At 44.2% G+C, this 72,089-nt stretch overlaps 1 long non-coding RNA gene across 1 annotated transcript; it reads right to left on the minus strand.

The window, feature by feature from the left end:
* Nucleotides 1-32,516: 32,516 nt before the first annotated feature.
* LOC146060627 (uncharacterized) lies at nt 32,517-57,321 on the minus strand. Its single transcript, XR_014470454.1, has 3 exons — nt 57,179-57,321; nt 48,509-48,685; nt 32,517-32,640 (listed from the first exon to the last, which is right to left on the minus strand). It is a non-coding gene; the product is annotated as an uncharacterized LOC146060627 (long non-coding RNA).
* Between the last annotated feature and the right edge of the window lie 14,768 nt (nt 57,322-72,089).

Genomic DNA, 72,089 nt, shown 5'->3' on the forward strand with positions numbered 1-72,089 from the left:
GTCAACATTGTTTCTGATTATTTGAACTCATCCATGGCATAGGAGAAATTATTTTATTAAAACAGCGCAGTCTCCCATTCCTATTGGAATCAAGTACTTATCCTGAAATCTACTGTATCCCTTACTTTGGGCTAGATGCGGGCAGTAATTAAGGGCCTTATTCTGATCGGTGCGGATATTCCCGAATTCTTTCGGATGGCGTTTTTTAGCCGTCTGCGCATGCGTGGAGAACGCTACGCGCATGTGCCACGCATGGTCTCCGTACTTGTTCTCACTAATCCCGTACAGAAATGTGCACCGCAATCATTCGGCCAATATGGGTGTGTTATGGGCGTCATGCGGAATGACACAGGGGCATAGTTTCAAAGTGGGCTAAACTGGGCGGAAACATGGGCGGACACGGGGGAGTACACATATTTTGGTAGGCGTGCATTCGGACAGCATGCCGAATGCACGCGAACAAAAAGGGAAGAAATGTGCGGTGACCAAAAGGTTACTCTTGCTTTGCGGACACCACTCGGTCATGCGCTAGGCAATCGGAACGCCTAATCAGGGCGGACGCACCTCAACCAATGTCACCTGAACCCAATACAATCACATACTTTACCCATTACTTGTTAATTACACGCTTCTCACTGCTACAATTGCAAGCATTGCTGCTTAAAGGGAACTTTACATGCTGCCCTTGTCACACACTTTTACACTGCAAATAATGCACACAACTTAATATTAATAATACTAATACACATGGCACTTCTGCATGTATCAATTAATACAGACATTTGGGGGGGCAACATAACATTTATTAAAGCAACTTTGGTACAAATTTCAAAACCATAACAAAAAAAATGGTACCATACCAGGACAAAAATTACATAATATATAATAAATAGCCACAGCAGAATCATTGGGAACACATCAGGTGGCTTCACAACAAAAGTACAGCACCAACACTTCAAGTACAGCACACAGTAATGGTAGCCGAAACAGGGCAACAGGTGAACCAAACATGACATTTGAACCGCGGCCAAAAGTGGTGACCCTGGGCACGGATTTGGACACGGGATACTGACACACACAGCTCAATGGAAGATTTGGGAAGACATAACGGTGGAGATTAATGGGGACACAAGTTCATTTGCAGGCACGTTTGCCCCTGGCAGGCTCCTTGCCACATGCAGCAGCTCTTCGGCCTTGTCCACGGCCAGAGTCCGATGGTGGCTCATGTGGAGCACATGCTGGTGAGGGGGTGGATGTTCTTCCCCCTCTGGCAGCAGGGAGTGATGCTGTTGGTAATGCACCCGAAGTGGATGACATTAGGGCCCTATTGCTGTTAACTAGCTCCACCATAAGTTCATTATGGCGGAGGAGGAGGTCATTTTGCCGCAGGGCTTGATCAGCCAGCACCTGCAGGCTAGCAGCAATAGCTTGATGGCTGGTACTCATAGCTTGCTGGGTGGCACTCATAGCCTGCAGGCTCTCAGCAATACTCTGATGGCTGGTGGTCAAACCCTGCAGCACCTCCTCGGCCCTACGCACCCGCTCTGTTGCCGAGTCTCCCTGCTGCATAATACTATCCAGCACACGGCCCCACATGGACAATTCAGCCGCAGACAATCCCGGCGGCTGCTGCTGCACGGGCCTGCTACTGGGGCCAGGTGGCACAGACTCCACAACCTCCTCAAGAGAATCTGGACCAAGCGGTGGGGATGCTGTTGAACGAGAAATTACCAATTACCACACATTCCATGCCAAATCTAAAACATCTACTTATGGCCTGGCAAATAATTACCTTCAAGCGTAGAAGCCATCACTTCCGCTGGGGACTCGCTGTCTATAGTGCTCACCCCCCGGACCTCCTCCACTGCGATACAGCACTGGGCCATCTCTTCCAGGGGGGTGAGCTCCAGCTTTGACGGCATGGGGCCAGCCCCAGAGGTCTGGCTGTGTTCCCACCGCTGGGTCAACTTCTTCTTGAGGTTGCCTTTGAAGTCGTGCCACCTGCAATCAAAGTGTACATATTAATACATGTAACTACTCATGTTTGCTGTAGCACCCATTGCAATATGAAACATAATACAACATGTGGCTACTGACCCCAAACTGACATTATATTCATTTTTCAAACCAACCCTTAGAAGATACAAAAACAGTCACCCTCCAATAACTATCAATTCAATGTCATGGCCAACATGTATGTGCCTCCAAGCAACGTGAACACTAATTGGCCAACTCCATCTAATATTGAATGTATACATTACTGGACTTGTACTACTCAAATGTAACACACATGTACTTGCCTCTTCTTAACGTGCTCCGTCTGACGAACTTGTGGAGCCACTGCATTAATCTCCACCGTTATCTCCTCCCAGATCTTCCATCTCCTTGTGTGTGTCAACTTGCCCGCTGGGCACTCTATTAAATCACGTGCCCGGGTCACCAGGATGTCAAGCTCCCGTGGTTCAAATGCCATGTTTCTTGTGGCTGGTTCCTCTGTTGCCCCACTGCGGCCACGGGCACTGCCACGGGCACTGCCACAGGCACTGCCACGGCCACCGGTTGCTGTACTTGAAGTGCTGGCCTGGCTACTCTGTTGGGAAGCCACCTGCTGTGTTCCCAATGATTCTGCTGATGCTGAGGATGGCCCAGCTGCTGATTGGCCTGATGTTGATGGGCCATCTGTGGGCTCTGGGTTGAGGGGCACATAGGTGGTGTTGGCTTCCATGCGGGACAACAGATTCTGCACCACCTGGTCTTCCTCTGACTCTGAGCCTGGCATGTTTGCAACAACTGTTTGCCTTTCTAGGCCAACTTTAAATACTATTTCTGTAATTGGCGTTAATCAGCTGCAACCTGCGTTCCGTACGGCCGCGTCCCGTACGCTAGCGTCAACCGTGCGGCGCATACGGGCCGCCCCTTGGTGTTGAAAAATATTTCCACAAAACCTGGCAAACTCAGTAAGTGTGATTTATTAGATAAATGCAGATTCCAACACCAATGACCAAATACAACTGAGGTCAGACATGCAATGTCTATTTCAATGTACTTCTGTACTGTGCACTTGTTTGCTATGTAGTACAACTGACACTACTCATTCCATATGTCAATCCAGTCCACCACTTAGCCACAAGTAATCAGTGCTAGCATCCAAATCACATGTGAAAGCACTCCACATTCAGGTTAGATGCTAGCTACTTTTCATGACACCTCTGTAGTAGGGGCCAGTAGAAGGTAAGTGTACACATGGCTGCATGGGCTAATTTTGGGAAAAGGTCTGCCTTCATTATAAATTAGCTGTTTAGTACCTTGTGGAGTTAGGTGTAAGTGTCTAGAGATGCACACTATTTCACCTGTTGCTTATACCCATGTTTGGTGAATGTTGTAGATTAGATATAATATCTTTCCATCATATTTTACACTGTTTAGGATGGGTGTGCGATGCAATGGGTTAGCCGTCTGTTCGGGCGCATACACGCTGTTAGTGTAAAAATGAACAATAAAGTTAATACCAAATATCACTCTGATCAACCAATGACAGCACATGATTGTTTGATTTGTGCCACTCCTAAAATGGCGGCTTATGGCAGAGCAGCACCCTTTTCTGCAGCCGAGCTGAGGGCACTGGTCTCCGTTATGGAGACCAGGCTGGGGCGTACTGGCCCGTTCATTACAAATCGGCAGAAACGTTCTGCCTATGCGGTGGCCCGCCGGCGGATATACGCCCGCACCCATGTGCGGCGGACCATCGCTCAGCTTGAGCGGCGGTGGTCCGACCTCCGGCGCAGGGAGCCAGAGAGGCTTCAAAGCATAAGGGCCAGCATTGCTAGATGTGAGTATTTCAACAGTAAATGTGGATTTGTACATGATTGCTTACCTGACATTATTTAATCCACTAAGGTCAGCAGCCTGATCATGAGTTAAACATGCCATACAATATATGAGTGCTACTTCCTGATTGACACCCTGTAATGGTCATAAAATATGTTATTGGGGAGGATTAATGCTTGTGATGCTTACAATGGGCCAAATGTCACAGCATACCTGCCATGTTACAGGCTTTTGCATGTACAAGTATCAGTACCTCTAACCTTTGCATTTATAGGTTGATAAGGCTTAATACAAATTACCACTAATTGGCACTTTTTTCATTTTTCCCAAACACAGCATGTGCACGAGCAAGGCAGGCCCGGGAGGAGGCAGAGGCAGGCCAGGCACAGGAGGAGGCGGAGCCAGCGATGGCCGAGGACGAAGATATTGAGGAAAGGGGAGGCCGAGGAAAGTGAAGGAGTGGAGGAGGCTGAGTGGCCAGTGGAGGCAGAGGTGGCAGCCGAGGAGGAGGTCGTGGTGGCCGAGGAGGAGGTCGTGGTGGCCGAGGAGGAGGTCGTGGTGGCCGAGGAGGAGGTCGTGGTGGCCGAGGAGGAGGTCGTGGCGGCCGAGAAGGCCCAGGAAGAGGGGGAGGATGAGGAGGCCTGTGTGGTGGAGCAGGCGGCCGAAAGTGGTATGTATATATAAAGATTCGATCTTCCTTTTGTCATCCACTATTTGATATGTAGCACTGTTGATTCAAATGTGTTTGAAAATACTATAAAGGCAAACAACAAATTGGGTAGCAACAGACACACTTTGGGGTTAGATAGGGTGGCCAAACCATCCCTTTCATCCTGGACACATATTAATGACCCAGGTTGTGCGGATGGCTTTCAGGTCGAATTGAAGTGCCACTGAACCTGTGTAGTTAATCTGTATCCAGGAAGAAAGTGATGACTTGCTCATGTAAGGGTTACATGTCCCTGCTGGTTGCATACAATCTGTAGGCTCATATAGGTGAGTAGAGTTTACTGGTGAATGATCTTTGTAAACTAGATTCCGTATGGCATCAATGGAGTATGGCCAGGCGTGGCTTAGACTGGAGTAACAAGTGGTGAGTGCCCCTGGGCCCTCCTCTAGCTAACCACCCCTTGCGGTCTGCATGTATGTTTTTCACCATAATTGTGTGTGTATTTGGTGTTAGTAATGCTTTTAAGCATGGGAGTGGGTTAGTGCTGCAGCTTCCCCTAACTGGCATTCTGACAATGATTTCTGGAGCAAACCATCAGCAGCCAAGCCATGCTTGATTGCACAAATGTACTGAGCATTCCTGAGAGTTGTGTAACTCCCCTGCCAGGCTCCATCATATAACAGACACTGAACTTTGTTTGCCGATTTGTGATTGGTGCTGCGCGTGGCATGCTTCTCAGAGCTTAGTCATGGGTGGGTTTGGATTGAGAAGGAGCAGTATGACTGTGAGGTGTTCTACAGAGTAAAGGGTAGAGGGCCAAAATCAGGCTTTCCATGTAGTATGTATGCATGTATGTATAGGTGTATGTCTCATATATATAGGTAGATATGTGTGTATATATATATAGTTATATATATATATATATATATATATATATATATATATATATATATACACACACACCTCTCAGAATGCATGTTTAAAATGTAGGTTTGACTATGTTAAATGTATGCAGGAATATCATTAGTCATTTTTCATTTTGAATTTCCTCAACAGATGAGCCTGCCCAAGCAGAGGAGGGTCGCCGTGGGGCCCTTGTAAGACTGCGAGGCCTGATGCGCCTCATGCTGGAGGAAATGGACCGCCTAATAGATGCGGAGGATTAAATTATTGTTTTGTTGGCATTTGTTTAATAATAAATCGTTATTTAAAGTTCAAAGTTGTCAGTGTTTTTTTTCTAACATGCTAAAGTATATGTGTAAGTTGTTTAAAATGTTTAAAATAAGCAAAATGTACATAGTGTATATAGATGTATGTTAGGGTCACATGCTGTAAGGGTTAATGTGTGTCATGAATGCAGGGCCGGATTAACAATGGGCCTGATGGAGCTACAGCTCCAGGCCCATTTTCCAAATAGGCCCATTTTGTAGCTGAGGGCCAGGGCTTTCCAACGAGCCCAGCCCCGTGTCGGTAGACCCCCAGGAACTGGAGATACCGCCAAGAAAACCTGGAACGTTTTCCCCATAGGATAACATGGGACCCGCTAATTCCGACCTCCACCCGGTTCCAACGGCTGCCAGTTGCCCCTCCAGCATCACAGAAGATTGAGGTTGATCTCGGTTGAACCCAAATCACTGGGCCTTCAATCTGATACCTGCTCCATATGGGTTCATTGGTTCTAGAGATATTGTGGGTAAACCAATTTTTTTTTTTCATTTCTGAAATGTATTTTCATGGCTGTTCATGTTGTTTGACTGATTTCTCTGGAACCAAACGGCCCAGTTTCACGGGACCAAAATCATTCGAAGCCTACATGTAAATGGGTCAGTTGGTTCCAAAGATATAGCTGGTTGTTTAAAGGGGGGCGGGGGCACCAGAAAATGCAGGGACTAGGCTGGTGTAAAAGGGGCCAGTGCGGGAATGTCCCTGCAGGATCCTGGGACCATATTCCCCGGTAAGTCCCTGTATTTTCTGGTGTGAAAGGGGTATTATTTCAAATAGCCAGGATATGCAGTGCTCTGAATACAGCCGGGCAGCCCTCTGCTCTCTGCCCGGCTGTCAATGGCTGTAATTTCTGCCCGGCGGTGGCTGTCCCCCAGTTACCGCAAGCATGTATTCCCCCTTGGCAATGAGCATGTAATCCCACATGGCAATGAGCATGGAACCCCTTGCAATGAGCATGGAACCCCTGGCAATGAACATGTTGGTAAGCAACACTTATGTAGCATAATTTTTAATAGGCATTATGGTGTTTGGCATAATACGTAATGGAGATTATGGTGTGTGGCTTAACATGTAATGGGCATTATGGTGTAAATTTTTAATGCGCGCCTTTGGCGCGCAATGCCCCTATTTATAAAGCATATTGTGCTCGATCTGTTTGGTATAATAATGTGTATTTTGGCTCAATCCATGTGTCAAAATGTGAATTTTGCCTTAATCTGTGTGGCATAACGTGAATTTTGACTCAATCTGTGTGCCATATTGTGAATTTTGGCTCATTCCATGTGGCACAATGTGTAAGAGGCAAGTACAGTATAAGGGGGTTACTATTGTTAAAAACAAGAAAACCAGTATCTAGAGAGAGCAGGGAACAGTCAGATTTTAACTGTTATAAAATTCTTATTTATTTGTAATATATTGCACACAAAAGAACATTAATAAAAAAAATTATATAATATACATTAATGTATAGATCCCTAAATAGTTCAATTAATACAAATGTGTAAAAAAGAAGGTAACACTTTGCCAATTACTGCCAGTTAGTGGTATACTTCAATGGACCCTATTGATCATATGCTCCAATAGCCAATTAATTAGTAACCTCTCAGATTAGTATTTCCACGGGAATATAATACTTCCGGACTTTATATTTATATTTAATTTGTAAAGGTGGAAACAGTCCAGGCAGACCTGTTTTTAGTATGAGAGAGTCGCTTGATCTGTAGCTTTATGGCTACACATGGAGAGATAATAGCCGTCAATGAATTTGAAGTTCAATATAGAAAGGCACCTGTATTGTGGGTATAACCTCCGATACCATATATGTGGGAACAGTCCGGCAAAACAGTGTAGCAGAGTACCTTAGTTAGTATATTCGCTGTTATTTCCACAAACCTGACCGCAGTATCGAGACCAGCTCACTGCGTCAGAGAGCCAACCGCACGCACTTCACTGGGGGCGGACGGGATGAACTGGATAATGTGGCTATTACAGAGACATGGTGCAATGAAAATCATGACTGGGACATAGCTATACCAGGATATACTTTATTTAGGAAGGACAGAATGGGAAAAATTGGAGGAGGGGTTGCAATATATGTGAAAAAATATATAAAGACTACCTTAATACAAAGTATTGAAGAAAAAACGGAGCCCTTTGGGTGACCATAGAAACAGGGGAGAAGGTGATTCTTCGTATAGGGGTGATCTACAGACCACCAGGTCAGGAAGAGGAACTAGACAAGAGCCTATTGCAGGACATCAATAAAATGGCATTAAAAGGAGAGGTGATAATCATGGGAGACTTTAATCTACCTGATGTAAACTGGGAGCTGCCTGTTGCAAGTTCCACCAGAAGTAGGGGCATGCTGAATTCCTTGCAAGGAGCATCCCTCCAGCAATTGGTGAGGGAGCCCACTCGTAAGGACGCAATATTAGACTTAATACTTACAAATGGTGACAGAATATCTGACATAAATGTGGGTGAAAATCTGGGATCCAGTGACCATCAAGCAGTATGGTTCAAAATAAAGACAGAGACTGACTCATCGCACACAAAAACAAAGGTGTTAGATTTTAGGAAGGCTGATTTTGTAGAGATGGGAAACTCTGTAAGGGATTCTTTGGCAGAGTGGAAGAACTTGGAAGGAGTGCAGGATAAGTGGGAAAAATTAAAAAGTGCAATTCTAAAAGCAACAGAACTTTGTGTCAAAAGAGTTAGGAAAAACACAAGAAAAAGAAAGTCATTGTGGTTTGCAAAAGAAGTAGCAAGTATTGTGAAAGCAAAAAAGTTGGCCTTTAAGAAATTTAAGCAGACGCAGAAGAATGAGGACAAAGAGGTGTATCTTGTTAGACAGAAGGAGGCTAAGAAGGTAATCAGATGTGCAAAAGCACAGGCTGAAGAGAAAATGGCCCAGTCAGTGGATAAAGGGGGGAAAACTTTTTTTAGGTATATAAGTGAAAGAAGAAAAACAAAAAGTGGAATAATTAGACTGAAGACAGAGAGTGGAAGCTTTCTTGAGGGGGACAATGTAATAGCAGATAATATTAATAATTATTTCTGCTCAGTATTCAGTGCTGAAAGAGAGGGGAAGGGACCACAGTTAAGTTGCAAGTATAGTCAGAAAACTGAGGGAGAGACAAGTACATTTACAGAGGAGAAAGTCCTCACAGAACTCTCAAAACTGAAAGTGGATAAATCAATGGAGCCAGATGGGATACATCCAAGGATACTAAAAGAGCTTAAAGGGGAGCAGGTAAAACCAATAACAGAATTATTCAACCAGTCACTAGCTACTGGAGTAATCCCAGAGGACTGGAAAACAGCTAATGTAGTCCCACTGCACAAAAGTGGAAGCAAGGAAGAGGTAAGCAACTATCGACCAGTGAGCCTTACATCAGTAGTAGGGAAATTGATGGAAACACTCTTAAAACAAAGAGTTGTAGAATATCTCAAAACCAGCAATTTACAGGATCCAAAACAGCATGGGTTTACTGGGGGAAGATCATGTCAAACAAATCTTATTGACTTTTTTGACTGGGTGACTAAAGTAATAGATCAAGGTGGGGCTGTAGATGTAGCTTATCTAGACTTTAGTAAAGCTTTTGACACTGTCCCACATCGCAGACTGTTAAATAAACTTGAAAGCTTGGGATTGGATTCTAAGATAGTTGAATGGATAAGAGCGTGGTTGCAGGACAGAAAACAGAGAGTTGTAGTAAACGTAGTACAGTCAAAGGAGGGAAAGGTTACAAGTGGAGTACCCCAGGGATCTGTACTTGGACCGGTGCTTTTTAATATCTTTATTGGTGATAGTGCAAATGGAATTGAGGGTAAAATGTGCCTTTTTGCAGATGACACAAAGGTATGCAACAGGGTAGACACACCAGGAGGGGTAAAACAAATGATTGAGGATCTAGGCAGATTAGAGAAATGGTCAAGAGAATGGCAACTACAGTTTAATGTCAAAAAATGCAAAATCATGCACTTGGGTCTCAGTAATCCAAAGACTCAATATAGTATAAATGGCACTATAATGGAAACTACTGAGTAAGAAAGGGATCTAGGTGTCACTATTTCAGAGGACTTAAAAGCAGGTAGGCAATGTAACAAAGCAATAAAGAAGGCAAGTCAGATGCTTGGTTGCATAGGGAGAGGTATCAGCAGTAGAAAGAAAGAATTAATAATGCCACTGTATAGGTCATTGGTACGACCTCACCTAGAGTATTGTGTTCAGTTCTGGAGGCCATATCTCCAGAAGGATATAAAAACATTAGAGACTGTACAAAGAAGAGCAACTAAAATGGTGCATGGCCTTCATCACAAAACATACCAGGAAAGACTAAAATATCTTAATATGTATAGGGGGGACATGATAGAAACTTTCAAATATATCAAGGGCTTTAACAAGGTACAGGTGGGAGACATTCTTCACAGGAAGAGGAGCAACAGAACACGAGGACATGCACTGAAACTAGAGGGAGGAAGATTCAGGGGAAATGTGAGGAAGATTTTTTTCACAGAAAGAGTAGTAGATAAGTGGAATAGCCTCCCAACAGAGGTGGTAGATGCAAATACAGTAGTACAATTTAAACATGCTTGGGATAAGCATATTGATATCCTTACATAAAAATAAGGATCAAATATGGTTTGAGGTAACATGTTTAAAAAAAGAGGCAGACTAGATGGGCCAAGTGGTTCTTATCTGCCGTCAAATTCGATGTTTCTATGTTTCTATGACACTGCAGGGAATCATGTGTCACAGCCATTGTAGGTATAGCTACCTATGCTCCGAACAGGTGAATGTCGGCGTTCGCCATGCTCCGCTTGTATAGCTGTAGGTCCAGTGTCCCCAGACACTTTTAAGGAGGGGTTCTAATGGTTCTTAAGGAGGTATAATAATGTGCATTTTGGCTCAATCCATGTGGCAAAATGTGAATTTTGCCTTAATCGGTGTGGCATAACGTGAATTTTGACTCAATCCGTGTGCCATAGTGTGAATTTTGGCTCATTCCATGTGGCATAATGTGTAAGAGGCAAGTACAGTATAAGGGGGTTTACTATTGTGTTGCATGCTTTGTATAAAGGGTATATGGTGTGGTAAACTTAGGTGACCACATAAAAGGTGCTGAAATGTTGTCTACCAAGTTTCGGCTTTCAGTATTATTTTTATGACTGCAGTGTCGCCTCACCCCGCAAGTATCTTAGGACATCGGCATCCTGCATGTGCACCTTTGGAGGGCACCCACCAATATATCTCCCTGCATTTTTCCTATGCCAGCCCCCTGCCTTTTCCAGGCATATATAATTAGTTGAAAGTATTTACACAAATACAGACACACCCATGAGCAGACCACCCAACCAGAACACTGGTCACGCCTCCAACATTATTAGGTGCTGGACACAACCCCTATTATTGCGCATAATAGGCCCTTGATCATTTTCAGCTCCAGGCCCATTTAGACCTTAATCTGGCTCTGCATGAATGTAGTAGGAATGTGGGTCAGTATAGATGAGCATTTAATTGATTGAAATTGCTAACAATCCCTTTTTCAGGAGGTTGCCTAATAGCCTAAGTGGGTCATGTGATCGCTGTGTGTACTCAGTACAAAAGTGTTGGATTGTGTGTAAATACTCCGCATCGGGGCGTACGGACAGCTTTCCGTACGTTCTCACGCGGTAAGACCGTGCTTGTGCGGGAAGACCGTGCAAGAATCTGTACGTTTCCCCCGCACACGCACGGTTTGTATGTCGTCCGTACACACGCCCTGTTCTTAAAGAGTGAGTCCGTCCGAATGCGGAGGACACGTGGGCGTTTCTACGGACGATGCCCGCACGCTGCCGCACAGCGATGCGTGCGGCCCGCACAGAAAGAATTCAGGAATATCCGCACCGATCAGAATAAGGCCCTAAGTGACTTTGCCTATAGGTGCCCATACACGCTGCGATTATCATATGCGTTTTGAACTTTTGAAGTCGTTTAAAGCGCGTCCCCTCGGGTACAATATTGTATAACACAAAAAGTATCTGCAGGCAGTACTTTTTGTGCTACATTGCATTGCATCACTTTTGTAGTACATGCGATGCGATGTACATTACTTAAATATAAACTAAAAAAAAAAAGGCTAAAATCGCATTGCATCGCATCGTGCCTGCACAGTAAAGTAGATCGCATCGCATCCCCCTTCAAGTGCCAAAATCGCACGGCACAAATGAAGTACAAAACGCACAGCACACATATGGGCACCTTAAGCTTACCTTTTTTGTACTCTAAAAAAGGACTATTATTGACCTGATGAAGCATGCAGTACCCTGTTTTGTCTACACCTTGGGATCCCTATTTTTAGTGACTGTATATCAACACATGGTTGCTACAGGAAATCTTTAATCTGAAAACTATACTGAAAGATATTATTTGTTCAACTATGGCAGGATCTGTTGGAAAAAATCTTTCATGACAACTTATTTCCTCTGAGACACGGCACTATCAAAGTATAGAGAGGAGTTTAATAAGCATGAAGCTATCATACAGGTTGACTGGGAAAAACAGAACAATAAAAAAAGTTCTACTAACTTTGTTACGCATTTAGTAACTCTTTTCATACAGTAAATGCAAGTAAAAATAGCATGAATCTAAAGGCCCCCATACACTGTGCGATTTGGGCCCGATTTCACCTGATTCGGATGGATCGGGCAGTGAAATCGGCCCAAATCGTATGTGCAGACATGCCATCCGACCCAATGCTCGGTCCCGTGCGCATCGGGTCGGGGTCGGGAGGTCGGACGGGCTGCACATAAGATTTGGTAAATCTTATGTGCAGCCTGGAGGCGCATTTAGAACTAAGCCTTTTTTTACACTATTATCTACATTAAAGGCACAGTAAATAGACCCCTAAGTCCATATATGCTCCTATATAGTACTATTAGGATACAAATTTGGATGACTGGTGGTTGGGATGCCAGCTTTCAGAATACCAACACTAGCATCCTGATGGAGGGAATCCTAACAAGGGTCAGGTCAGGGGCGGAACTACCGCCGGTGCAGGCGGTGCAGTGCACTGGGGCCCAAGAGGTTAAAGGGGCCCGATGCCGCCGTCTGCCCGGCATGACATTTAAACTTTTTTTTTATGTGTGCTGCGCGCGGTGCGCCGTATGTGGGGAAAGCCAGGAGACAGTGTAAGCGGGCAGCGCGGGGATCACGGGTGTCACTCACGGCTGAGTGGCAGGCAGCAGCAGCAGCTTGTTGTCTCAGTCGCCGGGGTATACAGGAATGGATGGATGCAGCAGCAGCACCCTGCCTGCACGTCATTCCGGCCCGGGACTGGTGTACTGCGGTAGCCTAGCAACAGGCAGCCAATCGCACGGCTGCCTGTTGCTGCTCTGACTCCGAGCAGAAACAGGAAGTTATTCTGCTCTGAGGCTGAGCAGCATGCAGGCGGAGTGGAGGAGCGACAGCACCAGCACCAGGACAGGCACCCAGACTCTAGGTAAGTACAATTTCGGGGGGCTGGGGGCCGCAGTGCAGCACACACATAAACGGGGGCTGGGGGGCCGCACACATAAAAAAAAAACGGGGGCTGGGGGCCGCATGACTGAGGCTGAGCACAAGCACAGATACAAACGGGCTGGGGGCTGCAGTGCCAAAGCGCACACATTATAAAAACGGGGCCCGCAAATATTATAAAAACGGGGGCCGCAAATATTATAAAAACGGGGGCTGGGGGCCGCAAATATTATAAAAACGGGGGCTGGGGGCCGCAAATATTATGAAAACGGGGGCTGGGGGCCGCAAAAATTATAAAAACGGGGGCTGGGGGCCGCACACATAAAACAAAAACAGGGGCTGGGGGCCGCACAGCTGACGGCTGAGGCTGAGCACAGATACAAACAGGGGCTGGGGGCTGCAGTGCCGCAGCGCACACATTATAAAAACGGGGGCTGGGGGCCGCACAGCTGACGCTGAGCACAGATAAACACAGGGGCTGGGGGCCGCACTGCACAAGGCTGCTGCTGAAAATATCAGGGGGCACAGAAAAAGTCATATTTATATTAATAAATCAAACCATTCCCTGTACAATTCTGTGAAAAATATATATATATACACACCAGGGCATATAGACACTGGCTGAGGGTGTGCCAGGCCGCATCCAAAATATATACACACCAGGGCCTATAGACACTGGCTGAGGGTGTGCCAGGCCGCATCCACTAATATATATATATATGGGGGGGCCCAAACCATTTTTTGCACCTGGGCCCACAACTCTCTAGTTCCGCCACTGGGTCAGGTAAGAATACTTTCCCTCCCCAGCCCACCCCTAACATTAACCCTCCCTTCCCACAGCCTAATCATAACCCTCCAACTGAACCTTCCCGCTAATGCCTGCCCCTAACCCTCGTACCCTGCCAACTAAACCTAACCCCCTGCCTCACAGCCTAACCCCCCTTTATACTTGCCTAAACCCCATACCTCACTACCTTCAGCCTAACTCTAACCTTTTTTCGACAGCCTAACCCAATTTACCCCCATAGTGAATAAACCTAAACCTTAATAAGTCGGCAAATCATGTTTGATAATAGGAGTATTTTTCTTTTCTGTGAGTGAATTTGTCCTGCGTACATTACTCACCTATTCTACTAGTTTTCCCTCCCTTATCTTTTCAGTAGCGATTGTATGGGTTTTTAGCATTTCAATGACACTTCAAAAAATGATTAGATTACTCATCACCTTGAAATTGTTCTTTATTCACAACTCTGATGAAACAATGCGTGAATAAGAGGCTTAAATGTGGCTGGGGAATTAATGGTTGAAGAATTAATAGACTTTAATTATTTTATGAAAGATAGAAGAATAATAGCAGAACATCCAGGTTTATTAAGGTCCTTTTATGTTTACTTTATTATTTTAGGCATTTAGTGGTATTTAGAAAGAATACAGCTGATGACTGCTATATTATAATCTGGGAGTACATTGTTTGTGTAATGAAAAGTACACAGCGGACAATGTTTTTCTGAATACACCGTTGTATAACAATGACTTTCCCCTCTCCTTTACATGAAATAATATTTTACTTTTCTATTAAAAAGTACTAAGCTGATCTGTAAACAAATCAAAGCTCTGTACAAGTATGGCGAGTAACTCTAAATCCAACATTGAGCTTCACAAACAAGCATTTTAAATGAGAAAGGCACATTTAGGGCAGACTGAAGCAGTGGTTCCCTCAACAAGTCCCGTTTTCCAGGTCATCGACAGGTGCACAGGTGTACTCATTAGTCACTGACACTTGTTAAAAGATTCACAGGTGGAACTAACTATTTACCTTGTGATTCTGTTAGGAGACCTGGAAAACATGCACTGTTAGCGGTCACAGAGGGCCAAGTTGGGGAACCACTGGACTAAAGAAACACAAATTTGTATTGGATAATTATTTGAATGGATGCTATTTGTACACACGCAGATGTGTGGTATTCTGTGTGTCAGCAGGCTAGTAGTAATGCTGGGATTTTAGTTGATATGCTGACAGTAGGAATCCTGGTGGTCAGAATGCTGATGTTGAGATCCCAACTGCTGACATTACCACCAGCCACAGGGTCTATTCTGCCTTGTGGGGGTCCACAGCCCCCATAGAGGGGAAATAGAACCTTTCCTGGCCACAGTGCATGCAGCATGGTGAGCACAGCCAACCCGCTAGGGGCCTTGTTGCACTCCCAGCATTCCAACGGCCAGGATCCTGCTGTCAGAATCCTGACAACAGGAATCCCAACTGTCAGGAAATTGGGAAATTCGTTTTTTATATTTTTTAACCAGAACAGGTGTTTTTCAGTGGCGTAACTATTAATTATGTGTCCCCCTGCCTAAAATTTTGCCAGCGCCCCCCCAGTAGGGTTAACAAACCTGCCCCCCATAGGGTTAACCCCCCCAGTGCAGCCAGTAACTCCTGCCGCATCTGTCTTGCGGGTCCTGGCTCTCCCGGCTCCTGCTTCTTAAAAAAAATAGTGACATTCGGAAAATGGCTGCCCCCATACTGCAGACCATTTTTAAGGTTGCTAGAGGAGGCCGCCACCTCCTCTAGCATCCTCAATAATTGTCTTTCGTATGGGGCAGCCATTTTCCAAATGTCACTTTTTTTATAAGCAGCAGGAGCCGGGAGATGTTGGTACAGAATCGCCGGCGGCAGGGGCAGATGGCAGCGGCTAACTTTAGCCCCGCAGCCTCCCTGGCACCCACACCTTCTCAGCGTTATAGCGTTATATAGTTACGCCACTGGTATTTTTTCATACTTACAGTAACTATCCAAGTGGACATAGAGGGAGAAAATAATAGTGTGCCAAGTGTGGGAGGTATTAGAAAATTAGCAAGAAGCAGTTACACCAAGCGCCTGAAATGAGGGGTGAAAGGGATTAGATCGAGGGGAACAGTACTAGGATAGATTAAAGATGAAAGAGTAACCCAAATTGAATGACACAAGTAAAGAGAGAAAGAACAAAATATAAAAAAATAAAATTAAAAATTAAATGATAATAAAAATGCAATAAAAATAAATAAAATAAAATAAAAATGGTGCAACTTCGGTTTACAACCGTCTTGGAGAGTGGTTGAGAGGGCACAGTCCAGTATGGAGGGGCTCACTAACTTTCCCTATTAAAACTACCTGGAGTCCTGTTGCAGAGGATCTCCATGCCGCAGTGTCGGGCGGCGTCTGTATTCTCCCGGCTTCTAGCGTGTGGCAGGTGACGTCACTCTATTCTCCGGCTGGTTAGCGCTGTATCGCCGGGCGGGTGGAAGCGGCAGTATTTCTTCTGGTGTCCCTCTAAGCTTGTAGGAGGTACCGTGCCCCAAGAATGGAGAGCGAAGCAAGTCATGCGAGGGGACGCGGTACACTTATATGGTGCCCATGTAGCCCCAAACTGTAAAATTCATGTCAACATTTTCCATGTCAACATATTGCTTCTGTTGACCTTTTAACCCTGTCAACCTAAGCCATGTCGACCTTTTGATGTGTCATCCTATGGCCTATCGACCAATAGTGGTTGACATATTGCATGACAAACTTAATTGGGGCAACCCTATGACCCATACCCATATACCTTACCTAATTACTGTAATTAGCAAGAAATAAGGTACTGTATGGACATAATGCAAAACATACTAAATTATTACATTCATCCTCCAGGTCTTCAAATAATGGCTAACTTGTTTCTTTTAGGGTTAAACCCAACAAAATTTGTACTGTTACACCATTACTGATAGTGAGAACTGACACAGCTAATAAACCCAGGATTTACACCTATTTGTGCATTTGGTTACTGTAGCTGTCTTGCAGAAGATATTCTAGTTTTTATGCTATCTTCTAATATTCTTTTACTTATGACATTCATAAAGATAAGCATTATACAGTACAGTATTTCTTACATTTACTAACTTCTCATTTTCTTTTCATTATGACATGAATAAAGATAAGCATTATACTGTATTTCTTAAACTGTAAGGCCTGTTAGGACCTTTTGGTAATACAAAAAGATATATGTTTAAGTGCAGGCAGTGACATAGGGCGGGATGTACTAAAGGGAAAATGCGGTAAAACAGGGGTTTTACCGCATTTTCCTATGTACCATTACCCGTCCGCCCCATCTCCGCCGGGCAGGGTATCGCCACCACTGGGTGGCGATACCCTATAGAAGCCTATGGGCTTCTATCGCCACCCGCTGCCCACCATCCACGCGACCCCACCCCTCCTGTCCTCCATTGATCTCCTCCTCCCCCAGCAGGTGTCACAGCCGGGAGGACATCCGGCTGCAGGGGGAGGTGGAGACGCCGTGGACACTGACAGCCGCCAGGATGTGATGGAGACCCCCGCACACCACATTACAGGTATCGCGGGGGTTTCCATTACCGCACCCTGATGCTAGCCGCATACAGATGTAGCGGGATTCATCTTTGCAGGGGATGGCGATGGCGACGCCAGCAGCCATCCCCTGCCCCGTGCCATCTGTATGCCGGAAGGTGATGCGCGCACACGAGGTGCGCGCGCGTCCCCTTCCGACGGTGCTGCCCTCGGTCGCCCGGTGCCCACACCAGGCGACCGCACCCCCCCGCAGTGCTCTCGGGTCCCCCCAGCCCCCTCGAGCGGGAGGCGGACAGTATTGCGTCCGCCTCGCCGCCCAGCCGCCCGGATACTGAGACGCGCGTGTGTGGGGGACGCACGTGCGTCTCAGTCAGTTGGAGCGCCGTGTTGCTGGTGGATCGCCGGCAGCATGCTGCTGGCGATTCGCCAGCAACAGTAAGGCCGGCTACATCTGTATATTAGTACATATGCGGTAGCATTGCGGTGGCTGGGCGGCGAGGCGCGGCGATGTATATTAATACATCCCGCCCATAGGCCCTTATTCTGATTCATTCACAAAGGCAAATTCCTTCTCAAATGGACAAAACCATGTGCACTGCAGGTGGGTCATATGTAAACATGTGCAGAGAGAATTAGATTTGGGTGAGTTATTTTGTATCTGTGCATGGTAAATACTGACTGCTTTATTTTTACACTGCAATATAGATCTCACTTTGAAGTAAAACCCCACCCAAATCTAACTCTCTCTGCGCATGTTACATCTGCCCCACCTGCAGTGCACATGGTTTTGTCCATTTGAGAAGGATTTTGCCTTTGCGAGTAAATCAGAATAACCCCATAATCTGGATAAAGGCAATGATTGGATCTGTGTTTGTCCTGCTTACTTAAAGGGGGGTATCTCTGCATAGTCTTACTATGCCTGATTTCAACTACTGTATATTATAATTTTGTTCATCTTGCATTTTCTGAAACATGGGCATAACTCTATACACATAAAATGAAAAATAATGAACCTTGAAAGAAAGGAAATCTGGCGCCCGCTTTTGTTTCTTTTTTTTTTTCTTACTTACTGTATATGTGTGGTTTAAAAAATATACAATAGATCTGAGGAAGAAAAATAATTATGAATGAGCAGGAAGTCTATGTAATAGCAATTCTTTCAACTGACTTTCTATTTTGCAAACCAATCATGCACGTAGATGGGCCATATAATTGCTCTCTGCAAATTGGGCTTATTTATGCACAGTGCATTAAAATGGAAGAATGGAGCAGGACAATATTATTTTCCATTTGTATGTTTCTAGCTACAGCCTAGTGTGCACCCCACATTACAGCAAATGAATAATATAGGACTGACTAACATCATTTTCAGCATTGACGTATAAAAATGCATTGCTGTTTTTAGAGTCCTAAGTGGTTATTTTTCTCGCTGTTGTGCATGTACCAGATTGCACTAAGAACATTTTTAAACATCCTGGGACACTTTGCTAATTTCATATACACTGTATCTTAACATGCCAGCATTATTGCATAGGAAGGCAGTTTGAAGCTAAACTGAAGCACAAAAATATGTTGAAAATACAAATCGAATAAATATGATTCATTAACAGAAACCCTCAGTGTATCAAATAAGGTCACATGATCATGAAAGAAGTTAATGCAACAGACGTCTTGCAAATATTAAGGTCAAATCATATATATCAGTGGCCCCATAAACTTAGGTGACACCAGATGCAGGTGGAAAGGGGGGTGGCCTGATGGATAGAGGTGTGGCCTCGGAGGTAGGAAGCGTGGCCTTATTGCCCAGACCCACGTGTTCATCAGCTTTGTAGCATCAGGGGTGGGGACCAGTGTTCCCTCTAAGCTGTGCGCGCGTGCGCGCGCACACAAGTCGACGAGCGTGCGCACAGACATTACAATAGAGCGCACAAAGCAGCAGTGGTCCCTTTTTGCAGTTGTGGACTCAATTAATGTGTGTTTCACCCATTAACTACATTCTGTGCTGTGATTTGAATGTTTAAATGTTTAATATCATTTTGAAGTAAAGTTAACGCAAAATTGAAATTTCCTTCCAAAGTTGCACAGCCAAAATCTTTTGCCGCACACTGCCTTTGTAAAATTAGAGGGAACATTGGTGGGGACCACTTAATCAAGTCCTGTGGCAGCCTCTTCCCATGTCACTGCCCCAATCTCTGTGCAATCCTCCACCAATTCTTTCTCGATGCTCATCACTCCTCCTTGAATTTGGGGTACCGGCGCCAGTCTCCCGGAAGTAGTCTCCCAATGGCATAGGCATTGTAAATGCCGGCATCTCAACCACTGAGATACTGAATGCATTGCTCATATTACACTGCACCATGAAAAAAAAAAACATTTTCATACAAATCCTAGAAGATGTGGAGAGCGCCTGGACAATTTAGTTTTAAGATCACATATTTGGAAGAGTTAGGACAATATGTGATATATGTATGCATACATTAAATTGCCTATATGAATGAGACTGGACTCTATTAAAAGGTAAATACCCATCCAGGATGGAGGGAATGGACTATCCCAGCCAAACTGTGCTTTTTGCATTTTGTTAAATAAAGTTGCAGGACAGAGAAAGAAACCAGGAAGTTGCTGAGCATGAAGAGAGCAGAGAACAGTGGGGAGCTATTGGAACAGCAGGTTATACTGGGATCTCATGTAAGTTTGTGTAAATGGACACTTTAAGAAGCTAGGCAAACAGAATTCATCTTCAAGTGACTCTCTCCCAAATCTAACCAGCCACACCAAGAAAGACTGTCATGTTGATTGACTGTATTGAATAACTACAGAATTGCTCAGTGGCAGAGGATGGAAGTATCATTGGCCCATGTGGTTACAGCTTATAGAAGAGGCAGCTTAGTTAACCAATATCCTACTGCATTGGTTTGTGTTTAATCTCTTAAAGTTGGATCCTCTTGAACAACAGACTGCTGCAGGAAAGACATTTAATATCTCACGAATTATGGCCAAAACCCAGTGGATTACAAATATTCAGTACAAGTTTATAGTCCAAAGCAGGAACTGACCCTTTGGGATCTCTGTGATAGACTCTAGACTTTTAAGGGGTGATTGAACTTTCCTCTCCAAGGATTCTATAAGGACTAACAGTGATATCATCCAGGTACAACCAGTGCACTATAAAATATGTATTATTGCGCAATAATAATTGTTTATTCTTATGCATGCAATGACATTTCTCTGGTTATCTTTGTCTATGCAATAATAATTATCTGTGTTGTTTTGATTTATGTGAATATGATGCCCAAGGTTATATTCAATTGAGAGTACCTCCTTGACAGTAGTGCAGTTAACAGTAGCAAGAAGTGAACAGCATTGATTATTTGTTTAACCTGTGTTTTGGAGAAAAGGGGACGTAGCGATCCCTGTGATCGTAGTTAGATAGCGGATGTGGTACATTATTCAACTGTCATGGTGTATTAATTACTGATATTTAAACAATTGGTTGTTTAGCATGGTGGAAATAAAGGGGGAAATTTACCAATATGAAAAACCTAGTTTTTCGTATTGGTATTTCCCCTACGACTGCATACGACTATTTTAGTCGTATGCAAAGTCGTGTTCCGGAGGGGAAATTACAAAGCAGTCATATACGACTGCTTTGTAACCCTCCGATGGTGTAACCATTCGTATTAGCGGCACATATATACGGCCGCTAATACGAATTCGTAGAGGCAGTCTGCACGGATCAGTCAGATCCGTGCAGGCTGCAGAGTGTAAAAAAATAGAAAAATTAAATAAATTTAAAAAAAAAACAGCGTGGGGTCCCCCCCACAGCTGTAACCAGCACCAGGCTGAAGGAGCCGGGGCCGGTAATTAAAAATCAGGGAACCCGACAAATAGGGGTTCCCCGATTTTTAACAACCAGCCCCAGGCTCCAGGTCCGGGGCTGGTTCCCAAAATACGGGGGACAAAATGACTAGGGGTCCCCTGTATTTTAAGAACCAGCCCCAGGCCAAACCAGCCAGCAGGGTAATGCCACAGCTGGGGGGAGACTTTTTATACAAGTCCCCCCGGCCAAAGCATTAACCCTACCGACCAGTCAGCCTGGCCAGGGGCCCTGGGGGAGTGGGGACCCCCCAATGAAGGCCCCCCCCCTCCTGGGCATCGAGCTGATAGCGGTGTAAAAAAAAGATTAAACTAATGTCTAATACTGGGGCACTATGAGTCCCAGCAAGCCTCCCCCGCAAGCTGGGACTTGGAGAACCACAAGTCCCAGCCTGCGGGGCATTAAAGGGCCCGCTGTGTCTTGTAGTGCCACAGTATTAAAAATAGTACAATAAAACACACTGACACATACTTAAAATAAAACTTTAATACATACAAAGCCCACACATACTAATACTTACCTATCTTCTTTCCGTAGGTAGCCCTGGTCCTGTGTCGTCTTCTGGTCCTGTGTCGGCGTTCTTCTTCATGTCGACGTCCTTCTTCAAGTCACTGTCGGCGATGGCGTCCGGAGTCCGGAGTCCGACGAAATCCATGTGGAAGCTGTGGAAGGAAACCATACTCACCTGTCCCAGGGCGACGTAGTCCAGGTAAGGGTCTTGGCAAAAAAACAAACCAACACCCGAAACCAGCCGGACAGCAGGAGCCGCACGGTGTTTGTGTACATCGTGCGGCTCCGCCCCCGAATGCCGCTATTGGCCGCCTTGCGGCCTAGCGGCCAATCAGGAGCCTGGACTACCTGGACTACCTGGACTACGTCGCCCTGGGACAGGTGAGTATGGTTCCTTCCACAGCTTCCACATGGATTTCGTCTGACTCCGGACTCCGGACGCCATCGCCGACAGCGACGTCGACTTGAAGAAGGACGTCGACATGAAGAAGAACGCCGACACAGGACCAGAAGACGACACAGGACCAGGGCTACCTATGGAAAGAAGATAGGTAAGTATTAGTATGTGTGGGCTTTGTATGTATTAAAGTTTTATTTTAAGTATGTGTCAGTGTGTTTTATTGTACTATTTTTAATACTGTGGCACTGCAGACTTGTGGTTCTCCAAGTCCCAGCTTGTGGGGGAGGCTTGCTGGGACTCATAGTGCCCCAGTATTAGACAATGGTTTAATTTTTTTTTTACACCGCTATCAGCTCGATGCCCACCGCCCAGGGGCATCGAGGACAGCACCAGGCTTCAGCCTGGTCAGGTAAGTCCTGGAGGGGGGGGGGACCCCTTCATTGGGGGGGTCCCCACTCCCCCAGGGCCCCTGGCCAGGCTGACTGGTCGGTAGGGTTAATGCTTTGGCCGGGGGAACTTGTATAAAAAGTCTCCCCTCGGCTGTGGCATTACCCTGCTGGCTGGTTTGGCCTGGGGCTGGTTCTAAAAATACGGGGGACCCCTAGTCATTTTGTCCCCCATATTTTGAGAACCAGCCCCGGACCTGGAGCCTGGGGCTGGTTGTTAAAAATCGGGGAACCCCTATTTGTCGGGTTCCCTAATTTTTAATTACCGGCCCCGGCTCCTTCAGCCTGGTGCTGGTTACAGCTGTGGGGGGGACCCCACGCTGTTTTTTTTATTTTTTATTTTATTTTTCTATTTTTTTACACTAAAGCCTGCACGGATCTGACTGATCTGTGCAGGCTTAAAGCAAATACGACAGGGAAAGCAAGGTGTATTTTCCTGTCGTATTTGCGTGGGTGTTTTACACCACTTAGCAGCCGTATTATTAGTACGGCTGCTTAGTACATCAGGAACCACCATTCTTTTGAATGGTGATTTCTGTCGTATTCTATCGATGGTGTAGACATTCGTATTTGTAAATACAAATACGAATGTTCCATCTTTAGGAATACGAATTGTTGTATTTTCGGGATTGTAAATCCCGAAAATACAAATTCGTAAAAAAAAAAAGGTGTATTTCTGCCTACGAATACACCTTTTTTCTACGAATCCATTTTGGTAAATGTCCCCCAAAGTGTTAAATTCTTGCCCAAGAAGAAGAAGCAGCAGCCTCCCAGTGGCAACACCGGTAAGAGAGCACAACTAACGTACACCTGTGGTTATTACAAATAGATACCCAAGAGATAAAACATCAACTATTATCATGCAAAAAATGTATTTAGTTGATATGATATTAAAACAATTTTAAGTGCATTTAGAATCAGTACAACAAGTGCATCTGTAAGGGGTGAACCTTGCTGAAGACCATTTGATACCAGAAATTTCAAAAGTCACCAAACGCGATTAGTCATTTGGGACTTCTTATGGGGTATGTACGTCACACGGTAGTACAATCTTATTCACATTACACAACACGTAGTGCCCCTGATTCTTAATACACCACAATGCCTCTTATTCACATTACACTATGTAACAGTGCCCTTCACACATATGCCTACAGTCTCACAGGTAATCTGGAATTTGCAAAGCATCCATCTAAAGGTGCTAATTATCATCTCCCACCCAATTATCACAGAAACATCATATTTTGAAATAAAGCACGGCCTGTGACACGGTCGTCAGACGAACAGAGCACTCTCCCCTCCTGACTAAGCAGTGAGGAGAGCGGCATTTGCCAATACTACTAGCATCGTGAAGCCGATTACGGCAATACAGACTGTTCTGATCACCACCGGTCACGGGTAGGACTGCTCCGTTAAAGAGCACTTGTATTCCACAAGGATTCCCCTAAACTTTATCTCTGCTCTTGCCCTAATACCATCTGGGAAGCACGCATATTTACGGAACTGGGAGCCCTATTTCTCCATCAGTGAGACACGTATTGATTTACAGCTAGCCCCGCTCTATTAAGAACTTGCACAGAGCACGTTAACACCATTGGTAAATGTGTCTGCATGTTTGTGTTGTTTTAGTTCGTTATTAGTTTTTATTTCAATGTACTATTAATGTATAGAGTGTCAATAAATTTTTATTGTGTACATACGGCGCCTACTGGTACTTTTTCTCTACCTTTGTAAACTTTTGAGGGCGGCTTCCCTCCACCATAAGGCGGCCATTTGCACACAGCATACAAACACCCTGCCCCTAGCGCTCATAACTTGTTTTCAGGTAAAATCCGCCACTGTAGTGAAGCCAGATGCAGTCTGTGAGACTGCTCTGGCTTCACTATGACTGGCTGTGACTTCCTATTCGATGTCTGACCTGCCAGTCACCCAAGGCAGTCCCATTGGGATGTGTTCCCTTCCTCCAGGACGCCTCTGCAGCAGCCCATAGAATCTGAAATCTGCGCATGCGCAGTACTCATGTCTCTACTGCGCATGTACTGGTCCCGGTGCCTGTACAGGCACCGGGAACGTGATTTCCCTTCTATGGGCTATCACTGAAACAGCCCATAGAAGCTGGCCACATGCACAGTACAGAGGTCATTACTGCACATGCGCCAGTCCCAGCGCCTGTCATCATAGTACGCAATAGAACACAATGGGGCCAGGAGAAATGGCAGCAGCAGGGGGGGAGAAACAGCAGCAGCCCCCCTTCTGCAAAAAGGTACCAACCGCCACTGCTTGTACCACCAACCCGAGGCACCCCTGCAAGTGTCCAGAGGCACACCAGGGAGCCACGTCACACAGTTTGGGAAACACTGACTTATGGGTTTTGGTTAGGGTGTTACAGACAAGGGCACAACATATAATGTAATGAGAGTTAATCAAATATAGTGCTATGAATGGATTGATGTGGGGGCCCAAACTGGTATCTTGCCTATGGCCCCATAAAGTCTAAATTTGGTTTTGACATGCATACAAAAACACACACACACTCACAAGCACAGACACACAGCCAGGGCTCCCAGCAGCAGATGCCCCTCTGACCCATCAATTCTGCTGTATCATCAGCTGAGTCCTGGAGAGCCTTTCAAGTCTCTCAGGGGTAGATTTATTAAGCTCGGTGAAGTGATGTAGTGTCTTGTCTTTACCTCAGGGATAGATGTATGAAGCAGTGATAAGGGAGGACAAGTAATAAAGTGCCTGGTACTTTATCACTGGCCAATCAGCTCCTGACTGTCCATTTTTAAACTCAGCCTGTAACTTAACAGTCAGGAGCTGATTTGCCAGTGATAAAGTACCAGGCACTTTATTACTTCTCCTCCCTTATCACTGCTTCATACATCTACCCCACAGTTCCAGAAACCCACCAGCTCCTGTGCGAGTAGCGACCTCGCCCTCCGGCCCCCCTACAATCTGACACTCATGTCCATCAGTTTGACAGGCTTTTAACATGTTGAGGTTCTAAAAGGCCTAGTTTGGGCTGGATAACATTTAACCTGTGTAGATGTTTCTTTCTGTATCTTGGAGGTTATTAAATTGAACTGCAATGTAATAGGGTGCAGAGCATATAACTTAGTGTTAATATTCCCAAATCCCCTATGTTTTATTTGTTACATACAGTCAGGGGCGTAGCTAGCGTGGAGCCAGTGGAGCTCAAGCTCCAGGCGCCAAAATTTCAAAGAGTGCTCTGCACCGCTAACGGCACCCTGCCCAGCTCTGATCGGATCACACAGGAAGGAAGCATGAGCAGCAGCAGCTCCTTTGCCGGGCACTGTGACTGATGTCTTCCTCTTCTCCTCCTCAAAGGTATTGATTACTGCTCCGTGTGTGGGGGGTGTGGGGGCCACTGGCAGTGTGTGCTACAGTATATGTATGTTTGTAGGTATGCTGCATGAGTGTATATGCTGTGTGTCTGTGTATTATATGCTGTGTGTGTATGTTATATGCTGTATGCTGTGTGTGTGTTGTGTTTTATGTGTTTTATGCATGCTGTATGTGTGTATATGATATGCTGCGTGTGGGTTTTGTGTGTATGCATGCTATTTGTATGTTTGTAGGTATGCTGTATTTATGTATGAATGTTGTGTGTCGGTGTATGTATGTATGTATGCTGTGTGTATGACTTTTATGCTGTGTGTATATATATACAGTATGTATGTATATATGTATGTAAGCTGTGTGTATATATATGTATGTAAGTATGCTGTGTGTGTATTTATCTATCTATCCTGCGTGTGTGTAAGTATGCTATGTGTGTGTATGCATACATGCTATTTGTGTTTGTGTGTATGTATGTAAGACAAGGGGGGCACCTAAAAAATTACAATGGGACGGATGTAATAACGTCTCAGTTCGGTGCTCGTGTGGAAGGCTGCCCAAACTTGGACTTTTTTTAAATGGGGTAATCATAGGCAAAACCTTGTAAATGATTGGCCCTTGAAAAAAAGTCTGACTGACCCATAGTCATTTGCCCCCCCCCTTGTCTTAAGGGCCCCATGGGGCTTTAATCCGGCTCTGCTGTGAGCAATGGCAGGTGGGGCAGGAGCCAGGACACACTCCCTCCAGGCAGGCTCCATGTCTCCGTATACATGCAAACAGCCTACCTTCTCCTCTTGGTCTCCTAGTCCTCCCTCCCTCTGCACTCCTCCCCAGCATGTATGTATTACATCACACATATGGAGGAGCTCGAGGAGAGACTAGAGTCAGAGGAGCTGTTAGTGCTGCTGCCTGAGACTGTAGCTGGCACGCAAAACAAATAATAAACATTGGGCAATAATGTAATAATTGATTACAGGAAAGTGGGGAGGCCTGCTAAAAATCAGGTGGTGGTGGGGGGGGGCGGGGTGTCCATTTGAGAAGTAATTTGCCTTTGCGAGTGAACCAGATGGCCAAAGTTCCCTGGTAAGGTAAGTACTAATGGGTCTGTGAACCCTTTCAGGAAGATACCATTTACGTGGTTGTTTAGAGCAATGTGATTACCCACAACACCTGATATTCCCTGGGGTTTCACCTCTCAGGTACTAGTCAAGCCCTCAATGGTTTTGATTGGACGAGATTGGGCCCATCCCATGGGTAGGGCGGTGGGTATATGTAGCTCACCACTTGTATCAATCCGTGTGGGATACACTCAATAATCCAGGGGGAGAATGACAGAAAAATATGAAGGAGAGAGGAGGAATAATAAATGTCCGTGTGCAGTAGTATGTGTTTATTACATGACCTGTTTTTCTGTTCACACTGATGGTTACATAGTTGTGGCAATTCCATTTGAAGCATTTATATTGTGCTTATCCCTGTAACAGTTCACACTGAAATATCTAATGGGATGTTACCGGCACCAAAGAATGTCAGACGTAGAGAATTGGTTACAACACCTTCTATTGTGAAATAGTAATGTAGCCCCTGCTGTGATTTGTTACATCTGATTCTGCCGCAGTGGATACATTTTCAGTTGTTATGGGTACAATTTGAAAGCAAGGAGAAATACGTGTGTCACTGTCAATTAGATTTTTTTGAGAGATGTTGGCATAAGTATATTAGCATAAATCACCAAGATTGGTGCAATGCCTCCCATTACCCTGGATAATTGTGCAGTTCTATCTTGCTTAGAAGCAGTGTAAAATATAATAACATATAGGGATTTGTTTTGTCAAAGATTGAGATTCGGTACTGTCACAATTTACATTAATAACATGGAAGATGCAGAACCTATTGCACAACGTAACATACAGAAAATTGTCCACACAAATAAAGCACAAAAGGTAATGTTCGGATTTCTTAAGTTATGGCTTTGAGTTGCAGATTTATTAAGCTTGGAGAAGATATAAACTGGAGATAAAGCAGAGAAAAGGTAAAAGGAGATAAAGCACAGCCAATCAGCTGTGTTTGAAAAAGACAGTTGGGAGTTGATTGGCTGGTGCTTTATCTCCTTTTACCTTTTCTCTGCTTTATCTCCAGTTTATCTCGTCTCCAAGCTTAATAAATCTGCCCCTAAGAGAGAAGTTTGGGTAATTGTTTCCTAGCACGGCCACCACGATTTCTATCGTGGTGGTCGTGTCGGAAAAAATCGCGTCGGTCGCATACCAAAACGCACACGACGCGACCGACGCGATGTACCCGATTTCTCCATAGGCTTCAATGTTAAAATAATTTAACATTGAAGCCTATGGAGAAATCGGGTCCATCGCGTCTCCATAGGCTTCAATGTTAAATTATTTTAACATTGAAACTGAGTACATTTAACATAGAAAAAAAAGGTAAATGGCCCAATATGGACTTCCGGTTCCGGCATGGTGAGGTGAGCAGCCTCTCCGTACCGCTCCGTCGCCCGCCTCAGCCTGCTCACATTTCAAGCTGTCAGCACGCAGTAGAAGTAGATCGCGGTCACCCCGCCGCCTGCAGACTACTATGGAGAAGCCTCCGGAGTCTTCACAGTCGGTGAAACTTCCTCCTGGACCGCTGCAGCAACGCCAGGACAAAAGGAAGGGGGAACACAATATGGCGCCTGACGCAGACACCGTCCGTAACTCCCCAGCAGCCAAGAAACCCATCACTGACAAGCGCATCTTGGAGGGAGACCTGGGTGTCCTGTCAGGTACGCAATCCCTTACTCAAAAAGACCTCACTACACTTATTCAAGCGGCGATGCAACCCCTATTACAGCAAGCTGTGACAGACATCACTGCCCAGCTCACTACTTTAACTACACGCTTAGACACTGCAGAGGAGCATATAAGCAATAACATGGACGACATAGTAACCCTTAAGAGCACAGTTCTCTGGCTAGAGAAAGACAATAAGCTGTTACATGAGGGGCTAGAAAATGCAGAGAATCGAGCCAGAAGGAAGAATTTAAGAATATCAGGACTACCAGAGTCCCTGAAAGGACCCCAGCTGGAACACTTTGTTAGGAATACCCTCCCAGCCCTATTAGAGGTAAAAGTCCAATGTGCTGATATATCAATAGAAAGGGTACACAGACTTGGCCGTCTACACCCCCAGGAATCATCTCGTCCGAGGGTAGTAATATTCAAAGTTTTGAATTATTTACATCGCCAAGTTCTGTGGAACGCTTCAAGGAAGATTAATCCTATAATGTGGGATGGTTACACACTGCGCATTTTTCAGGACTTTTCTATGGCTCTAGCCAAATCAAGGCGCTCTTTCTCACCTATCTGTTCGTCTTTAGCTAAAGAGAACAGAAAATTCTTTCTAATGTTTCCAGCACGCCTAAGAATCTTTACAGGCTCAAGTTTTAAAGACTTTGACTCCGTAAGGGAAGCAGAAAATTTCCTGGATTCTGAAAAATCCCGCTCTGGAAGGGAAAACATTTCCGATGCATCTTATTCTCCTACTGGCTGAATTTTGAGTTTAACCTGTTAAGTCTTCTACCTAGGCTCTACAAAGATTGTTTGTTTCCTAGAACCCGACAAATTTTGCTCTGAAAGGGAAAATATCTCTGATGCTTTTTATTCTTCTAACGACCGAAATTGGCTGCTGAGACTGAAATTTCTTTGTTATTTGATGAAACTTATAATTAGGTTCTACATGGTTTGCTTATTGCCTGAAATTGGAAAAATCCTGCTCTAAAGGGGAAAACATTTCCGATGATCATTATTCTCCTAACGGCTGAAATGTGACTGTTATTAGATGACTCTGTTACCTAAGTTCTACAAAGACACGTTGTTACCTGATGGGACTTCTATTAAAGTCCTTTAAGATTTGTTTGTCTCCTGGAATTTGGAAAATCCGGTTTTGAAGAGGAAAACATTTCCGATGTTTATTATTCTCCTTACGGTTGATATTAGAAGGTTACCTATAGGGACTTCTATTTAGATTCTACAACGAGTGCTTATTTTCTGAAATTTGAAGAAAACTGTTCCGAAGGGAAAACATTTCCAATGTCAATTATTCTCCTAGCAGTTGAAATTTGACTGTTATCTGATGAGGCTTTTATTAAGGTTCTACGAGGAGTGTTAGTCTCCTGAATTTGAATAATCCTGCTCTGAAGGGGAAAACATTTCTGTAATGATGGGATATATCGCATTTGGCCCATTGTTGTGTCTTTTTTAGATTAAAGAATATTTGATACTTTGTGAAGGAGTAGAGAAGGAAGAGAAGGAAGGGAGAAGGAGAGGGGAGGGGAGAGGAGAGGAGAGAGAATGGAGAAGGAGAGGTAAGGGGAAGGATGGAGAGAAGGGAAGGGGAAGAGGAGAGAGAGAAGAAGCGGAGAAGAGAAAGAGAAACTGAATTGTCAACAAAATTGACGGCTCCTATTTTAGAACAGGAAGTACGTTGGGCCATTAAACAGCTTAAGCCAGCCAGGGACTTCTATTTAGATTCTACAACGAGTGCTTATTTTCTGAAATTTGAAGAAAACTGTTCCGAAGGGAAAACATTTCCAATGTCAATTATTCTCCTAGCAGTTGAAATTTGACTGTTATCTGATGAGGCTTTTATTAAGGTTCTACGAGGAGTGTTAGTCTCCTGAATTTGAATAATCCTGCTCTGAAGGGGAAAACATTTCTGAGGTTTATTTTTCTCCATATTGTTAAAATTTGATTATTACCTATTGGGATTTTTATTTAAGATTTACAAGGCCTGTTTATCTCCTGAAATTTGTAGAATATTGCGCTGAAAGAGAAAACATTTCAGATGTTTAATATTCTCCTAATTGCTGAACTTTGATTGCTCCCTGATAGAACTTCTATTTAGAACCTATAATGATGGGATATATCGCATTTGGCCCATTGTTGTGTCTTTTTTAGATTAAAGAATATTTGATACTTTGTGAAGGAGTAGAGAAGGAAGAGAAGGAAGGGAGAAGGAGAGGGGAGGGGAGAGGAGAGAGAATGGAGAAGGAGAGGTAAGGGGAAGGATGGAGAGAAGGGAAGGGGAAGAGGAGAGAGAGAAGAAGCGGAGAAGAGAAAGAGGAGGAGGAGAGAAAGGGAGGAAAGAAGGAAAAATAAATAAATAAAAAAAATAAAAAAAAATTCAATAAAAATAGAAAAATAGAAAAATAGAAAAATATAAAAATAAAAATAATTAAAAAAAAATATATAAAAAATAAAAAATAAGGCAGGTGGAAAAAGCCAGCTTTACAGTTTCAAAGAATATATGTATAAATTCAGGAGGGGCTGAGGTGGCAGGGCGAAGCGAGCCCGGCTTAAGTTTTCTAGATTAAAATTACCCGGATATGCCTGACTTAGCAGTTGGCATATCTTTAGTATACTGGAAGTTCATCTTTAATATAATGTTTACTGCTCATTTTTTTGTTAGATTGTATGTCTTTATTCGTCTTTTATGTCCCTTTTGTGTGTTTCCTTTCCCCTTTGATTCAGCCCCAAGCAAGGTTCCTATTTGTGCACCGTTGTATATATTTGTGTGCTATAATGTCGCTTAAGATTGGCTCTCTAAATATCAGAGGCATTCATACCCCTGCTAAAAGGAGGAAACTCCTGACGTATTTAAATAAGCAATTGGTTGATGTCATATGTCTCCAAGAATCACATTTAATGCCCCCGGAAGTGAAAAAGCTTCAAATGTTGGGTTGGGTTGTACTGGGCTCTTCACACCTTAAGTCTAAGTCCTGTGGAGTAATCACCATGGCTAAAAAGTTCTTAGGTATAAAGGTTACATCTGAATTCTCTGATCCTGGCGGTAGAGCTCTCCTTTTAGATATACTGGTAGATAATGTGAAATTGACTATCTGCAACATTTATGCCCCGACAAATTACAAAAAAACCTTTTTTACCTCACTTATAGCCAAACTTAGTACTTATGATCCTTCGACTCTAATAATATGTGGAGATTTAAATTTAATTTCGTCTAAACTATTGGATAAATCTGTTGTACCTAAAGCCTCACTTACGTTACCAAAGATAGGAGTCCCATATTTAAGTAAAACTTTAAATTTGGTGGATGCCTGGAGAATCCATAACCCGACAGAAAGAGACTTCACCTGTCTTTCTTTAACGTATAATTCATGGTCACGAATCGACTACATTTTAGTGGCGGAGCCCCTTCTGGTGAGGATATCTAAACCCTCAATAGAACCCCCGCTTTTATCTGATCATGGCCTGATCACTCTGGTCTTGGAACTCAAGGCATCCACCAATACATCGCCAAATTGGAGGTTTCCGTCCCATTTAATCCAATCAAGAGACTTGAAAGAACATCTTGAGAAAGTTTGGTCTTTATTTCAAAAAGAAAATGAGGAATATCTGGAAAAAGATCCCGCAGTCTTTTGGCAAGCCGCAAAAACAGTACTTCGAGGCGAGATTATCTCTTTTGCTTCAAATCTGAAAAAAAAAAAATATATATAACGCTACAATCAGATTTAGCAGAGGCCTTCCAATCTTTTAAAATAAACCCTAACCAGCAAAATAAAACGGCCTATCGAAACGCTCAAATACAAAGTAATGAATACCTTAACTCTATGGGAGAAAAGTACTTATTTAATGTAAATTCAAAATTTGATAAGTTCGGCAATAAAATAGGAAAGATGCTCACCAACTTATTACAGGGATCTAGGATACGCCCTACTGTCCTTCCTTTATATATGGAGAATGGCACATTGGCAACCTCGGACATTCAGATTGCTGAGGTCCTTAAATGTTACTATGAAGAACTTTATTCAGTCCCTGGGATCTCGCCGGAGGGGCCGGTGGGGTTGGTGGCGGAGTCGGTAGACTCTCCCTTAACACCGCCTGAGGCCTATTGGAACTCCCTGACATTCCCTCAAGTCCCAACTGAATTGTCAACAAAATTGACGGCTCCTATTTTAGAACAGGAAGTACGTTGGGCCATTAAACAGCTTAAGCCAGCCAAAGCTCCTGGGCCCGATGGCTTTTCTAATGAATTTTTTAAACTAATGGAATCATTTATAGTTGGGCCACTAGCCGCTAGTTATAATTATATTGTTGATAAAGGTTTGCTCCCAGCTTATTTTTCGGACGCAATAATTAAAATTATCCCCAAAAAGGACCGCGATTTAAAACTCCCTGGGTCATATAGACCTATCTCATTATTGAATATAGAATATAAGCTCTTCACAAAGATATTGGCCGAAAGGCTAAAAAGCATACTCCCACTTATAATTGGTACAGATCAAACAGGGTTTATCACCGGACGGCACTCTGTGACCAACATGAGAAGATTGATGGCAGCAATACAGCAGTCACATGCTTTCTCGGCGAACAGGGGCCCGGACAATTTAGTTCTGGCCCTGGACGCCGAGAAGGCATTTGATATGGTCCTGTGGCCGCATTTGTTTCAATCCCTCAAAAATTTTGGTTTTCCTATAGAATTTATTGAAGTAATAAAGACCCTCTATTCAAAACCAATGTCTAAAATAGCATGTAACGGACTTTTATCACAACCCTTCCAACTTAACAGAGGGACACGTCAGGGTTGCCCCTTATCCCCACTCCTTTTTGCAATTGCAGTTGAGCCCTTGGCCATAGCCATACGATCATCACCATTGATACAGGGGATTTGCATTGGGAAAACAGAAATTAAAATTGCCATCTTTGCCGACGATACTTTAATTTTCTTATCCAATCCCTCCCACTCCCTGCCGGCTGTGCTACGCCTCATCGGTTCCTTTGGCGAGATCTCAGGGTACAAAATTAATATGTCAAAGTCCGAACTTCTTCCTTTAGGTACTCCTAACTATCAACTATATCAATCTTTGAATTCCCCGATTCCTCTGTGTCATTCACATTTTAAATATTTAGGAATACAAATTAGTAATGACCTCTCAAAATTATACTCTTTAAATTATAACCCGATAATTACACATATTAAAACTAAGCTTGAAGCCTGGAAAGATCTCCCTCTCTCCTTGATTGGTAGAATGGCGATTGTCAGATCGATAATCTTACCCAAAATCCTTTACTGTATGCAGATGCTCCCCATTTCTCTGAAGGCAACAGATGTTAATCTACTAGAGTCAATATTTAATAAATTTCTTTGGAAAGGTAAAAGCCCAAAAATAGCAAAAAATAAACTTAAAGCTCAAACCCCAGATGGAGGCTTAGGATACCCTGACTTGCGATGTTATTCATTAGCTATACACTTCAGATACGTGGGGGATTGGCTTTTAAATAAGTCAACCTTTTCAGATATAGAATTAGATAGTGAAATTTTTTACCCTTATTCACCAGGAGCCTTGCTCCAGGTAAGACAGGGAGCTGTACCGCCAGAGGTCAGAGAACATATTTTGTTTAAAGACACTTATAAAGCATGGTGTCAGATGAACCGAATATGTAAGTCTAACCCCCAGGAGACTTCCTATTTACCCTTATGGGGAAACCCAGCCTTTCCACCCTCCCTATTAGACAAGAGATTTAACATCTGGAGACGAAAGGGACTAGATATGGCGAGTAGGATGTTTGATCCAGGAGGCCAACTTTTATCCTTTTCTGACCTTTCAGAAAAGTTCGACTTGGAAAAATCTCACTTATTTATGTATTATCAAGCGAAGCATTTCTCGACCCATAGCAGTCCCAATATCCCCATACAGACTCAAGTAACAATTTTCTCACAGATTCACTCGATAGACACTTTGTTGAGGTTTATCACTATAAAGAAATATAAATTGAAGTGTCTATATAATTTGTTAACTCAGAATTTGTTTTCTGATACACCATATTGGGTTGGGCTGCTCGAGAGATGGCACGCTGATTTACCATATATTACTAAGTTAGATCAGATTACCCATCTACAAATGTCCTCAATGAAAGCTTTAAAATCGGCATATTTGCAGGAAGTTTTTGTTCAAACCCTACACAGAGCTTACATTACGCCTTACCAAAGAAGACATATGACTACCGAGAAGCTGGGTCACTGCTGTAAATGTGGATCTTTTAAGGCTGATTTTGCTCACTGTATGTGGGACTGTTTCAAAATTAAAAGATTTTGGTGTAAAGTCTTGAATTATATTAATACGATGTTTTCAGTAAAGTGGCCAATGTCCCCTATAGCCTATATGGGTTTATCATTCCATGAGTGGCAATTAGAAAGGATTGATACCAGCGCTGTCCCCCTTCTTATAACTATAGTTACAACAGCCCGCAAGTGTATTTTAATTTTTTGGACTAAAAAAGCCGCACCGAATTTAGCCCATGTTCAACAGAAACTCCTGCAATTCATGTATTTCGAAAGAAAATATGCTCGTTTAGACCAACTAAATGGACTCCGCAAATTTTTCTCTAAATGGCTGTTATTTATTAATACTCTAGAAGACAAAACTAAGCAAAATATTATTTCAGAAATGAATGACTTTTGATAGCTGGCTTACTCAATTTAAAGGGATGATTCAAGCTCATCTATATCCTCTGGAATTCTTCCTTCTTGTTTATGATTTAAAAAAAAATGTATTTATATGTCTCTAATATGGATATTGATATCAACACGACAATGGCAAAAGTAATATGCACATAGGACCTTGCTTTTAGACCGGAACAACTTGCATTTCCCCAATTCCCCCCCTCCCCTCTTTTTTCCCACCCCCCTTCTGTCTTCGTGTATATGTATAGATATATATTTAGAATAGAGATTAAGGTAAAGTAATATTGTATTTTTAGTAGGGTGTGCAGTTTGAGGTTAATAACAATCTTCGCAAAGAAAAACATGTTTGGTGGGGTCGAGTTCACAGAAAAGAATCTCTCTTTATTGTATTTGTTCTTTTTAATTAGTCGCATTTATAACTCATCTCATATTAATGACCATACTGAGACTGAGAAATTGTGTTAGAGTACACTCTAATTTATTATTTTTTGTTCTGTTATATGGAAAATAATTGTCAATTGAATGTCTGGAAAAGACTTACCTGATGATGTATATTTGTGCTATATGACATATTACTTTATACATAGACTTTATGTTATATATATGCCTGAAAATTTTCAATAAACAAATTAAAAAAATAAAAAAAAAATGGCCCAATATGGGCCATTTCTTATTGGCTATGGCCAATGTAAAATGTGTGTAAAAAATAATGGCCCCCCATTGTGGCCGCCACCCCCACGATTGACGCGAACCCGAAGCGTGGCGAGCGCAACGAGCCCGCGAGGGTGGCGGTGCGCGTCCTCCGACCTTTTCATTCCCCTACTATCCACGTCGGCGTGGAGTTGAGAATATATAGGCCCTTATTCTAATTCGGACGGTACGGCCCGCGTGCGGCCGTACCGCCGATGTTTTTACTCTGCACATGCGCAGAGGTGAATCTGCGCATGTGCAGCCCCCTTCGCCGCAGACGTATTTCGTCCGCCGCAAAGGGGGCGTATAGGGGCGTGAGAGGCATCATGCCCTCATTTCCCTATGTGTACGCCCCGCGTTTCATGGGCGTTCCCATGCAAACGCGGGGCGTATGCATGGTAATGAGGCCATGACGCAACTCATGGGGGCGGAAAGCTGACGTCGCCGGATGTCAGCTTTCAGCCCCCATACAAGCTACCACACGGACGATTGTCCGTGTGGTCTCAGCTTGCGGGAGCTGCCGCGGCGTGCGGACCTGCCTTCGAGGGTCGACGACCATCGAATGCAGGGGGCAGCTCCCACCATGGTGGAGGCGTACGCCTCCACCATTTTTATGCGGATCGCCAGCCGTCCGTGTACGGACGGCCGTGGCGATCCGTAGGGTGGGCGGGGATTGGTTTGTGCGGCCGGAGCCCCGTGTGCGGCTCTGGCCGCACCAACCAGAATAAGGGCCATAGTGTGGCGAGCGGACGCGGATACCTGTCAAGCCCGCGAGCAGGTCGGAGGACGCGCACCGCCGCCCCTCGCGGGCTCGCTGCGCTCGCCACGCTTCGGGTTCGCGTCAATCGTGGGGGTGGTGGTCACAATGGGGGGCCATTATTTTTTACACACATATGCCGGGGCCATACCCAATGAGAAATGGCCCATATTGGGCCATTTCCCATTTTTACCTATGTTAAATGCACTCATTTTCAATGTTAAAATATTTTAACATTGAAGCCTATGGACAAATCGGGTCCATCGCATAGGCTTCAATCGGGGGCATCGCGTCGGACGCGCATAGGCTTCAATGTTAAAATATTTTAACATTGAAGCCTATGAGGAAATCGCGGGCATCGCAGGCATCGTGTGCCTTAAAGTTAAGGCACACGATGCCTGCGATTGTGGCCGTGCTAGCAGGGCCGGTGCTAGGGTGTCCGGCGCCCTCCTGCAAACCATAAATTTTGCGCCCTTTCACATTGCCATTGCAACAAGCTGCAGCCCGATTGTGGGAGCGTATGCAGCATGCGATCCTATGGAGGATCTCAGGTGCATGTACATTTATGCATACACCATCTCAGTGCTGTGTCCGCAAAATGTAGCAGGCACTTAAGGTACCCATACACGCTGCGAGAATCGCATACGTTATGGGCTAGATCGCATTGTACGACATGTATGCAATGTGTATGCGATGCGATTCGAAAGCAGTACAAAAAGTACGTGCAGCACATACTTTTTGTACTGTGCGATGCGATGCCCGCAGGAGCGCACATCGCATCGCACGCTGCTATTGCAGCATGTGTGGCCACACATAACCCAGGCCATTATTTAAAAAATGTCTAAATTAAAATAAAAAAAAATCTACATTTATTAAAAAATTTGTTATAAACATGTATAATAAAAGATTCACTGTTCTTTTGAGGAAGAGGTGGCAGGTCGCAGGAGGAGGACAGTGTGTGCACGTTGCAGGGGGCTCCTTAACCTCTCCATACTGCCGCCTGCTGTCAGACAGGCACTGCAGGCGGCATGCAGGCTGTGTGCACTCGCGGTGCAGGGAGAAGCTGTTTATACTGCCACCGCCCGCTGTCAGACAGGCGCTGCGGGTGGCGTGCAGGAGGCAGTGACAGTGAGGGCTGAGGCAGCTTTAGCAGAGCAGGGAGGGAGATGGCGCCTTTTCAGCAAGGCGCCTCCCTGCTTTGCAGGAGCTGCTGAGTGGGTAGCGCCGGCCCTGCGTGCTAGGAAACAAGTACCGAAGTTTGTCCTCCTGTAAGAAAAAAAGTTGTGATGCCGACATGGAAAACGCAGGATTTTTAGAGGGAGGTTTCCAAATGTAATCCAAACTCTCACTCTGCAGCGCATTGGAGTAAGTGCAGGAGACTGGCGGAGTGGTAACAGCCCTGAAAATGGGTATTTTTATACACTGGATACTGTATGGATTAAAGAATTAATATTTAACAATACATATGGTCTATAGCATAGCCTGTTTTAAACATTTCAAAAAGATAATTGGTCAGGAACATATCATAATAAATAAATACAAATAAATACACAAACATAAAAGAACCAGTACTGCACTTTCTAAGCTCACAATCTCCCACTTCATGGTATGGTTCCTGTCTCTTCCTCCTGGCAGCTGTTCTCCATTGCAATGTTGGAGGGCTCAGAACCACACACACACACAGTAAATGTGGTAGAAGAAGCTGGAACGCTAGGCATGTGCAGCAGCTCTGTTCTGTCCTATACACTGCATAATATGGTGGCAGCTCCATTGATCATATTATATACCAGTGCTATTGTTATCATCATTTAAGACACTTGCCAAGAGGAGGGGGTATACGGGCAACAAGGAACCCCGCCTGCATTTGCCTATGAAATGGTTTTGCTGCTGGGGTGTCCGTGACCTCTCTGTCTATGGCTGCCTGTTCTCTTTCTATGCTGCCATGGAAGTCTTTCCCTGTGGGGGGTTGATGCAGCGTCTCATTGTGTTGTGAGAATGCTTGATACTGAGATAAATATAGGAGTAAGGAGGAATATAAAGTAGCGCTAATGACATAAATAAATGAATCAACCTAGTTCAACCCAGCTGCTAACTAGTAGGGATTACCACTCCCAATAGATAGAAACAAACATAATAGACAAGAAAGAAAGCACTTAGATTTTAGGTACTGTCTGCTTATTAACACAATACTAACAAATTGGCTGTATCCCCACTAAGTATATGAAAGTTGCTATACCTGGATAAATAAGCAAGACCACACTGGAGTTGGAACTAAGCTTTAGAAGGAGTAATTTGAATATACCAGTACTAACTCTTTTTTTTTTTTATTCTTATTTTGGGATTTATCCATAAAATGTCATTGTTCTACTAACTGTATCCTCTAATATTAATGGTTGGTGTCGCCCGGTACCTTATGAGATTTCTTATTGCTATATGCACATTAAATTATTGTTTTCTTTGTCTATAAATACTGTGTGTGTTTTTAAAAAATTAGAAAATTCAAAACTGGCTATTGTTTTTACCTAAAACCTGAGCGCTTTCTTTCTTGTCTAAATATAGGAGTAAATGGTGAGCCTGTGAAGGGTAATATACGTCTTACCAGGAGGTCTTGGAGGATTCCTGCTCGCCGGTCAGTGAGCTACTGTAACCAGCGTCTTCTGCTGTCAGCTCCTGCAGGAGCAGATTGGCTGGTGGTTTTTCACTTTCCATTTTATCACTTTTCAAGCTTATTACATCTGACCCACAGTAACAATGTGAATAGTGAAAGGGAATCAAACACTAATGGGTACATTTACTAAAATGGGAGTTTTATTGAAGATGGGATCTCGGCCATAGCAACCAATCAGATTCTATCTAATATTTTCTAGAAGGTGCTCAATAAATAAGAAGTAGAATCTGATTGGTTGCTATGGGCAACATACCATCTTCAATAGAAAGCCCATCTTAGTTAAAGTACCCCTAAATGTGACCCCCAATGATATCTAAATAAATGAATGCAAAATAATGAAGTGGCTTATTTAAACACTGTCTTAAGCAGTGAATAGACTGAGCTTGTATTTTATGGAATGTATTTTATAAATTAAGCTCTTTGCACATTAAACATCATTTTATAAGTTGCTGATGTGTGATGAACACATAAGTGTATTTTAAGGATTGCTGAAGTGTTTCTCATTGTGGTGTAAGAGGTAGGATGGGTATATTTAGTAGAAAAATAAGTATGAATCAGCCCTCAGTGACTAACTACTGAATCTTTCTTGATATGATTCAGGAAAAGTATTTAATACTCATGTACATTATGTCAATAGTTCTGCACAGATATAAATCCACAGCAACATTTGACAGTGCTATATAACTACAAGCACCTCACTAAGTTTTGCAGACCTGCAAAGAAATAATATTGATTGTAGATTATATTTTGCCTGAAATAAACCTAAAACAGTTTCTGATTTTAGAGACAGGATATTAGGTATCAGATGTGATAAGCCTTGGAGAGTGATAAAGTGGAGAGAGCTAACAGACCAGTGTCAGACTAGGGCATGAAGAGCCCACTGGAAAAATGCAGTGGTAGGGGTGTGGCCAGTCTCCAGAAGGGGTGTGACCAACAGCGACCTTGATTTATCTAAGCATTAGAGAGAGCATAGCCTGGGTCCTTGATAAATATATATATATATATATATATATATATATATATATATACATACATACGGTCCATGGGGTCAGAATTTAACCAGGCTGGCACTCTGGAGATTTGGGACCTTATTCTGATTAATTTGGTCCTCCGTGTTTTGCGTCTGTGCATGTGCAGTTCGCTGGGTGCACGCACCCTACACGCCGAGCGGAGGAGGGTGGGGCGTGCCGGCCTGCCCCATTAGCATATGGGAACGCCCAGAGTTCCATGGGCATTCCCATGAGAACGCTGGGCGTTTCCAGACGACCATCGAATGACTTCCCTGTCTGCGAATGTAAATCATCCATTCACAGCCATGCATGGGGGGTGGGGGTACTACGTGCAAAGGGGGGTCGGCCGACACTGAGGGCAGAGGGCGGCGTCTGATGTACTTGCAAGGCTGCGAATTTCACAGCCTTGCGAGTCAATCATAATAAGGCCCTTTGACCATAAATAAAGAGACTACACCATTATGGCCTTTATTCAGATCTGATTGCAGTACAAATATGTTTGGAAAATGGGCAAAACCATTGCAGTGGGGCAGGTGTCACATGTTCAGAGAGTTATTTTGTTTCTGTGCAGGGTAAATACTGGCTGCATTCTTTTTACACTGCAATTTTCAGTTTCAACACACCCCACCCAACAGTGGCGTAACTAGAAATGTAGCTCCCCCTGCCCAAAAAAATCATGGCGCCCCCCTGGCGCCCCCCATTGGCAGAGAATGTACACACTGACAGTGCAGGTGCAGAATGAACAGAACCTGGGCTGCTTGAATCCGTCAGTGGGGCCCAGGAGAAGAGCATCCTGAATTCAGAAGCAGGGCCGGTGCTAGGGTGTCCGGCGCCCTCCTGCAAACTCTATCTTTGTGCCCTCTTTTTCCTAAAGGGACAGTGCACACAAATAAAGGGTGTGGTATCATAAGGAATAGGTATAGCTCAATTAATTGCGCAGACCAGACCACGGATTGTCAGCAGCATGTGCATCTTAATTCACCCTGCTTGGTGTGCAGCACAAAGCAAGCCAGGAGAGACAACTACTGTATAATGCAAAAAAATTGTAAAAACAAAACATTTCAAATTTGTTAGTTACAATACTTTGTATTTCTATTGAAATACACCAGATTTACCAACTTAGCGGCATACTGTATGTAGTAGCTTCCGAGTTTGCTGGAGAAGTGGGGTGCTGGCGGAACACAATCTTTTTGGCAATCATAAACAAGGAAAAACTGTGCCTTGTAAATGTATAGCACCCTAAAAAAAACATCCAAATTTAGCTGGCAAAATTGGACGCTATTACATATGCCCCCTTGTGTCTGCTAGGACATGAGCCAAGGCAGGCTATTAGCTCTATGCTTAGCTGTGAACATTTGCTGCAGCTAAGCACAATTGCTTCAGCCGAACTACACTGTACATGATCCAAAAATGTATTTAATTGTATAGAACAGATTAACACTGAGCATGTTCTAATAGTTTGCCCATCAGAAACTCACACTGATGCTAATAGAAGACGGAGCTAGACATGATTTTGTCTCTTTTTGTTCTCTATGTTAAATATGCACTTATGGGCCTAATTCAGGCCTGATCACAGGACAAATTTGTTCTCAAAATGGGAATAACCATGTGTACTGCAGGTGGGACAAATGTAATATGTGCAGAGAGAGTAAGTGGGTGGTTGTAAAATGGTGACTTATTCTTTTGGGGGTCCTTAAAGGTCCCCCAAAAATATATCAAAAATACAAATAAAATATTTAAAAAATCTTATTTTTATTATTCTAATAATTTTTATAGTCAAAACTCTGGAGTAAAAAGTCTATGGCAGGTGAGGCAGTGCCTCACCTGGCTATCTTTTCGGCACATCTCTTATCAAAACCCATGGAATCTCCAGCAGCCATTGACTACAAAGGTTGTGTGGCTTGGTGCATTGTCATGATGCAGCTTCCAATTGGCAGCAATGCCTGGCCTCACTCCATTGACCTTTTCTGTCAATCTTTACAGCACTTCCATGTAAAAAGAACCCATGATGGTCTGTCCCACAGGTACAAATTTGTGGTGGACCACACCGTTAGCATCAAAGAGGACAATGAGCAAGCTCATTCAAGCCTTTTTTTGATGAGGGGATCATGGTGTGTGCCATTCTGCACTTTGGCGTTTTGTCTCTGGGTCTTACTCAAAAACCCATGTTTCGTTGCTGGTTATCACAATGTCCAAAAACTCAGGGTCTGTTTGAACGCTCTGCAAAAGATCTTCGCAAACAAGCACGCTGTTTTGCCTTCGAACATCTGTCAAAACTTTCGGGACGAGTTTGGCACAGAATTTTCTCATTTGCAATTCCTCGGTAATGATGGTGTGCAAAGTCATTTTATCAATTTCTACATGGTTTGCGATCATTCAAACAATTAACACCGTCTGAGTTCAACACCTCACGCATATTAAAAAAAAGGGGATGGTGAAACCGCGCTTGTCTAAAACATGCAACAGGTATTGGTAAAAGTAAACAAATATTTAATAGGATGTAATAAAAGAAAATAAAATTTGAAGGATTACATATCCAATAAAAACATTGATACCACAATGCGTTACGGGAGAGTTTGTATAGTCACCCACAATGTACTGCACAGTCCCGAGTCCGTTCCTAGGTTGCCTCTGTATTGGTATCCCAATATTGGTAGCCGTATTAGGAGAAATGTGGTCTCCAATCCAGGAAGCTCCTGTTGTTGTTGGGTGCTCTACCTGGAGTTGTGTTGTCAGGTGCCAGGGAGTGCCGGATGTTGTTAGTGCTGTACCTGGTGATGGGGTGTAATGTCCCAGAAACTGCAGGCTGTGGGATAAGTTTCAGAGGCTGGTCCCTGTGACCGGACCAGCCTCTGAAACTTTTTTAAGCTTTTAAGCTTCAACCGAGCCTAGATACAAACCGCACAGAAGCTCATAGGCGAGTGACGCTCGGTGCATGTTGAAGCTGACTTCCCCATCCATCGAACCCACCTGGAGCATGCGTGCTGCAACGTACAGTCGTGTCCAAAAAAATAGGTCTCATTACTTTTTATACAAACCCTGTTTTGGACACCAGGTTCAAGGCTTTAATGATTCAAATCACATTACCAGGTCTACTGGAAACCTGCTGCCAAGGATCTTAACAAGGGGAGGACCCAAAAGCACCTATACTGTAGTTTAATACAGTGACATGTGACATGTGACTAAAATTCTAATTTAACTAAGCAAAGTATGTAGTAGTATGCCGTAACAAAATATAAGTGTACAACTGTATTTACCAAAATGTACTGTGCACAGGAAAAGTGGTGAAACACATTAGCATCAATCAGATATGACTGGCCTGTACTAGTTCAGCGTACGAAGCAAAAACATGTTGTTCCTTGCACCAGTTTCCATAAATGTCAGAAAATGCCAGTCACTTCCCGTAACCACCCAGACACAATACTACACTTTTTGTCGATTCACCACCATACATAGCAGTCATACGGGAAAGTAACATTTAAGCTTCTACCATTAATAGGTTCTCTTGAATATTGGCTTGACTTATTATTCCAATGCTTTTTGCTTGTGCATCTTACAATTGTTAGAAAATTGCTAAGTACGGAGAAAACCTGCTTTAATGTGTGTTGCTTCAAGACTTTAACAGATTCATGAGGCAGCTGTCACAAGGCTTTATCACACATACCAGCGACGAAAGCTGCAAATCTGTTTTTAGCAAACAATTTCAGATTGTGTCACGTTTTCGCTTCTTTGTGTGAACATTAAAACCATGCATCAGGAATACAATAGGCGCTGGATGCATTACTGAATGTTAACAGCAGAGAGTTCATAATGAAAGCACCACGGGACCATTTATCAATGTCTTTTAGTTGTGTAGCTGTGAGCAGCCCAATGCAAACGCTTAAATCTATCACCATACTTAAGAGAGAGAAAATGACTTTGAGATCAATAATATATTGATGCTGTTTTGACCCATTTTTGCATTATGGAGAGGGAAATAATTGAGTGAAATGTGTAACCTTATCATTCACAGTCAGACAGATGTCTTTTTGATAATCATTTCCATGCAACATACAGAAACAAAAGAAATTTAGAGAATACTGTATACCGCCATTCTTTTATTCCGCGGACCTACTTTAATTTAAAAGTTTTAATTATTTCCCTACCCTGAATATTTGACTATATTGTATAACGTAGTGTATTCTAGTCATTATTTTTTATTATGATTTTTTGATCATGTCAAGCTGTCCTTCCATTTCCAATGCAATCAAGTCATAGGCACACTTCTGTGTCACAGTTAATATTTTGTTTTCCTTATAAAATGCATTAAATAACATATATAGCCGATCCCCGTATGTATGGGTACAAATGGGATTGGCTGTATACGGCCCAAAAATGTGAATGGAGAATACAGCATATTTACTAAGCTGCTGTATTCTCCAGATTTGCATTTTCAGATGTCATAGCTGCTTGTAGCCTTTCGTATTTGGCAGTCATATATACAGCCGCCAAATACTTACGATGAGGCAGCATCGCACGGATCAGTCAGATCTGAGCAATGCTGCCCTTTATTGGAGGGGTCCCCACTCCCCCAGGGTCTCAGCCCAGGATGACCAGTCAGGGGATAATGCTTTGGGTGGGGGGGAATATATATAAAAATTTTCCCCCACGTCTGGCATTAGCCTGGTGACTGTTTGGGTCCGTTGTTTGTTTTTCAAATATGGGAGACCCCTACTCTGTTTGTCCTCTGTATTTTGGAACCAGGACTGGCCCATGAGCCTGGTGCTGGTTATAGAAATATGGGGGAACCCAATTTTTTGGCCCACTGAATATCTACAACCAAGACTGGTTCAGCTTGGGGCTGGTTGTAACCGGGCAGGGGAGACCCCACGCCATTTTTTTAAATGATTTATTTTTAAAATATTTACATGAACATGTTTTTTGGTTCGTATTTGATTGAAACCTGCATGGATCTGACTGATCCATGCAGGTTTCAATCTTCAATTTCATTACCACCAATTTGGCTATCTTCAGTTATTTACGCCAAGTCGTCCAACTTCAGTTTCATTATTAAGCCAAATGTAGTCATCAGTTACATTAAGGAGCTAAGTGGGCAATCTTCAGTTGCCAGTTTGACAAACATAGGTTAATAGAAGTCCTCCTCATAACAGTCAGTAAGCAGTTTCCTCACCATTAGCCTACGGTGCCTGCTACTTCCCTACCACCGAGATACTTCTTTGGGAGAGCCGTGACCTGCCGTGTGGACATCACAAAGTCCAAACCTCCTTGTGGAGGTCCCTGGCGAAAGCCGCCACACGGTTAGACTCCGCACCTCTGCTTGGAAGTTAAGCTATCATCTAGATCGCTCAGTCTATGCAAATGCAATAAATCCGACCAGCAACATTCAAACTAGCTGTTCAACCAGTGTCAGAACAAGCGCCCGGAGCGGTTCCTCAACCTCAGTCCGTGGTAATCTGTCGATCAGAATGAACACTATGGCTGCATCCGGCCGCATTCTATTGATAACATGGGCATTCGTAACAGCCAAATACATCTGACCCAGCTGATCACCGTGTTTGGCTGATTGTAAATCAGCCAGTCACCTTGACCTGGCTGTATATCAGATCAAATGGGTACAAATTACTGCATTCGTTTTTTAAATTTCTCAAACTTTATATACTTCATTTATTTATTTGACAAATGCAAAATACTGAGCTACAGAATGAAAAGGAACGTTTTTCCAGGGGCTGTGGTTTTCCATCTGGCTTAAAAAAATAAGAATAAAATGTTCAACATTTAAAGGTCGGAAACTGAAGTATTGATATACAGTATGTCCCCAGGTGTTGTACTAGCAGTTGTTAAACTGTAGTTTTCAAAAGTTAAAAAATTCAGAAGTTTCAAAAGACTCTATTTAGGGTCCTTAGCAAACTAGCCCCAAAAAGTAAACACATATATTTATTTATTTAAATTTTTATTTTTTCCTTAATTTATTTTTTATTTTAGTCTATTATAGCAATAAAAAATTAGGTTCTTATGTAGTATCTGGGCTGCCGATTTCTAAATCGGGTCGGATCGGGAGATCGCATCGCATCGCATGCGACCATGCGATTCGATGCGATGCGATGCGATGACCCGATTTTTCCATAGGAATCAATGTTAAAATGGACTGAGTCCATTTTAACATGGAATTCAATGGGAAAAATGGGTCCTTTTCATACCCCTACTATCCAAGTGGGCATGGAGTTGGATATAAACCTGTGGCGAGCGTAGCGAGCCACCGAGCCCGAAGCGTGGCGAGCGAAGCGAGCCCCGCGAGGGGACGAATACCGTCCCCTCGCGGGGCTCGCTTCGCTCGCCACGCTTCGGGCTCGGTGGCTCGCTACGCTCGCCACAGGTTTATATCCAACTCCATGCCCACTTGGATAGTAGGGGTATGAAAAGGACCCATTTTTCCATAGGAATCATTTTAACATTGATTCCTATGGAAAAATCGGGTCATCGCATCCGATATCGGATGCGATGCGATGCGATGCGATGCGATATCGCATCGCATCTGATTGTATGCCTTAACTTAAGGCATACAATCAAAAAATCGGCAGCCCAGATACTACATAAGTACCAAAAATTATATTCTGGGTCATGTAAAGTGTTGGTTTTCACACAACTTGTACGCTGGGTAGATGGAGTTCGAGTTATTGCTGATCTATGCATACCCAGGCGTTCTTTAATGGAACGCATGGTTTTACCTACATAGTTGAGGCCACAAGGGCACTTAAGTTGATAGACTACGAAGGATGTTGAACATGTTAAGTTGTATTTGATCGAAAATTTCTTTTCTGTATATGGGTGGCAAAAGAACATACCTGTTATCATATGGCTGCATATAGTACAGCCTATGCACTTATGACAGCCTACAAATTTTTTATTGACGAGGGTAAGTTGTTTGGTAACGTCCGTATGGACAAGCCAATTACGGATGTTCTTGCCACGCTGATAGCAATTTCTTATTTTTGATCTTTTTAAACTCTTAAATTCATTTTGTATTACTGGCCAATTGTAATTTGGGTACTTATGTAGTAACTGGGCTGCCGATTTTGAAATCGGGTCCATCGCATCGCATCGCACCCGACCATATCGCATGCGATGCGATGCGATGCGATGCGATGGACCCGATTTTTCCATAGGATTCAATGTTAAAATGGACTGAGTCCATTTTAACATAGAATTCAATGGGAAAAAGGGTCCTTTTCATACCCCTACTATCCAAGTGGGCATGGAGTTGGATATAAACCTGTGGCGAGCGTAGCGAGCCACCGAGCCCGAAGCGTGGCGAGCGTAGCGAGCCCCGCGAGGGGACACAGAATACTGTCCCCTCGCGGGGCTCGCTTCGCTCGCCACGCTTCGGGCTCGGTGGCTCGCTACGCTCGCCACAGGTTTATATCCAACTCCATGCCCACTTGGATAGTAGGGGTATGAAAAGGACCCTTTTTTCCCATTGAATTCCATGTTAAAATGGACTCAGTCCATTTTAACATTGAATCCTATGGAAAAATCGGGTCATCGCATCGCATCGCATCGCATGGTCGTATGCGATGCGATGCGATATCGCATCGCATCGCATCTGATTGTATGCCTTAACTTAAGGCATACAATCAAAAAATCGGCAGCCCAGATACTACATAAGTACCGTAATTTGTAATACTTTTGGTTGCTGTGGATATTGTATTGTATTTTTGGACCCAGTTGATGGAGTCAATTGTAGTTTAATGTACCTTAGTTTAAGGAAGTCTTCTCTGGAGATCTGATTATCCCTCATCCTTGCTGACTCTATGGTATGTTCACTGTAGCCTCTTGCCCGGAATTTTCCGGACATATCATCCAAGGTGCATTCTGATGTATTTACCTCACTGGTAATTCTCTTGGCTCTCAAAAATTTAGAGAAAGGCAGGCTGTAAGTCATAGAGATAGGATGTCAGCTCTTAATAGGGTGTTCTTGTCAGTTGGCTTTGAGAACACACTGGTGATAATTTTATTCTCCTGTAATGAGATTTTTACGTCCAAATAGTTGATACTTTCCAAGCTCATAGATGAAGTATATTTTATGGGGCAATCTGTATCGTTGATCTTACCTAACAACAACATAAACTCATCATAGTTGCGAGACCAAAATAGAATAACATCTACAGATTGAGCCGCGCTCCCTCTTGCTGGCGAATCGCCAGAACGTCACTGCTGTCGATCCGCCAGCAGCCCGGCGTCCATCTGACTGAGATGCGCGTGCGTCCCACGTGCACGCGCGTCTCAGTTTCCGGGCAGCGGGGAGACGGGTACCCTGTCCGTCTCCGCTTCAGGGAGACGGACAGGGTTAGGGGGGGTGCGGGGAGGCGGTGGGGACCCCGGGTGACTGACGACAAGCCGGCGGGGACCCGGGGGAAGCCGTCGGAAGGGGACGCGTGCGCATCTCGTGCGCACGCGTCCCCTTTCGCATATACAGATGGTGGGTGGCGGGGGATGGCGGCTGGGTATGAAGTGTATCTTTCATAGAAATCTAAAAGCCAGAAACACCTCGTGTGACAATATACTGTAGATGGGATTACCCAAGCAAAATCCAGGGATGGTGCATACCACATATAATCTATATTGTCACACAAGGAGTTTCTGGCTTTTGGATTTCTATGAAAGATACCTTTATATGCTTCATACCCGCCGTTCCTATAGTGAGTACAGTACGCACTTGGATTTCTAATACCACCACCATCTGTTTGGCACACTGATTTTGGGGATCCTGTATATCGAGATTTAAAGATACCTTTACACATACAGTATGGTCACTCTAACCTCAGTGTGAGTTTTGGTATGAGCTCTGAGGTTCCTGCTTATCATCACTTTAATTTGTATTAAATATATTGTGTTATTTACACATATATTTTTTCAAATTTCTTTTCCTATCATGAAAATTGTTCACTGAATATGGAGACGAATAAGTTCAGCGCCAACATTACATATCCATCTTTTGTTCTGGATATCTTCGAGAGGGGATTGCATAGTTATCCTCCAACTGGATTTGTGGCTGCAGGTACTGGCTGCGCCTTGGGACATTTGCACACCTTTTTGATTAGATGGATTTTTTAGTTAGATACAATTGCGCCTAGGGGCCTTAATGAACAGCATTGCTTACAAAGTTTTTTTGTAAATGTAATTATTCTCGGCTATATTTCCAACAAAATAACAGTCATCAGCTGGTTAATAAAATTGAAAATTTATACATATAATATAATTAATAATATATATGTTTATATAGATATTACCTGTTAGGAACAGGGAGATCTCGCCTACCCTAACTCCGTTGTCACCCCTAGGAATTGGCGGATGCGTGCTAAGCTAACCTTCACCAATAATAGCCGCGTTCGTGGGAGCCCGTTAGTCAGGCTCCCACCCCGATGCCACCTGGTCTTACTAGAGACAACGCAGCCGCCAAGGCCGGAGGTAAACAAGGGGAAATCTACCTAAGAAACCAAGGAGGCGAGAACCACCCTGCCCCACAGAGGGGGGTGTCAGTGTATAGCGGACTGGGCTGGGACCCGCGGTGCTAATGCTGTGGGCAGCAGGCCAGACAAAGTACCGTGGCCAAACTGACTGGTATCTCAATACACAAGGTGTACCCCGGTGCTGAGCACACGGTATGCTGACACAATCCAAGATGTTGACGGTTGTAACAATACACAATATGTTGACACAATAAGAACTGCTGACGGGTGTAACAATACACAATTAGCTGACACAATAAGAACTGCTGACGGGTGTAACAATACACAATATGCTGACGCAATATAAATAACAATAAGGGAGGCAGGGAGTGAGAGTCTCCCAACTTATCTGACACCAAGATATCAGCAGGCAGACGCAAGCAAGGTTTTCTGGAGGCAGCCAGGAACAGGGACTGGAAACCAGGAACCACGGGTGAGCAGGAGCCTGGAACCGGAAACACTCAGGACGCCAAATCAGGAGCTATAGCCGGCGTCTGAGTGTCCCAGTGTCCAAGTTTAAATAGCGCGCCAAGCGCTACGCTGACGCTGCGTGCGGCGTCATGCACACCCCTTCCTCCCTGCGGCCGCCAGGCGTCCTCCGTCGCCTTGGCAACCGCTGCGGCAGGGGAGGAAGGGGTTGTACGCCGGCAGCCTGACCGTCTGCCGGAAGCTCCCGGCTGATGACGCGACGGCGTCGCGGTAACCCGGCAACCGCCGGAAGAACAGAGGAGACTGCCGGGCGAGCGGAGGCGCTGCCCGTGCAGCTCCTAACAGTACCCCCCCCTTGAGGAGGGGTCACCGAACCCTTACAACCAGGTTTGAATGGGAAGGTCTTAAAGAACTCTGCTTTGAGCCTGGGTGCATGTAACAATCGCTCAGGCACCCAAGACCTCTCCTCTTCTCCGAACCCCTTCCAATGGACCAAAAATTTCAGTTGACCCCGAACAACCTTGGAATCCAATATCTGTTCTACTATGAATTCTTTGTGCCCTTGAATGAGGACTGGTTTGCGGTTGGAAGCAGGCCCTGATTGGGAAGCCATCGAGGCTGGTTTAAGAAGAGAGCAATGAAAGACATTATTGATCCGGAGTGCTCTGGGGAGCTGCAACCTAAATGCCACCGGATTGACTTGAGCAGTGATCAAAAATGGACCGATGAACCTGGGCCCTAATTTGGGACATCTCTGGCGAAGCTTAATGTGGCGAGTAGACAACCACACCTTTTGCCCCACTTGGAAAAAACATGGTCTCCTATGTTTGTCAAAAAAATTTTTTGAACGTGCTGAAGATTGCCTCAGAGCCAAATGAACCTTTTGCCACGACTTCCTAAGGAAGGACACTGTGGAGAAGGGCGGCCGAGAGGAATCCCTCGGAACAAAGAAGGAGTTGCACTTGGGATGGAACCCGAAATTACACAAAAAAGGCGAGCTTTTGGAGGCCGCATGATACGAGTTGTTATAAGCAAATTCAGCTAAAGGTACCAGTTCGGCCCAATTGCTCTGACATTTGGAGACGAAACAGCGTAAATATTGCTCTAATGCTTGGTTGACCCTTTCGGTCTGCCCGTTGGACTGTGGGTGATGCCCGGAGGAAAGACTGACCTGTATTCCTAAACCGGAACAAAAACTTCTCCAGAACCTGGCCACAAACTGAGATCCCCTGTCAGAAACAATATCCAAGGGAAGGCCATGGAGTCTGAAAATATGCGAGATAAAGAGTTGTGCCAACTCTTTAGCAGTGGGAAGTTTACGCAAGGGAATAAAATGTGCCATCTTGCTAAAGCGGTCGACCGTGACCCAAATGGTGGTAAAACGAGAAGAAGAAGGAAGGTCGACAATGAAGTCCATAGAAATATGGGACCATGGCCTTTCGGGAATGAACAATGGCAGAAGAGTACCCACTGGTGATGACCTGGGAGATTTATGTCGAGCACATACCGGACAAGAAGAGATAAACCGAGCAACATCCTGTTTTATGGTGGGCCACCAAACCGCCCTAGACAAGTGCTCAAGGGTCTTGGTAACGCCAGGGTGTCCAGTGACCCTACTGGAATGAAAATCCTTGAGGACCAAATTTCTGAGGTGTTTGGGAATAAACAGTCTATTATGTGGAGTCCCCTGAGGAGCAGAAGGCTGAGAAGCCAGGACACGGGAGGCCAAGTCCTGAGTCAGACCCGCAAAAATGACAGAAGACGGGACAATGGGCGTATCTTTGAGTCCAGTGCTCTGACAAGTCTGGAAACTACGAGATAAAGCATCAGCTTTGACATTTTTGGGGCCGGGTCTGAACGTAATGATAAATTGAAACCTGGTAAAGAACAACGCCCACCGGGCTTGTCGTGGGTTTAATCGCTTAGCAGATTCGATGTAGGCTAAGTTTTTATGGTCGGTAATCACAGTGATGATGTGTTTGGCCCCTTCTAACCAATGACGCCACTCCTCAAAGGCCCACTTAATGGCCAACAATTCACGATTCCCGACATCATAGTTCCTTTCAGCTGAGGAGAACTTACGGGAGAAGAAGGCGCAAGGATGAATCTTCTGATCATGAATGTCCTTCTGAGAAAGGACAGCTCCAGCCCCTACATCCGAGGCGTCAACCTCCACAATAAAAGGAATTCTGGGATCAGGGTGATGCAAGACAGGAGCTGAGCAGAAGGCCTTCTTTAATTGGTGAAAGGACTCAACGGCCTGTGGGGACCAAATTTCAGGATTGGCTCCCTTGCGAGTCAGTTCCACAATGGGGGCAACAATGTCAGAAAAGGACCGGATGAATCTCCGATAATAATTGGAGAATCCTAAGAATCTTTGGATGGCCTTGAGATTGTTAGGAAGAGCCCAGGACATGATGGCTTGAACCTTGCTGGGGTCCATGGAAAAACCCTTGGGAGAGATGACATAACCCAGAAAAGAGACTTGAGCAATTTTGAATTCACACTTTTCGAGTTTGGCATATAATTGATTTTCACGCAATTTCTGAAGAATCAGGCGGACGTGTTGCCGATGTTCAGAAAGTGACTTAGAAAAAATCAAAATGTCGTCTAAGTAAACCACAGCAAATACTCCCAGGAACGGCCGGAGTACTTCATTGATGAAATCCTGAAAAACAGCAGGAGCGTTGGCCAAGCCGAACGGCATCACAAGATATTCGTAGTGACCTGAATGTGTGTTAAAGGCTGTCTTCCACTCATCTCCCTTTCTAATCCTGATGAGGTTATATGCTCCTCTAAGATCAATCTTGGAAAACACCACCGCTTCCTGGATTTGATCAAACAAAACAGAGATGAGTGGTAACGGATAGGAATTTTTTACAGTAATTTTGTTCAAGGCCCTATAGTCTATGCAGGGACGCAAAGATCCATCTTTCTTTTCAACAAAAAAAAACCCTGCACCTACAGGAGATTTAGAAGGACGGATGAATCCCTTCTCGAGACTCTCTTTTATGTATGAATCCATGGCCTGGGATTCAGGTTCTGAGAGGGCATATAGACGTCCCTTGGGCAATCTGGCATTGGGAACTAAGTCTATAGTACAATCAAAGGGACGGTGAGGGGGCAACGTATCAGCTTCCTTCTTGGAAAACACATCGGCAAAGTCTCTGTAGGGTATGGGTAAAGAAGAAAAAACGGGAAGGACAAGACGAAGAGGAAGAGAGAGACAGTGATCAGAACAGGAAGAGCCCCAACGTACAATTTCTCCTGTGGTCCAGTCGATACTGGGATTGTGCTTCCTAAGCCATGTTAACCCTAGGACGAGTGGCGTGAGCGGACAGTGGAACAACAAAAAAGAAATCTCTTCGGAATGAAGAGCCCCCACCGAAAGCTGGAGAGAAGGGGTGCACGCGGTAACACTGCCGTTGGCGAGTGGCTGACCATCCAGGCCACAAACCGACAACGAATTGACCAGGGAAATGGGTCTGAGCCCCAAAGAACAAACCAACCCCCTGTCAATAAAATTGCCGGCTGCACCGCAATCAACAAAGGCAGTGGTAGCGACAGTGCAGTTATTATAAGTGACAGAAACCTGAATAATGATCGAGTCTAGGGGAGAAAAACAAGATAGGCCCAAGTGAGTTTCCCCAACCTCACCTAGGCCCTGTCTTTTCCCGCCTTCAACGGACAGACCACTGCACGGTGACCCTGACCACCACAATACAGACAGAGACCCTTCAGCCTCCTACGATTCTTTTCTGCGGCAGATAAACGTGTGGCCCCAATTTGCATGGGTTCGTCACCGACAACCTCCGAGGTCTCCCCCAGTGATGTGGAGGGATATACCCCGGACACCCTCTCCCTCTGGCGTTCCCGGAACCTCCGATCTACCTTTATGGCTAACTCCATAATTTCATCCAGGGAGGTCGGAGTAGGGTAGTGGACCAATGCATCTTTTAACGTCTCAGATAACCCAATGCGAAATTGGCTACGGAGTGCTGGGTCATTCCAACCAGAATCAATGGCCCACCTCCTGAATTGGGTACAATAAGCCTCTGCGTTACTCTGACCCTGCCGTAGTGCCCTCAGGTTGGCTTCAGCTGAGGCAGCACGGTCTGGGTCGTCGTAAAGCAACCCCATGGCAGAAAAAAAAGCATTCACAGAGGTAAGGGCCTCGGACCCTGCGGGAAGGCCAAACGCCCAGGTCTGGGGGTCTCCTTGTAGCAGGGAGATGACCATTCCCACACGCTGGGATTCCACGCCGGAGGAGGCCGGGCGGAGTTTGAAATAAAGTTTACACGACTCTCTAAAGTTAAAAAACTGGGAACGTTCCCCGGAAAACCGGTCCGGGAGACTCAGCTTGGGTTCGGGGTTTCTAGATGAGGATAAGACCCCTTGTACCCGTTCCTCTTGTGAGTTTACCCGGAGGGTCAATTTCTGAAGCTCTTGAGTAAGAGTATGCATCTGCCCTGCCAGAGCGTGATTAGCAGCCTGCTGGGCCGGATCCATAATGGCTGACTGGAGGTTCAGGTGAAGTACTGGCCGGCTATAATGTTAGGAACAGGGAGATCTCGCCTACCCTAACTCCGTTGTCACCCCTAGGAATTGGCGGATGCGTGCTAAGCTAACCTTCACCAATAATAGCCGCGTTCGTGGGAGCCCGTTAGTCAGGCTCCCACCCCGATGCCACCTGGTCTTACTAGAGACAACGCAGCCGCCAAGGCCGGAGGTAAACAAGGGGAAATCTACCTAAGAAACCAAGGAGGCGAGAACCACCCTGCCCCACAGAGGGGGGTGTCAGTGGATAGCGGACTGGGCTGGGACCCGCGGTGCTAATGCTGTGGGCAGCAGGCCAGACAAAGTACCGTGGCCAAACTGACTGGTATCTCAATACACAAGGTGTACCCCGGTGCTGAGCACACGGTATGCTGACACAATCCAAGATGTTGACGGTTGTAACAATACACAATATGTTGACACAATAAGAACTGCTGACGGGTGTAACAATACACAATTAGCTGACACAATAAGAACTGCTGACGGGTGTAACAATACACAATATGCTGACGCAATATAAATAACAATAAGGGAGGCAGGGAGTGAGAGTCTCCCAACTTATCTGACACCAAGATATCAGCAGGCAGACGCAAGCAAGGTTTTCTGGAGGCAGCCAGGAACAGGGACTGGAAACCAGGAACCACGGGTGAGCAGGAGCCTGGAACCGGAAACACTCAGGACGCCAAATCAGGAGCTATAGCCGGCGTCTGAGTGTCCCAGTGTCCAAGTTTAAATAGCGCGCCAAGCGCTACGCTGACGCTGCGTGCGGCGTCATGCACACCCCTTCCTCCCTGCGGCCGCCAGGCGTCCTCCGTCGCCTTGGCAACCGCTGCGGCAGGGGAGGAAGGGGTTGTACGCCGGCAGCCGGACCGTCTGCCGGAAGCTCCCGGCTGATGACGCGACGGCGTCGCGGTAACCCGGCAACCGCCGGAAGAACAGAGGAGACTGCCGGGCGAGCGGAGGCGCTGCCCGTGCAGCTCCTAACATTACCTGAATTTTGCACTGTTTTTAAATTTTTCTTATTTTATATGTTAGTATTTCTTTAAAAATGTTTTCACGTGTTTTACTTGGCCTATATTTGGCCTCTTATATGGCTTATAGTAAGCCTCTAATTAGATTGCTTTGTTAGCACATTGTTAGCACAATGTAAAATTATGTTTTTTTACTTTATTATTGTAGTTGTTTTGGTTCTAATGCAAATCACTGAGAGCGGCATCCAGATTGAGGCTTGGAACCCCGGAAGTCTAGGGCACTGTGCGGTGCACAGGGAAGACGTCAGAAGAGGTAGCCAGAAGAGATGGTGTCCGCTGACCGGCATCTCCAGTATTGTGCCTCGACGCCTCAATGGCGGAGGGGGGAGAGGCCGACACGGAGGCCGCGGGTAAGTGTTTGCTTGTGGGGCAGCATCGGAAGGGGGGCGTTTTTTTCTTGTAGTACACAGTACAAAGTTTGTTCACAGTGTGAATGTAATTGATCCCTGAGGACGGGCAGTAGCCCGAAACATGTTGGATTGAAATAAATTGCACTTTTTTTTTGCACAAAGAATCCGAGAGTGCCGCCTGATCAATCCAGTCTACATATATATATATATATATATATATATATATATATATATATATATATATATATAGTCCATGAATCAGATGTAAAAACCAAGGTGTCCACAAATGATGGGACCAGCACATCCATAAAGTGAACAATTAGGTTTTAATTAAGCAGGCAAATAATCAGAGTTATACTCATCTACAGGCAGTAGCAGCTATGAGACCACGGGCATATCGCTCTCAGTGGTAGCAGCAAACATGAAGCCTAAGAGCCATACATGTACCCTGACGGGCCGTTTCGTCGCTTCTGCGCCTTTTTCAAAGGGTAACCAGAGTATAGCAGCATAAATGCCCATGATAAAGCAGTGGGATATACCACACTTACCTATTGCAGGGGTTCAAATGCCGCCATTGCGGTCGCGCCGCACTCCTCAATGCCTCCCACAACACTCCAGCGTCAATGGTCCGCTCCCAGAAGTCCCGGAACCCAGATACTGGAAGTGGAACTATATAGCACGGACTTCATGTGTGGGGAGCAGTTCAGGGTGCCGCGCCAGCCGGAAGTGGTCAGCAGTTTACTCCGGTTGCCATGGTAGCACGGTATTCCTATTACCCTCATCATTGACTGAACAAATACAACAAACATGACGTGATCTGTGATATATACAAGGTATACTAAAGCCAGTGCCCATTAATGCAAGTAATTATTTTATCCATACTAGGCAATGTGCCATATAAAGCACAACAGAAGATGCTTTTATCAAAAAAATGCCATTATATTTACTGGCATCATGGCTTCTAGTATACCCTGTATCAAATATGCAAACAGCATTACATAAAATATAACTAACAAAAGATAAAAAAAATCATAAAAATAAAAAAGGTAAAGTAAACTTATGAAAAAACTATTAAAGGCACCATAGAGACAGCATGTGTCAGCATTGCATGCAATAAGTAGCGGTCATACAGCCAAATATACCCACTGGAAAGTCCCACCCCTCACACAACACATCCCCTTCTCATTACCTTCACATGTGGTCTTCAATGGCTACGCCTAGCCTTCTTAGCCCGCTCGCCCCTGGGGACACAAGTGAAGCCACTTGTGCTACCAAACTTTCAGTATTACAGCTACCTTTAACTAATGATAATAGGTAAGGCCCTATTCATCACTCACATCTGAGACTTGGTACAGCAGCTGCTGTATTTGGCATTTTGCCAAATACACAAAATTGAGTTTTCCCAAGAAGTTTTAAAAGGGAGTTGACCATTCCATCCAATATTCTATTTTCCCTTACGTCATATGTTTCTTTACTGTACATCGTGTCCTACAAGCTAGAGATAAGCGGTACATATTCTGTTGGGATCGTTGAAAATAACTTTATTGGTAAATACCAATGCAACATGTGTAATATTCCATATTATATTTAATTAGTGGTTTGTGCCATTGCTTTGGGAGCTAAAGTGTACCAAAACGATAGTATCTAGAACGTCCTCATTTTTGGAAGATTTACAAATATAACAACCCATCCTGGTGAGGGGACTTTGACAAGGAACAATAGTAAGTGATCTAGAAGTTCCTATTCCTACAGCTAAATGTTATCTTGCCTCTGGCTTCATTGCACAATTAAGTATAGATGGCATTCATTGTGTCAGCGTTTGCACTAAAAGCTTCAGCATGTTTTTTACTACAGAAAAATAATGTAGGAAAGGGAAAAAAAGGTCATATATTAAACTGCTGTCATATTACTGTGGTGACAAGAAATACTGACTGATGGGAGATGTTGGAGAAGATGGATGGACAGTGACAGAGATAAGCAGCAGCACTTATGAGTGTTGTGTATGATGTGTATGTGATCATCAGCTCTATGCCACTGCTTATAAACTCATTTTGAATTCCATCTAGAACAATTTACAACTTATTCTAAATTCCAAGAATGTCTCATTGTTGAGGACATTTTATCCAATTCCCCTTCTACCACACCGGTTCTGTAATGCAGTGTTTTAACTTGTCAATTACCATGTAGTGAAGAGTGTTTATTGGATGATTGCACACACAGAAATGAGGAACTGTGGGGCTGCTCTCATCTTTCTGTTTTAAAGCACTTGTGTATTTAATCATCCTCATTTTAAGCGTGCAATTAGCCTTTCTTACACATCCCAAACCACAGTGGCACTTGAGGAGATATATTACATCTGTATTATTGTATGCCAAGTATTCTTTGATGCAATATTTCTCTGCAGTGTATGAACATGTAAGTAATTCCCCTTAGATCAAATGGCTGTGCATAAATGTGTGCTAAGAATATTAACATTTATTCCTGAGGTTAAATTCACAGCCATCACAATATAACTGATTCCTCTGTGCCCGCAGCAGGCTGTGTGTAGACTATAGCAAGCATAGGTCTCCACAGAATGGTTTAAATGCTGTTACTTGGCCTTCAATTATACCAGTCTGCTTTTAAAATATGTCATTCTTCTTGGTGCTGAAGTTTATAAGGGACCCCAAGGACAAGGATGTTTCTCAGGTCAGGAGTATTATTCATACTGTTGTTAACATTTTGTGTCCATTGATGATAAGTTTGTATTTTTAACTGTCATCTTATTCAGTCTTAATGATGAAGTCTAGGAATTGCACTTTCACCTGGTGTGTACTTAACAAAGCCTGGAAAATGGAATAATCAGTTCAGTGACAAATAGCGGGTAAGATAGGTTTACTACTGTTTGTTATATACCGCCTGGAGGCCATGAACTCTTTAGTGAGTGCTAAAGGGGTTATGCCTCGTTCTTAATTGGTGCCCTTAGTGACTTCTTTGTGTAACCTAGTATATTACACATTGTTTTTTCAGTACAGATAAAGCTTTCTTTTAGTAGCATAGCAACTGAATAATATTTGAGTTTGAATTTGCACTACCATAAATATACTGTAGTGAGTATTTTCTTCAAAAATGAAACTGGCCAGAACCCTGGGTTATAAGGAACAATCAGAAGCCACAATGCCCACTCATACATCCTCCACAGTTGCATAATGTCTCAGTTTTCAGCAGGACCTATGGCAATGTCCACTCCTTCTCTAGGTGGTCATATAGTTCTAAGTGTACTAAACAGGTTAAGTGATAATTGATTTTCCTATCATTCAGAAAAGCTTCATATGAGTAGAGCAGTATAAAATTTAACATGAAAGTATATTTCTTAAACTAGTAGTAGAGAAATCAAATATATTTAATATGTATATACAGCAAGTATGGTTATGTATATACAGTTGCTTCCGGGAGTGCTATTGCCAAGAGGCTTGGGGGGGGGGGGGGGGATATGAGTTTTGGGTTCCTAACTAAACTGCATCCATGTCATAAAGTTGTCTTCTAGACAACATGTTTCCCAGCATCAACAGTAAACTGACTATTTCTCAACACTCATAACTATGCTTCTTCCAGCGCATCATTCTCTTTTTAGCTCAGCCACCTTATCAATCCCACCTACATCCCGAATTACCTCTAGTCTAGAGGTACTATCTGTGAGTGAGTTTTTAACCAATGGTTGAATGGTGGAATCCAGATACTGAAATGGGCTCTGAGAAAGAACCTCGTGCTGACACTATCTGTCAACCCAGGGGCGGGGTGATCCACTTGTGTATTTTGTGCAAAGAGTAGGTTAATGGGGTGACTGGACATTCTGGCAGCAAAACTGGTAACATGTCCTGATGTATGATATCATCAGCCACACCAAAGTTCCACTAGTAAGGTTTTTAATTCCTAAAACCAGTTGTAGGATAATTTTTCAAATTCTGCTACACAAGTTGTCGATAGATCTCAGCCTTGTAGTCCACTAAGTCAGCCTTTATCAGCTGGGCGTATTATTAGATATTTATTATCTGCCAGGCTTTTGATGGCTTCCTACTGGATTGAGATTGATGCATTGTATCCGGTTCCAGGGAAATAAGCATCACGTCAATTATCTGCATGATGCTTGGATTACTAGTTTGGGGATCTTCCGTTTCATGGCTGAGTTGCTATTGTTCCTAAACACATAGACTTTCTAATACTATCCCATATTTATTTATTATTTATTTATTAACAGTTTCTTATATAGCACATACATATTCCGCAGCGCTTTACAGAGTATAGCTGAACATTCACATCAGTCCCTGCCCCAGTGGAGCTTACAATCTATGTTCCCTACCACATGAACATGCACACACAGACATTCTAGGGTTAATTTTGTTGGGAGCCAATTAACCTACCAGTTTATTTTTGGGTTGTGGGAGGAAACCGGAGTACCCGGAGGAAACCCACGCAAGTACGGGGAGAATATACAAACTGTGACATCTTTCTCCCATGTATCTTGTGAGGAAGTCATGGCCCTCATTTGTTCCTCCACTCCTCACCACATCCCCATCTAACTCTATCCCCTCGCTCCTTCTCCATTGCCTCTCTCCCTCTGCCTGTTCCCCATCTAGCCCACCTCCAAAATCTTTCCCTCTCATCAGGCACTGTCCCCTCTGCCTTGTCTCAGTAGCTCTTTTGACTTCCAATATCATCTCTAGGATAATAATACTCAAATCTACCTTTTATCCCCTGGCCTTTCTCCTTTTCTCCTCACTCATGTCTCCAACTTTCTCTCTCTGCTATCTTTTCTTGGATGTCCCAGTGCTTTCTTAAACTTAACACGTCTAAGACTAGCTGATCATCTTCCCATTTTATTCTATCTATTGATGGCACTACTATTTCCTCTAGCCCCCAAGTGCACTGTCTTGGAGTTATCCTTGACTCTGCCCTGTCTTTCAAACCACACATTTAGCACCTCTCACAAACCTGACATTTTTATCTAAAAAAATTACCAGGATCAGGCCCTTTCTCACCCAGGATGCTACTAAGACGCTCATCCACTCTGGTCATCGCCAGACTGGATTGCTGTAATCTCCTATGTGGCCTCCCTAACAAATATCTCTCTCCACTCCAATCTATCCTCAATGCTGCAGCCTGGCTCATCTTCCTCTCCAAATGCACTACATCCACCTCCCCTCTTCTACAAGCCCTTCACTGATTTCCTTTCCCTTTCAGAATCCAATTCAAGCTTTTTACACTGACAAAGCTCTCATCCATTCCTCCCCCATTTATATCCCTGAACACATCTCCCTTTACATTCCTACCAGTCCACTTAGCTCTGCTATTGCACACAGACTCTCCTGCCTACTGATTACATCCTCTTACTCCTACCACCAAGATCTTTCACATGCTGCTCCCTACCTCTGGAATTCTCTCTCTCTCCCTATTTGACTCTCCACCTCTCTACAAAATTTCAAGCAGGTATCAAGACTGATACTTATTCCAGTGTCCTCTGCTGATGCAGCTATGGTTATGTACTTGTCCGCTATTGTATTTAAACGTAAATCATTGTTTTGCTTATTCGGTTATGTACTCTGTATTTGGGCGCTACAGTTCCCATGTGGCGCCATATAAATAAAGGATAATAATAATACTGCACACAGGGTGATTTTTGGCTATTTTCTAAGCAATCTGTCTAGATCACTTAGAAATATAGCACAAATCACTCCGTGTGTGCACCCCATAGTGATGGTGATGCGCAGTCCCACACGTCGCCATTGTCGGCTCAGATCTTTAATGCATGCAGGCAAAATCTAGCTAAATCACCTAGCAATTGAAACAAACATTGGTTAGCACACAACGCAATATACAGTATGTATAGGGCAATCTAGATAATGGGAAGTTAAAGGAAAATCCCCTACCCTAGATCGCTTAGCACTAGCACAGTAGGTTAGCACACATCTCAACATGTGAATGGCCCTTTACACCATAAGAGATACATTTTATACAATTTAGATGATATTAAAAAGCAATAGCAAATTTATAACAATTGTAGGCAACATTGAATAAATCCATTTCTGTTTTTATTTATTATCCTATATTTGCCTTTGACAGGCTTTGAAACATTTCAATAGATAAACAGTAATCATGCAGTGTTCAGTGGCATATGGAACTGAGAAACAGTGGTGTATTTTTCTTGTTTCCATCTATTTAACTTGCAGTGAAAATGTCTATATCATGTCAACATAACTCATTTTGTCATGTTTGAACAATGCAAGCAACTTATATTTCCTGAATATACTATAGTTTTAGTTACACATGAGATCAAACAAACAACTATCCATGAAACCTAGATGACAATTGCTTTAAAAAAAATCGACAAAAGTTACAATTACTATTGTGACCCAAGATATATTATATGCCGCAATTTACATATTTACATGACATGTGACCTGAATGAGTTTGGTGCAAAAAAGTGTTAATTTTTACAATAAGGCATTTGAAGTAGGTGTTGCTGATTAATCAGTGGGTTGCTGACTAATCAGTTGCTGATTTCCCCAATTTGGGTGAAGTCAGCATATTGCTGTGTTTCAGGAGCGAATCGATCTGATTTCACCACTGTGCTGTACTGTAATAGAGCAGGAAGCAGTTATTACAAACAGACGCATCCTACTGCAATATTTATCCGAGCTGCATCTAGGCCACAGCATTGGATCATTCAGTCACCATCAGGCGGCTTACGGCACTTATGGAGCCACACAAGCCACCTGTCACAAAGGCCAAGAGATCTCCAGCCTAAAGGTTAAATGGCAGGGATCACCAAAAATAAGTGATCCTCGCTGTTTAACCTCTGCGCCGGCTGCTCACCCTATTCAACGCGCCTGGGAAATCCTCGCTGTCTTTCCCCCAAACAGCAAGGCTCGCAGCTAATGCAGGGAGCCCGCTGCATTTAGCCATAAATCTCGCTGTTTTTGTGGCCGCATACGCCGTTTCCCTCTCTCTCCAAAAAACTAGCGATGGGGGAAACAGCGTGTGGCAGGGGGTCAGTTGAATATTGACCTTGCGAGCTGTGACAGCGAGCAGGCAGCCCTGCGAGCTGTCACAGCTCACAGAAAGCATTGAATATACCTGTGTGTATGCACTTTAATACAGAGATCCCAGACCTCTTCCTACCCTCTAAATGGCAGCAACACCCCTCCATTTTAAAAAACAAGGCTGTCGCCCCCCCTGAATCGGCATCAGATTGTCAGTTAATAACAGGCTGATGCTAATCTTTGTCCTATACGGCAGGGCTGATTCACACACACACACAGAATGGGTCAAATTACTGAAAATAGTGTCCATTGGGCCATTTGGCGCTCTTATAACAGGATCGGAATGAGGTCTGTTGTTTGATGTGGTGATGCACCTGTGCCCCCTCACACAATTGAACAGTAAAGGGCTTGTAGGAGGAGCTTGCAATGGTACAGGTCAGATGGGCTGAGTCCTCAGCTGCTAATACATTTGCTTCCAGGAGCCAATAGCAAGCTCCTCGAATAGGTTGCATGAGATGGCAAGTGGTTAAGAATCCTTAGCCATACGAACTACTGTAAGATATACTTTCGTGTTTATGACTTCTTGTGAAAAAGATGAGTGTAGAAAAGGACTTGAAAGCGTAGCCAAAGTACAGTAATGACATGTTTGGCATATACAGTACTACTACTTGGAAGTGGATAATTTGCAAAAGCTCAATCACTGGCCTAACGTATGCAGTTATGACAATCTTCAATGACATCTAATTAGCTGAATGTCTCATTTATGGTACTTGTATATGAATATCATATTGTATAGTACTGAAATAGTCTAGTATTGAAATAGTATAGCAATATGGCCAGTTTGATCTATTTGCATTATTACAGTAATATTAGCACTTTGCATCAATAAAGTATTTTATCCATTGACCAATGCTTATATTGATATGATTTTGTAACTTTATTAGCTACCCTTTATAGTATTGCTAAGTACACTGACATTTCAGAGTAATGTTTTCAGATTCTAGAAGAATGTTGGCTTTCATTCTTTTGATTGTTTCAAGCTATTTTCAAAGCTTGTGTATTAGTTAGCCATAGATTATGTAATAGTCATGATACTGTATGTTACTCTAAACATTTACTCTTATAATGTTTCAATACGTGTTTGTCTGCCATTTTGTAAAACATATAAATGCATATAAATAGAACAATAAATCCTGGGAGTTAAATTATATGTTTTTTTTATGTATACAATATCTGTGTTTGATTAATACCAATGTGATATCCTCTGTCCAATGTGCTATTCTCTGTCCCTAACAGGGATATATACATATCTATATTCACTGTATGTGGTGTTTCTCATGGACGGTATCTGGGTGATGTTATGTATTTCCCACAGACTTATGCTCACATAATGGAAAAAGGGGCTGAGAGAAGTCGCCATGTAAAAGAATAGGTTCTGGCACAGTGAAACACTATGATCTACTGGTGTATAAGGCACCCTGAACTACGGGCCGAGAAAGGGTTAATGTGCAGCGCCATGGACAATAAAGTTGCCTGGAGCGTGGCAGGCTCAGAGACCCGGACTAAGCACGAGGACTGGTGGCTGTTAACGGTGATTGCAGAGGAGACAGTTGGCGGTATGTCGCAGTTCTGATAAGGCTGGTAAAACGGAGCAGAGCGGTGCCGGCGCGGAGAAAAAGATACTTACCGGAGAGCCCGAAGTCCAGATCCGGTGTAGACAGGCTGAGCTGTACTCCTTCCCCTAGGACGGTGACTGAGGCGGAGGGACGGACGCGACGTCAGTGGAAAGGAGGTGTCATCGCGGAGGCGGAGATCAGAGGTGAAAGGCGGAACAGGAGGCGGCGACACCATAGCTCTCGGAGTATACCCGGGGAGTGGTGAGTGTTAATTCCACCCCTGCCAGCCAGATACTGCCTAGCCTTTCGTAGAAACACCCCTACACCCGCCTCCATCGTCACCCCAGCCAATACACCGAGGCTAAACCCGGCATTTTCTTAGAAACGCCCCTACACCCACCTCCATCGTCACCCCAGCCAATACACAGAGGCTAAACCCGGCATTTTCGGAGACACCCAAGTTTGCACCAGTGGATATAAATAAATAAACATTATTCAGAGGCTAAACCCGGCTGTAGCAGGGCCAGGGGAATCCTCTGTCGAAGTAACTAAAGGCTGAAAACTGAACAGAGACCAGTTACTGCGCTGTAAAGTTGGGGGTAGTTTATCCCATTTGTAGCTACAGGATTTGATAGTGCAACATTCTTGAAGTGTAGCCAGCTAGACAGCACGTTAACAGGCAGGACAGAGAGACAGTGATATCTAATCCCTATCTACAGCTGAGGAAAGGAAAGGACTTACTTGCAGGGACATCCGGAATATCAGCTAGGAACTGTAGTCTTCAGGACAGTGGCCACGGGGAGGGACTCTGTGCATGGGAAGAAAGCGCTTTAAGGTTACATAGAAGGTATAAAGTTATTGCGCAATAACATAGAAGTAACTATATAAATATATCGTTTTGTTTATTACATTGTTGCAAGTCAGAGACATAGAAGTAATTATATAAACATACTGTTTTGTTTAATAGATTGTTGCAAGTCAGAGATATAGTCATTGATAAAGTAAATAGGAGAGACCTGTGTACTGTTTTACATTGAAAGTGATATCTACATTGCCATAAATTGAGTGGATTTATGTGTACAGAATACAGACGTCTGGAGGAGCAAGCTCATGTTCCGGTATAATAAAATTGTCACTCGGATGTAACGATTGTTATATGAAATGCAGACATTGAGCTTCATAACAAAACAGTTGTAATAAATTTGGTTGAATATACTGTGTGGTACGACGTTTATGCTGTGACCTATACGAATTTGAGAATTTATACATACCCAAGAAAAAGGAAAGGTCACACTTGGCATTACAATAACAGGATCGAACAAAGAAAGAAAGATGTCGACTAATGAACAAGAGGAAGGGACGGGAGTATCATCAAGTGCGCAGATGGAGCCCATGGGTCCAGGAGCGAATCCCATCACTCTCCCGTACTATTTCGGCGCTCCATGGCTCCCTATGTATTCTGGAGAGGAAGACGACAGAGATGGAAGTCTGTTCCGAGCTTTTAGGAAAAGGATAAAATCTACATTTCAATTATACCGTCCGGGGGATCAACAACAGGTGGAAATACTATTGGGACAATTGAAGGGAGCGGCAGAAAGGGAAGTATCAGCTTGGCCAACCAAGCAGAAACAAACTGCAGAACAAATTTTTGAGAAGCTGGCAATAACCTTTGACACAAGTACACCTCATGAACGCAGGCCCCGTCTACCAATCTGACCCATACCTTAAAAGGACAGGTCGAAGACCTCACTGTCAGCGTGAATGAGATTAAGAGAGAACTTCAGAAACTGACCCAGAGAAGCAATAGTCCATTGTTTGAACAGGAATGGCGTCCAAGTAATAGATCAGGACAAAGTGATTGGAGAATGGCCCCATCTGGAAGAGGGCGTCGCTCCACTGATCGTTTCGACCCTCAAGGTCGTCCGATTTGCAGACGGTGTGGACAGAGCGGTCATATAGAGAGAGTGTGTCGCAGTGAAGAAGGGTTAAACACACAACCCCCGAGGATGGAGACCGATCCCCGGGGGCAGCAATAACTCAAGGTCCTTCGTTGGAAGAGTGGTGTGGCCACTATATTGGACATTGCCCTGTGGTACCCATCACTATTGGTGGAAAGGAAGTGGTTGCTTTATTAGATACGGGATCTCCTGTAACCACCATACAACGTGGGTTTTTTGTACAACATTGGGGACCCACAGAAACTTTAACCCCCCCCCCTACCTGGTTGCGACTTCTGGCCAGCAATGGACAGGATATTTCTTGCATTGGCTATTGTGAAATGACTTTTCAAGTTGGTGGGGCTGCCATGCCCGCACAGGGGTGTTTAATAACATCAGTTGAAAACCCACTGGTTCCGGCGATCATTGTGGGCATGAATATTCTGCAGAACTGCCCAGAGGATATCATTACAGCCCTGAAGTATGAGATTCCTCCCACCTCACCTTTAGTACAGACGGCCTTATATAAGACTATTAAAGTAATTCAAGGCCAGCAGCGGTTCGTGAACCCCAGTGGTCAAGCCTATAAGGTTAAGATCACAGATCGAAAACCCATTGAACTTCTCCCTAATTCAGAAGCCATCATTTGGGTAAGAACAAAGTGCGGAGTACAAGGAAAACCCTATGATGCCTTAGTAGAACCGTGTGCGAATATGTTGAGACAGGATGTTGTCATTGCCAGAGCCTTGGTGACTGTGAGAGATGGCCGTGTACTGGTTCGGGTGATGAATCCCCATAATTATCCCATCACACTGTACCGGAATCAAGCGATAGCTGTGCTGGTGTGGACACCGGGTACGCATGTACTAGATCCCTGTAGAGAAGAGTATCAAGGCTGTGCTATGGTGTCCGAGGAACTGATGGCGAGCCACGAATGTGAATGGTGGCAGGAAATTAAGATTGGAGAGAACTCGACACCTGAAGAGCTGAAGCAGGGAGTACTTCAAGTGGTACGCCAGAACGAGAAGACTTTTAGTCATAGTCCGTTGGATATCAGAAAGGTGGCGGAAATTCAACATAAAATCTTCACCGGAGATGCACTGCCAGTCAAACAGAGATATAGACCACTGGCTCCTAGCCTATATCAGCCAGTGAGAGGGATGTTGGAGGAGATGGAAAGCTCCGGAGTTATTAGAAAAAGTTACAGTCCTTGGGCATCGCCGATTGTGTTAGTTAAGAAAAAGGATGGGACCCCCAGATTCTGCGTGGATTATAGAAAATTAAATCAGCTCATGCACTGGGATGCTTACCCATTACCGAGAATCGAGGAGTCCCTCACAGTATTGAAACAGGCCACTTATTTCTCCACTCTAGACTTGACCAGTGGCTATTGGCAAGTCCAGGTCGATCCAGCTGACCAATAAAAGACCGCCTTCACCACTCCCATGGGCCTATACGAGTGGGAACGGATGCCGTTCGGGCTTACTAACGCTCCTGCCACATTTCAAAGAGTGATGGAACACTGTCTCGGGGACAAAAACTTCTATATAGTACTATTATATCTCGATGACATCATAATATACTCCCAGACATACTATGAACATTTAGAGCACCTGAGTGAGGTTTTCGAGAGATTAGCGAAATATGGTCTTAAAGTGAAACCATCCAAATGCCATATGTTAAAAACACAGGTGAAATATCTGGGCCATATTGTCGGGGCGGAAGGAGTGTTGCCTGACTCCAAAAAGACATCGGTTTTGCAGGAGTGGCCGATCCCCAAAAGCTTAACAGAAGTACGGCGGTATTTGGGATTCGTCGGTTATTACCGCCGCTTTATCAAAGGCTTCGCTCAAATTGCTGCTCCGCTCCATGAGACGCTGTGAGGCGTTACTCGCCTAAACATGAGGAAAAATACGCCAGTTACGTGGACTGAATGCCGACAAAAGTCATTTGAAGCACTAAAGAAACTGTTAATCGAAGCCCCGATCTTGTCCTATCCGGATTATAAACAACCGTTTCTGCTGTACACCGATGCCAGTAACCAAGGATTGGGGGCTGTACTCGCTCAGAAACAGCATGGGATCGAGAGAGTGATAGCCTATGCGAGCCGAAGCCTCAAAAGGAGTGAGCGCAATGACGCTAATTACAGCGCGTTTAAATTGGAGTTCCTCTCATTAGTCTGGGCGGTGACCGAGAGATTTAAGCATTATTTGTTGGGTCAGTCATTTATTGCGTTCACGGATAACAATCCTTTAGCACATTTACCAAATGCACAACTGGGAGCCGTAGAACAAAGATGGGCCTCCAGGTTAGCCAACTTCGACTTTAAGATGAAGTATCGCAGTGGCCGGAGTAATCTAAACGCGGATGCGCTGTCCAGAGTTCCATCTTCGACACTGGAGGAGGAGAGTGACGACGAATGGGAAGAGGTGGAAATGCCCGCCTTTCAGGCAGCTTTTGCAAGAACAAAAAACGAAAGACCCATATCCTTGAACGTCAACCCGGCTCCACAATGCCTCATTTCGTCTGAGGGAGATTGGAGGAAGATACAGACAAGTAGTATATTAGTGTCAACGTTGAAGCATCTACTGATTACCAACCAGGTGCTGAATAAAGAGGAGAGACAGCAATCTGATCCAGAACTGGTTAAGTTACTCCGCCAACGGGAAAAGTTGAGAATCCAAAAGGGACTCATTGGGGGACATTTACCAAAATGGATTCGTAGAAAAAAGGTGTATTCGTAGGGAGAAATACACCTTTTTTTTACGAATTTGTATTTTCGGGATTTACAATCCCGAAAATACAACAATTCGTATTCCTAAAGATGGAACATTCGTATTTGTATTTAAAAATACGAATGTCTACACCATCGATAGGATACGACAGAAATCACCATTCAAAAGAATGGTGATTCCTGATTTACTAAGCAGCCGTATGGATAATACGGCTGCTAAGTGGTGTAAAACACCCACGCAAATACGACATGAAAATACACCTTGCTTTCCCTGTCGTATTTGCTTTAAACCTGCACGGATCAGTCAGATCCGTGCAGGCTGCAGTGTAAAAAAACAGAATAAAAAAAAAACGGCGTGGGGTCCCCCCCACAGCCATAACCAGCACCAGGCTGACACTTAATCAGCCCGATGCCCACCGCCCAGGGGCATCGGGGACAGTACCAGGCTTCAGCCTGGTCAGGTAAGTCCTGGAGGGGGGGGACCCCTTCATTGGGGGGTCCCCACTCCCCCAGGGCCCCTGGCCAGGCTGACTGGTCGGTAGGGATGAATGCTTTGGCCGGGGGGACTTGCATAAAAAGTCTCCCCCCGGCTGTGGCATTACCCTGCTGGCTGGTTTTGCCTGGGGCTGGTTCTTAAAATACGGGGGCGCCCTAGTCATTTTGTCCCCCGTATTTTGGGAACCAGCCCCAGAGCAGGAGCCTGGGGCTGGTTGTTAAAAATCGTGGAACCCCTATTTGTCGGGTTCCCTGATTTTTAATTACCGGCTGGTGCTGGTTTCGGCTGTGGGGGGGACCCCACGCCGTTTTTTTTTTTATATTTATTTATTTTTCTATTTTTTTTTACACTCTGCAGCCTGCACGGATCTGACTGATCCGTGCAGACTGCTAGAAAAATTTGTATTAGCGGCCGTATATATGGCCAGCTAATACGAATTGTTACACCATCGGAGGGTTACAAAGCAGTCGTACATGACTGCTTTGTAATTTCCCCCCTGGAACACGACTTTGCATACGACTAAAACAGTCGTATGCAGCCGTAGGGGAAATACCAATACGAAAAACTAGGTTTTTCATATTGGTAAATTTCCCCCTTAATTCGGTGTGGCATCCATCCACAGACTCATCGCCCAGTTTCACAGATTGTGGTGCCTCGGGGGGAGAAAACGAGATTATTACAGGCGTATCACAACAACTCTGGCCATTTCGGGGTACAAAGGACCGAGAGTCTATTGCGGAGGCATTTTTACTGGATCGGGATGAAGGCCGATATAGAGGATTGGTGTGCAACCTGTACCAATTGTGCTCAGAAGAATCCACCAACCTCCCAGCAGAGGGCTCCACTACACTCTATAGTCACCACTAGACCGCTGGAGCTGGTGGCAATCGACCATGTGAAGTTGGAACCCAGCCGGTCAGGCTACCAATATGCCATCACCATAATAGACCATTTTTCCAAGTTTGTGGTTGCGCTGCCTGTCAAAAACATTACTGCACAAGTAACTGCGGAAATTCTGTGGAGAGCATTAATAAGGCCTTACGAATTCCCAGAGCAAATTCTAACCGACCAAGGGTCAGCCTTCGAGTCCGGGTTATTCTATGAACTTTGTAAATTGTATGGATGCAAGAAATTGCGCACGACTGCTTATCACCCCCAATGTAACGGGCTTTGTGAACGAACGAATCAGAACATCATCAGAATGCTTCGTGCAATTCCAACTCCTGAAAGGAAAGACTGGCCCACTTTGTTACCCGAACTCACGTTTTTATATAATAATTCAGTGCATAGTTCTACGGGTTACACACCCCTATATTTACTCTTTGGAAGAAAAGGGAGAATACCGGCCGACTTGCAAATGGGCATACCCACGGATGTGCGGACGGAAGAGGTTTTTCAGAGCTCATGGGTGGAAGAACATCGCAAAAGACTAGAAAGTGCTTATCAGGTGGTGCAGAGAAACATGGACAATGCTCGTCAGCGACAAAATGAGAACTATAACGAGTCGGCTAAAGCTGACGTATTGCAAGTCGGGGATTCGATCTGGAAAAGGAAAAACCAAAGATCATCCAAACTGGAGCCCTTTTGGGAACCGGAAGTGTACCGAGTTGTAGCCGTTCCGTATCCGGAAGTGAACACTTATGAGATTACAAAAGTG

Source organism: Crinia signifera, chromosome 2 (genome assembly GCF_055691185.1).
Source record: "Crinia signifera chromosome 2, ASM5569118v1, whole genome shotgun sequence".
Classification (NCBI taxonomy): domain Eukaryota; kingdom Metazoa; phylum Chordata; class Amphibia; order Anura; family Myobatrachidae; genus Crinia; species Crinia signifera.